This window comes from Curcuma longa, chromosome 4 (assembly GCF_044706935.1).
Source record: "Curcuma longa cultivar G26 ecotype Majalengka, Jawa Barat chromosome 4, ITB_CL_G26_1.1, whole genome shotgun sequence".
NCBI classification, from domain to species: domain Eukaryota; kingdom Viridiplantae; phylum Streptophyta; class Magnoliopsida; order Zingiberales; family Zingiberaceae; genus Curcuma; species Curcuma longa.
The window spans coordinates 19,557,169-19,615,358 of record NC_133864.1 but is presented as its reverse complement, the minus strand read 5'-3'; the positions used below and the strand labels follow the sequence as shown (position 1 = coordinate 19,615,358).

General features: G+C 35.8%; 2 protein-coding genes and 2 pseudogenes across 3 annotated transcripts; 2 read left to right on the top strand and 2 right to left on the bottom strand.

The window, feature by feature from the left end:
- Window positions 1-6,314: 6,314 nt before the first annotated feature.
- LOC141826295 (zinc finger BED domain-containing protein RICESLEEPER 2-like) lies at window positions 6,315-7,667 on the bottom strand (annotated as a pseudogene).
- Window positions 7,668-12,989: 5,322 nt separating this feature from the next.
- On the top strand, window positions 12,990-15,643 carry LOC141827539 (uncharacterized protein At4g28440-like). 2 transcript variants are annotated; one of them, XM_074714809.1, is made up of 3 exons: window positions 12,990-13,100; window positions 13,331-13,556; window positions 15,225-15,643. In XM_074714809.1, exons 2-3 carry the CDS (start codon window positions 13,334-13,336, stop codon window positions 15,413-15,415), a joined length of 414 nt encoding a protein of 137 aa, XP_074570910.1. In that variant the 5' UTR covers window positions 12,990-13,100; window positions 13,331-13,333; the 3' UTR covers window positions 15,416-15,643. The 2 variants fall into 2 exon arrangements, with proteins under 2 accessions (XP_074570910.1, XP_074570911.1); XM_074714810.1 differs by lacking the exon at window positions 12,990-13,100 and adding an exon at window positions 13,127-13,146.
- A 4,700-nt stretch (window positions 15,644-20,343) lies between these two features.
- Window positions 20,344-53,971, bottom strand: LOC141827463 (histone acetyltransferase GCN5). The gene is made up of 13 exons (XM_074714714.1): window positions 53,325-53,971; window positions 48,813-48,877; window positions 48,609-48,689; window positions 46,964-47,035; window positions 39,962-40,130; window positions 39,514-39,557; window positions 39,169-39,268; window positions 25,949-26,017; window positions 24,141-24,195; window positions 23,741-23,844; window positions 22,109-22,202; window positions 20,649-20,790; window positions 20,344-20,554 (listed from the first exon to the last, which is right to left on the bottom strand). Exons 1-13 carry the CDS (start codon window positions 53,892-53,894, stop codon window positions 20,488-20,490), a joined length of 1,632 nt encoding a protein of 543 aa, XP_074570815.1. The 5' UTR covers window positions 53,895-53,971; the 3' UTR covers window positions 20,344-20,487.
- Window positions 43,163-46,276, top strand: LOC141825981 (uncharacterized; annotated as a pseudogene).
- Window positions 53,972-58,190: the final 4,219 nt, after the last annotated feature.

Sequence of the window (58,190 nt, the reverse complement as noted above, 5' to 3'; positions counted from 1 at the left end):
TTCACTTCCTCCCCTGATGATGATGGTGATGTAGGGATGTAGTTCTAGTAGACTTGTGATGCGTGTTCTGCAAGTATACAGAATGTCGCCAAGTAATAAAAGATATCGAATCCACAGGGACCGTGGAATTAATTACTAACCTAGCACAAGAAGAGTGGAGAGTTCATTGGAATTGGTTTGGTGTAGGGGAGAAGGATTGTTTTAGAGTTCCTAACCTTAATTCGAAGAAAGAGTTCGACTGTGACAATGGGTGAAACGACTCTAGGACTTCGGATTCCTCGGGATATTGATTGATTTACCTGAGTCCTCTATCATTCTTCAATCATTACACAATTGTAGGGATTCTAACCAAATTATCCAATTAAACCTTTCGTCAGGCTTCCTCGGAATAAATCAATGGTGTTCTAATGTTATTTAGGTTGGTTCGAGATGATTCTAGATAGCCTGGTTCAAGGCTTTCCTGTGTCATCGCAGGCGCCCCAGAATACTACTAGATTCCTACCCCTTGTCACAGGGTATCGCTTTGAGACCTCTCCCCAACACTAAACAACCGTTAGTTATCCCTCATAAACATTATCCATAGCTTGAACAATCTCTCAGAAAGTCCGGTTAAGGCTTTCCTCCTGTCACGAGGTGCCCCGGGTGTACGATCCTAAGAATTCCTCAAATTCTGAATAATCTCTACCCTCATGGATTCATACTATTCACAAGCATATCATTAAATAAGCATAAAGTATAAATCCACAAAGTAATTGTACAATAATATCATAGAACATGGTAGATTAACAAATCTCAAGTTTACAATCATCCAATAACCCCGATTCTTCCTAATCCTAGAATCTGGAGGACTACTCCATATCAGGGAGATTACAACTCAAAGAAGAAGGTAAATAATGCATCCTAATACAAGAATCCTAGAGGAAAGCAAGCAAAAGGACTTATCAAGGGTCTCCTTCTTCTCCGGACTGCAGTCTCCTCGAAGGTGAGATATGGATGTGATGGAGTATCCGGACGGATGGATGGATCGTCGAATCTGGCTCTGGAATGAGGCGTCGGTGGCTCTAGCACGCTCCGGTGGATCTCCAAGATCTCCTCCAAAACTGCCCAGATTATCCCTGGTTTATAAGGCTCCTCCTCAATGGGTTTTTCACCTAGTAAACCCGGTTTTCTTCAATTGGACCCTGAACCAAAGTTGTATAGCATTGAATTATCTTCAATTTGGGTGGTGGACTGACCCATAACTCCATCTGAGCCAAAAGTTATGTTGGTTCAAAGTTTGGTCTGCAGTTTGGGCAGAGCACCCAGCGTGGCCCCGATCAAGAGGCACGGCCGTGCCTTTTAGCACGGCCTAGAGCAGTCATCGTTCTGTTCACCCTGAAGAAAAGTTGTAGATCTTGAAGTTAGCTCCATTTTAAGGTGTGGCACGACCCGTGGTTCAATCGGAGATGAAAGTTATGCCCATTTTACTTTAAGTCTACAGAACTGTCCAGATTGATAAGTAGACACGTCCGTGTACTTTCCGTCACACGGCCGTGCCTTGGAGGCACGGCCATGTGCAGCCGCTGCTCTGTTGCCAGGCACGCCCGTGCCTATGAGGCACGGTCTCAGAAGGTCGCGGCTCTGTTGGAAGGCACGCCCGTACTTGTGAGGCACGGTCTCACAATGTCGCGTCTCTGTTGAGAGGCACGGTCGTGCCTGTGAGGCACGGCCAAAGCTGATATTGCCATATTTGATGATTTGCTTAATATGCCTTGTATTTAGGGGGAGTTTCTTTATAACATGGTGGAATGAAATTATAATGAACATCTAGAAAATTTAGTGTTTCCACATGTTTCTTATTATATCTTATACATTTTAAGCTATGGAGATGATTTAAAATCTATAGGCTTATTCAATTTTGATACATTGACTCTAAAGTTTCATTTCTTGATACATAGTATCAAAGTAGTGTTTTAATAATGAAAATTATATGAAACTATTTTTCTCCAATTACTAATGGTTTGATTAATCATAGTGTCAAATTTCAGAATTTTTTGACTTAAACTGAATTAGTTATGCTTTTTCAAAGTTGGAACTGAAAAACAAGGTTATCAGGGAGCAGTCGACTGCGACAGACACCAGTCGACTGCTGTCCCTATTTTCAGAGTTGTGCCGAATCTTCAATGGATTTTGATTCTACTTTGCCACCTATTAGTCAATGTTTACTCTATTCCTTGATTCAAAGACATGCTAAAACTTATAACCTATATTGTTGGTGCTTGAACAAAGGAGAAGTAAGGGTTAAGGGGGAGAAAGTAACAATGTTTGTCATGATAAATGCTCCTTCTTGAAACTTTGTTTACTTATTCATATTTTCTCTGTTAATTGATACTGCTTTTTGCTGTATGTCAAAAAGGGGGAGAATGAAATGGTAAAGTTAGGCTTTTATGATTATTCATGGTTATTTATTCATGCTTAGCTTTTATGATGTTCATTAATGCACATTAACTCTGATTAGAGCATTATTACTGAAGTTATTTATTGAGATATTATACATGCTGTATTAAAGACCTAACTTAAACGATTTTTGCCAAACATCAAAAAGGGGGAGATTGTTGGTGCAATTTTGCCCCAAGTGATTTAGATTTTAATGTTTGGCTAAATCAGTTTAAGTTAGGCAATGTTTGTGATCTGACATGTGTGACTTGAGTTCACAGGAAAGTCCAGGTTGGAAGACTTGGCAAATGGTGAAGTCCCGGAGGCGCGGCCTCTTGGCAAAGGTGAAGTCCCGGAGGCGGTGAAGTCCCGGAGGCGAGGCCTCTTGGCAAAGGATGAAGTCCCGGAGGCGAGGCCTCTTGGCAAGGGAAGACTTAGCACGACGAAGCCGAGGGAAACGTCTCAAGCTAGTGCAAGGAAGTGCACGAGGCTTGTGGAAGGCGTTTGAAGACTTGCGTCAAGGCTAAGGGGTGAAGAATAAGCTGAAAGGGAAGTTTTCAGCTTGAGCAGTCGACTGGCCCTGCCAGCAGTCGACTGGTGATTGATCAGAAGCACACACAAGCGAACTCAGAAGCATTAGTCGACTGGCACTGTAGCTTCAGTCGACTGGGGCCAAACAGAAAGTTCAGTCGAGTGAAGCAGTCGACTGGTATCAGTCGACTGACGTTGAGCAGTCGACTGATAGACTACCGTTGGGTGACAACTGGCCAATTAAATGCGAATTAAAGAGCCGTTTGAAGCCCATCAGTCGACTGGCCTTAGGAGCAGTCGACTGATGTACGAAATTTTATAAAAAGAGCGGTCAACGTCGAAGACATTAACACTTGCTTCTTTCATCTTTCTGATTGCTCTCTGATATTGTAAAACTCTCCATCTTCCTCCTCAAAACCTCACTACATATCTTGTACGAGGAAGAGAGCTTTTTGTAAAGGTTTCTCCGCCTTCGAAGCTTGCTTTGAGAAGGAGGTTTCTTCATAGTGGAATCGTCGGCTGTGTGTGTGGATCCTTGGATTAGTCACCTCGTTGAGGTGGATACCAAGTAAATCGAACGGGTTAGCGATTGAATTTTTTCTTTCTTGTTTTATTTTGCTTCCGCTAACATTTTCGCAGGCAAGATCGAAAAATCGCTATTCACCCCCCTCTAGCGAACGCACCGATCCCAACAAATGATAAGTCCCTAAGTATCAGGCAAATAAATATCAAAACATTCAAGTTCTTAAATAGAAAAAAATAGACTAAATTATTGGACTGACTCATATGGGGAGTTAAACGTTTAATTTATCACAAAATAGACTAAGTATAAAATTTGACTTGGTTAAACATATTACCATGTTTGAATGATATAGATACAATGCTTAGAAAACATGATAATTATTTTTAAAGTATAATTTATAGAGAAAATTTTTGATAAATATAATTTTCTAAAATATTTTTAAGGAAAAATGGTGAAAAATATTTTCAAAGTATAATTTATCTAGCAAAGATAAGAATATTTGATAGTTTGAAAAAAAAAGTGATAATGTTTCAAAAATATTTCAAGGCTTATGTTAGGCATTAAACTAATAAGCATAGTAAGTATTTTGTAAAACAATGAATTTTAAATCACATACTGTCATGTCTCGAGAGATGGCTGTCCGAAAAATTCAGGCAACATCTTCCTTGTAATAATTCAACTTTCCCTGATACATTTTAACATAAAAGCCCACAAGGCCAATGTAAGATACCAGAAACTTTGCTAGTGGGGGAGAATAGAACGAAACCAATCTGGGTCAAATCAGAGGTCGTTTGGTTAATGAACTGAACGATTCAATTTGAACTAAATTGAACTAACTTGATTTGGTTTAGGATGGAAGAGGTTTAGACAAAATAAAAGGGATGAAAAGATTTGTCTTACGAAGATGAATCAAACAAAACTGGTTTGGGTCAAATCGGAGGTCGTTTGGTTAGTGAACTAAGCGAACTAAGATTGAACCTGGTTCACTACAATAACCGATTCAATGGTTACAGTAAATCCCAGGTTTTAAGATGATTTAGCCCAAACCCTAACCTGGTTTGAAAGTTACTGTGCACTCCTCATTAAAATTTAATCTTCGTGATTTTCGCCGCCTACCCCGCGTGACCCATGATCGGGTTTTTTTTGAAGCCACGGAGACATCGTCGCACGCTGCATCTAGCACTGAAAAACTCAGGATTCTCAACCTTTAAAGGCCGAGCATCATCAGGGGAAACCCTAGATGAGAATCTGCTCCCTGTCGCGCCACGCCGTGTGTTTTCCCCGCTCGCGATCGCTCTGCCGCTGCACCCTTCCTGTGCCGGAGAAGAAGAAATCATCCGCTGCCGCTGCCTTCTTCCGCATCTCCTCTTCTTCCTGTTCACTGCCGCTCGACGTCGCTGACTCCTCTATTTCCATCCGTCACTCCACCACATGCCGCACGCCCGCGACCGCCCTTTGCCCGATCGCCGTCCGTCGTCCGCCGCGTGGAGAAGACGCCTGCTATCGTTAACCCCGCGATCACCCTCTGCTCAGTGCCTGCCACACTACCACCGTCATCCTCTGCCGACGGATAAGCCGGTAGCAGGTGTCTTCTCCTTTTCCAAGGAGCTGTGAATCCGCTGTAGCTGCAGGATATACGTCTCCTTTTCTAAGGAGCGGTGAATCCGCTGTAGACTATTCAAACACCTTTGGTCACTTCGACTTATACCCAATCATCCCGGGGCCACACCTCCTTGAAGATGTTTGCTTAAGATGTCAAAGTATAAGCCTCCATGGTCAAGGTGACTTGAATACCACAAGTCAAAAGAAACTCATACTTAAGCTGCACTAAGATCTTTATTGACATATGTATAGAACCATATGAAGTCTCACGGCAGGTCACTTCAATGAACTAGTTACCTTTAACTAGCATCCACGTTCAACATCCAATGTCTCCGGCTAGTGAGAACAACTGCTTGATAAACCAAGGAGTTCAAAACCTGCTAGTCTCAACAGAATCGATGATGTTCGTGCTCATCAATTTCTCGACTAGAAATAATTTTAATAATTCATAATTGCGCATGTAGAGATGCTCACTAGTTGTGATTTAATTATAAATTCTCTCATGTTATAAATCATATTGTGAACATTTAGTAAATGAGTTTAAGATCCAATCAAACACATAGAAAATATACACTTAAATAGTAAATTATTATTTATCCAATAAATAGTATAATCGTACGACGATTACCTTAGGCCACTTCTCAAATCTAACACATATAACCTCGAGCTAATCAGGATCTATATTGATCAAGTTCTAATCATACCACGTGATGCCCATATTCTTCTCCATGTCAAGAGCGTTGCTCACAATTGACCCATGGTGGGGCGGGCCAACCCATCAAAAACCCAACATCTGGTAGGGCGGGGCGAGCCGACCCACCATCTCGACGGATTGCAAAATCTTCAACAAAATCCAATTCAAAACGGATTGTGGGTTAAGCGGGCCAGCCCTTAGGCTAAAAAATAAAACAAATAAAAAAACTTATTTACTTAGAATCCCAATTTTTTACAATTTAATTTTGTGACTTACAGTTGTAGAGTTGTAAAGTTCACAAGTTCATGTACATGAAGGAGAATACAAATATATATAACAAAGACTTCACAAAGACTCCAAGACTTCACCAAGACTCATATTTAACCAACAGTGCACATTTAATCAAAATGAATGTCCTGAAACTTCACCACGACTGCACCATAAAGAGGGTCTATTTAATCAGATTCCACACCACACACATCACATATCATTTACATAACCAAATAGTTCAATAAAGTCTATGAAACTAAATAAATAATACAATATTTTTTAAATTTCATCAATCATGACATCATTCATATCAAATTCTTCTAATTCTCCTCCATCTCCTTTCTCTTCATTAATATCCTCTTCTAGAGTATTTGATCCCTACTTGGACAATGCTGTTTTGATACTTGCATTGTCTTCATTACCTTTATCTACATATAAAATACGTAAAGATAAAGATAGTTAAAAATAAAATCATAATAAACTAATATATTAACTAAGTCAAGAACATAACTAATGTAAACAAAATTACCAATAGTATAACCATGTAGCCAATTACGAGTGTAAATAAGAGCTTGCACTTTTTCATGAAGGGTGCAACTTCTATACTTGGTAAGCACACGAGCACCAATGCAAAAAGTTGATTCTGATGCAACAATAATTATAGGAATAGCTAAAACATCACAGGTCATTAGTGCAAGGGTTGGGTACCGATGCTTTTAATTCTTTCAATGCTCTAAAACATCCAAATCTTGATAATATGCAAATTCAAATTTTGGCTCCTCTAAATAGACTTCCAATTGAGATTTTCTAGCACTTGTAATTGTTTGGCTCTCATATGCCACCATTTCCTATATTAATTGGAATAGTAATAACAAGAAAATATAAACCAATTAGAGAATACAAGAGAAAAAAATATTAAAGTACTTATATCAAAGATTCTTTTGTTCTTTCCTTTAATTCCTCCACTTTGCGGATGTGTATGTGTTGTAGAAGAAGAATGTGGTTGTGAAGAACTTGTCTTGTTAGTATTAGAATACACAAAAATCTTATACAATTTTATTTTCACAAGTTCTATCTTCTTTTGGCATTTAAGAAAATCACTTTCAACCTTTGGATAAAAAAACTCCAACATCGAAGCTTTATTTGTGGGTTAAGAATGCAAGCACTATACTATATTGAATCCAATACTTATCAAACTTCTCCATCATTCTTTTACACATAACTTATCACTTCGTCTTCATTCGATAAGTTTTCCCTTAACAGAACTTCAATCTTCCAAACTTGCATAAAATACAAATTTGATATAGGATAAGAAGAACCAGAGATCAAATTAGTAGTGTCATAAAAATGACTCAAGGAACTCACAAATTTTCTCTCCTTTTTTTTCACTCTTCACTTGAAGGACAATATTTATAATTCTTGTTATTGAATTGAAGAGAAGCAAAAGCTTGTATATATTTGATGACACTATCCAACATTAAATATATTGAGTTCCCTACGAGTAGACACATCCAATCGTAAACTAATTAGTATCAATGCTACTGCTTGTACACATTGTCAAAACTTCTTCATCCTAATCTCTGAATCTATAACATACTTGACCGACTCTCTAATTTTATTCAAAGCTATAGTAGCAACTTTCAAACCTTCTTGGACAATGAGATATATGAGTAGAACAATGAATATGAAAAAACTCACCATCACACAATAAGCTATCATGCAAAGAGAGTTGCTCTTTTAAATGAACTTGCATGTTATCATTACTAGATACATTATCCAATGTCAAAGAGAAAATTTTTTCTCAATCCCCCATTCCTTCAAAAATTCAAACAATTTTATAGCTAATTCAACTCTTAAGTGTGGAGGAGGCATATGAGAAAAATTAAGTATTTTACTATTCAATTTCCAGTCATTATCAACAAAATGGGTAGTCAATTTCCAGTCATTATCAACAAAATGGGTAGTCAAGCAAATGTAACCCTCACTAGTGCACGCCGTCCACAAATTTAAAGTTTAACAAACACTATTCTATATAGTAGTCAAAACATACTTGAGTTTCTCTTTCTCCCTCAAGTAGATTTGGTTAATATAAAAAATAAGAGTACTTCTATAAATACAAACAATATCAGGATTTATGTACTTCATCCAAGCTTTAATAACTTCATACTCAACAAATAAAAATGATAAATCATATCTTATGATTGCACAAGCCAATAATTCACGTGAAATTTTTTTTGTCTATTTTCATAGATCTCATCTTCCTATTTTGATAAAAAATCATTTGTCCTACATCATGGAACTTTAATTTGTCATAAATTTTAAGATGACGCCACAACATAGAAGTTCCATAATATTTACCTCCACATTTATACTAATTTTTGCACCTATTACATTCAGCTTGATGTATACTATCAATCCTTATGATTTTCTTAAAATGTACCCCAATATCAAAAATTTCTTTAGACTTTTTAGGTGACTCCATATCCTGCATAGCACTTTCTACTTCATCAGCATCTAAACTAATAGTTTACTTTTGAGAAGTAGAACCCATTTTAAAATCAATCTGTAATAAAAAAGAAAATATAAAATTAATCAAACACAAAAATATCAATAATGGAACAACAAAAACTTAGTTTTTGTGTTACCTGTTGGGATCGTCCCGGTGCAATACGTGTGTTCTCACGTTTTGAAAACGTACGCAGCGGAAATAAATAAATAATTAACAGCTAATTATTATCAACACACGCACGCATAAATAGGAATTAACAAAGTACAATGCATGGCAGAAAATTAAAATTTTTATAGAATAATAAATTATTCTAAGCGTACCTTTCCGATGATGTTTGAGCAGGATTGGTATCAATCGAGCGGTCCTTGTCGAAGTCCTGCCTTTATTGGTGATCCACGCCAAGCTCCCGTCTGGACGGCTTTAGAAGCCATGAGTCACGTCATCATCTTCGGTACTAGCCGATGATCAATGACGATCGAATCAAGAGAAGCCTTATTCCGGGAATCGCGCGACAACGTTTGTCACGATCGTTCTGAAATTTTCTAACTATCATCGAAAATCGTATTCTCAATGTAGTTTTTGGTGGTCGACCTTTGATCGCCGATAATGGACAAATAGTCATCGATGAAAGTTTCACTGATCAACAGAACCATTCACAAGAGCTCCGATGGTTGAAAACAAACTTTGATCGAAATCGTATTCGCGATTAGGAGAATAAGAGGAAGTACTTGTGCTCACCCAATTGGCTTCTTCGGGCATAGAAGACCAAATCTTCTTCTCCTTCCCTTCGTAGTCGAAAACAGAGAACCCAAACATGGATTCGGTTTCTTCTCATAAAGAAGATTAGGTTTTTTCTCCTTCCTCTCCGGCGGACGCATGAGAAGCGGCAACATAACAGAGGGAGAGAAGAGGGAAGGTTGTGGCGAACAGAAGGAGAGCCGACTGTGCACCATGGTTCCCACGAGCAGAGCAAAGGGAAGAAGTAGAGAAGAGGTGCTACTGGAAAGAAAAAAACGGCCAGCCTTCTCTGTTTCTCACGCTCATGGACAGGGAACACAACAGGTTCGTTAAGCTTTGGTGGCGGCGATGACATCTCCTCCGGCGGACGACGTGCGCTCTTCTCTTCCACGCGGCCGATTGAAGCAGAGACACCGGCTGGAGTGCTGTCCTCAGGCGAAGAAGGAGCAGCGGACGGGTGAAGCTCGATCACTGTCAGATGGGAAAGCTTGATCGGCGCTGCGCACTTGGAGAAGAGCATCAATAGAGAAATCGTGATCGCTATTCTATCGCACCTCTCCCTTAGCCGGCAAAGCAGTCGGCAAGTCCGGTGGCATGACACGGGGAAGACTTGCGGCGCCGTGCTCCCCGGGAAGAAGAAGATTGCCGGTGGACTCGGGAAGAAGGAGGCCCGGTGGAGAAAACACGTTTAGGGCAACTAGCGCCGTCGCCGTGCTCAAGCTCGCGAGGAGGATGAACAGGAACTTTTCGCGATTCTTCACCACTTGAGAAGCTATAGTAGTCCCACTTTTAAACCAGGATTATGTTAGGGTTTGGGTGAACCAATTAAGGAATTAAATCAAACCAAAACCACTGAAAATCCTAAAACTGCAGCGAACCAGGTTCACTTTTGGTTCGCTTGGTTCATTAACCAAATGACCTCCGATTTGATCCAAATCAATTTTGTTCAATTCATCTTCACAAGACGAAGCTTTTCATCTCTTCCGATTTACCAAAATCTCTTCCATCATGAACCAAATCAAGTTGGTTCAATTTGGTTCAAAACTTAATCATTTGGTTCACTAACAAAATGACTTCTGATTTGAACGAAATCAATTTTATTTATTTCGTCTTCGTAAGACAAATTCCATCATATTGTCCTTTGTTTGGTCCAACTAGACTTTATTTCTCTCATTCTGAGAATCCAATTCTCAAACTTGTTTTAAGTCTTTCGACGAACTTGTAGTGTGTGTGACTCAATAGGTTCCCGTTATGTTGGTCGTCCGTAATTAACCATTAATTACGAAACGATCATGAGTGACACCTAGTAGTACATCATGATCCCAATTGAACAGAAAATCAACGATTGATTCCAGAACATCTTCTAAACTCTTCAGCAGCTCCAATTAAACGTGTCTCGTTCCTTTCACCGTCTTATACCCGCTTGGTTCAGGACATGGTCTATGTGTCGATCCCCACTAGGCTGACTACGTCACACCTAGCCCAAGCTGCTTTTTTATCCTGTGGATTCAAATTACTTGTATATGTGTCCAAGAGTACCGTGCTCTTGACATGTAATGCTTTGACAAAAAACTTTTAGTAACAATCCTGACAAGCGGCGGCAAGGTATATGTTTCTTTTCCAAGGAGCGGTGAATCCTCTGTGGGCTATTCAAACACCTTCGGACACTTTAACTTATACCCAATCATCTCGGATCCATACCTCCTCGGAGATGCTTGCTTAAGATGTCAAAGTATAAGCCTCCATGACCAAGATGACTTGAATACCGCAAGTCAAAAGGAACTCGCACTTAAGCTACACTGAGATCTTCATTGACATATGTATAGAACCATATGAAGTCTCACGGCAGGTCACTCCAATGAACTGGTTACCGTTGACCAACATCCACGTTTAACTCTCAATATCCAATGTCTCCAGCAGTGAGATCGGTTGCTTGGTTAACTAAGGAGTCTAAACATGCTAGTCTTAACATAATCGATGACGTCCGTGCTCATCAATTCCTCGACAAGGGATAATTTCAATACATTCATAATTGCACATGTAGAGATGCTCACGAGTTGTGATCCTATCACAAATTCTCTCATGCTATGAATCGTGTTGCGGGCATTCAGTATTTGAGTCTAAGATTCAATCAAACACATATGGAATGTGCACTCAAATAATGAATTATTATTTATCCAATAAATAATATAACCGTAAGGCGATTGCCTTAGGACACCCCTCATTACCCCTTTGGATCTCAAAAAAAATTTAAAATTTGGCTCTTCTAAAACTATGTCTTCTTAAAGATGTGTTGAACACCAAAAGAGAGAACTAGATAATGAAATATTATTGCAGAATAAATGTTAAAACATTATATATTTTCAAATTGAGGGCATAGTAAATTTTAATTGATATTTAAAAATAAATAATATAATTTGCATAGTTTATACGAATATAAATTTCTATAAAAAAAATTCAAACTTCACAATTCACACAATTACACTTAAAATACCAACAATTTCAAGGATCAAATTAATTGGTCAAACGCTACAAGCAAATAAATTTTGCTCGTCATTGAGGAAAAGATTGATGCTAATTGCAGGGATTCTAAGCTTGATAATCAAGCAAACAGTGAAACAGAAGGAAACTAAGATTTATATGTACATGGGGAGAGAAAGCAACTTAATAAGAACGGTAGTTTGTGTCTTGCCATGTTCGACACACATATCGTGCAGGATGCGGGCAGAAGACAAGGGTAAAAGGTCATGCGAACCACAAACGTAGAAAAAAGAAAGAAAATAGAATGAAACTAGTCAAGGAAGTACAAAATCTCACCTCAAACAGGAGATCAAGAGCTAGCGGACTGATGGGATTCGTTCTTGGAGATTAAGGGATTGCTAGAGTGGAAAGAATGAGATTCATGCTTGGAGATCAGAGACAAGGGTTGCCGTTCTTTCAATTTTTGTGATTCACATGGAGGCGCGAAGGGCACAGAGGCAAGCGACGACGAGCAAGGCGGATGGGAGGGAACGACCGAATGGGATAGGGATGCAATTACGTGAACAGAGAGTAAAGGTTTCCCTTACAGTTATCTCAGCCATTGGATCTAGATTTTTCACTTATGTTTATCTCAGCCGTTGGATCTAGGTTTAGGGGTTCACTTATAAACTGTAGCCTGTAAGTTATAATTTATTAGTTATTTTAAATTTTTTATTAATTTTTTTCTAAGCTCGCAGACCAACTCGAGCTCGCTATGAATTGACACATCTGAATCCATACCCTGCTTGAGTTGATCCGTTTATGCTGCAAAAGGTTGGAATCCGCCAACCTAGCGGCCCCACACGATCGGCCCCCCGACCATCTGTGGAGAGGTAAATCACGGTGAATGCGGGACTGACCAGGGCATGGTGGTCGAGGGATTTGGAAACATGGCACAGATTGATGTTATCGCAAATGCAACCATGAGCCCTCGAACCGCCCACCTCATGCTGCAAGCACCCATGCCCTGACCAGCTGACCCCGCCCGTGGGGCTTGAGTTAATCCATTTAGATTCGTCAGATGATGGATTAATAAATTTTTAATACAATTCATTTAAATTATTTAGTAAAATGAGTTAATCTGATAAATTTAATCTAAATCGATTATATATATATATATGTTAGTCATGCTGAGTCCCATGGTTGATTCCGCCTGAGTAAATTGACGGTTCCGATGCAATTTTACAGTCACCGTCGCTCAGATCAGAACAAAAAGTCGCTAATTTGCAACCCTTCGCGAATCCTAATTTTCCAATTCTCTCCGTAGTTCGTGATTTTTATTTCCCTCCTCCGGCTTGGTAATCTTTCTCTTTTACTGCACTGGTTTTGTGTATAGGCATCGAAGTATATGATTTTTTTCTAGATCTGTAACTATCTATCATCGAATTGATTCGGAAAAAAATTGTTTTGTTTTAATGTTTATTCGCCAATCGTGCTTATATGTAGTTGAGTAGGGCTTCTTACTTATAGTGTGTAAAATTACGGATCCGATCGAGTAATGTTTTTTTTTTTCTCTTCAAATTATCAGGAAATGGCTGAGATGAAGACTGTTATGAGGAAACCGGAGTTCATTAAGGTTAATCAACTCAGGCCGGGTACAAGTGGCCATACGCTCGTAGTGAAGGTGGTAGACGCAAAGACGGTTCTGGCGAAGGGGCGCCCTAATGCTCCTCAGGTTCGTCAAATGCGTTTAGCAGAATGTTTGGTAGGAGATGAAACTGGAATGATCATTTTCACAGCCAGAAATGAGCAAGGTTGGCCTTTTTGCTTCCTTTCTATTTTCCCCCTTCTCTTACATCAAATTTGCATGCTTTCTAGCTTTACGTAGAGGGTATGATATTAGGCTAGCCAAATAAAGCATAACAATGCATAATCTTGTTACTGCAACGACTATTGAACTCTATATGTAAGTGAGTTCTGCACGAGATTGAAATTAGGTCTTTGGTCTATGTTGATTGAATTTATAAAACACAAATTGTTTTAGTATAAATGCCTTTTTCAAGATTGTAAACAAGTTCTATTTCATTTAAATCGCTGACCAACTTATTTATGTTTATTTGTAAGTTTGTATATGCTCAATTAAGGTTAATTGTTTACCAAACTTACTAAATATTAGATAGATCAAAACATGCAATAATATAATATCTTTATGTATATGTATATGTATACTTTTATGTGCATGGTGTAAACAAACTAAAAACAAGATTATCAACAAGCTTGTTCATGATTGCGCATAGGTTTATTCAAGAACTTTAACAAGTCTAGGTCGTTCATTATCTAGCTTTGTTCATTTAATTAGCCTAAATTAAGTGTTTAAGACATTTTGATCATACTTGGTAAATATATACCATATTTACTGAGCCAGGGTTGTCTTGTTCCCATTTGGATTAGTTCATTTACAATAATACTATCAGGAACTCTTGGGATTTGTTGTTAGCCAATCAACTTTAATTTGGTATAAAAGCAAGAGGTTAGGGGGTTCAAATCCTACTTGTGTTTTTTAAAAAATAATAATCAATTAATGTGTTGGGAGGTCAGGGTCAGTCAAGGCAAGTATCCAGACACACATGAAGAAGGATTAATATTAGAAATATATAAATTTACCTCATTCCTAATAGCTTAAGTTTTGGGATAAGTGGTTAGCCAATCAAGCTTACCATGTAATATATCATGCTTCGAATGTCACTTGTTATGAAAAAACATCTAATCAATTCATGGGTTGAGAGATTGGGATAATCAAGTCAAGTACCCACTGATATGTGAAGGGAGAATGTATATAAACATATTTTTCTTGAGTTTGAATTCTGCTTGTTAAAGAAAAGTATCTAATCAATTCATGTGGTGTTTCTAAGCCAATCAAGTCAAGTACCCCACCATAAATTGGTTTCTTTTCTAACAGCGTAAGCTTTTAGGATATGTGGCTGGCTAATCAATTTTATATGCAAATATATATAAGAATAGCTGTCCAGCTCTTCATTCCCCTTTGGTTCCTAATAACTAGGATATTTTTTCCCTAAGTGCTAATAACTATTTCAGTGACCTGTTTTCCAGTAAAAATTTTACTGTCATCCTGCATGATTAATTTGTGGGTTGAAGCTAATTTCGAATGGTGTGGTCATTCCGGCAGTGAAATTGCTCAGATGAATTTATAGGTGTGAGAATTTTCCTCTGCTAATGTGGGTGCATGATTTCAATGCCTTAGTAACATGCATCTGTCTTTTTGAGCATATGCACATGATTCTGTATCCATCGCCATTGTCTCTGATACTATTTTAGTTTGCAAATTGAAATAAGTACAACATGGTTACTCTCATCTGTTATGGGGAAACTAAATATTGCCAAGCTTGTATGGAATCATCAACTCTCCTTGTGTTAGCATTTGCTGTTATTTGTCACTAATGTATGAAATTTTATGGACCCAGTTGATTTGATGAAGAAAGATGCTACTGTAATACTTAGGAATGCAAAGGTTGACATGTTTAAAGGATCAATGAGGCTAGCTGTGGACAAGTGGGGCCGGACTGAAGTCACAGGTCCAGCTGATTTCACAGTGAAAGAGGACAACAATCTTTCGTTGATCGAGTATGAGCTGGTCACTGTTGTGGAAGAGTGACTTAGAAAATGGTCATTCAATTGGTTCCTGAATTTTTTTTCCCATAACTATATGACAAATTTTCTATCTTATCTATCTGTTGTAAGTAGTTTCCCAACTGGAGTGAAGATTGTCCCAAGGAAAATCATGGAGGTGCCAGGATGATTATATTTGGACAAAATGTTGATGACAATAATTTATCATTAGCATGTGTTGAATTTTAATTCTGAGAGTAAAACTTGTTTTTGCTATAACACTATTTGATCATGATTCTAGTTTTCCTGTTTATGTTAAATTGCATGCACCCGTCTCTAGTACTTGAGTCGTGAACTTTATACAGTCTTGTGTATACAAGCCGTCTAACTAGTTCTCTTGTAGTCATTGAAGAATTATGTCCTGACTAGGATGTTGTTCTACTGTTGTTTTTGCATTCAAGCTAAAGTAAACTGGGACATTTAGGTTTTAGGGAAGAAGTCCAAAGAAGAAAAGATAACCCTTTTTTTACAGAGCAGACTATAAGGGGCATACGAGAAGAGGAACCTTGGCGCAACGGTAAAGTTGCTGCCATGTGACCTAGAGGTCACGGGTTCAAATTCTGGAAACAGCCTCTTGTCAAAGGCAAGGTAAGGCTGCGTACAATGGATCCTTTCCCCGGACCCCGCATGGCGGGAGCTTCGTGCACCGGGCTGCCCCTCACTATAAGGGGCATACGGATAAGAAAAGAAAGATCAACACAGCTTGGAGTGCCGAGACAAAGGGTACAAGAACACAGTTTGGAGTGAGACAAAATGTTGAGTGGGGGTGTGTAGTCATAGTCATACTATATTTAAATATGATATTTTCATGCAATGTCAATTCCCTTCTAACTCCGCTGGAAACTCTAAGCTCAATTGAGTAATGCTTCAAATGGGGAAGTGACATGGAGGGATGCTTGAGAATTTGAAACTCCAGGGGCAAAAGTTGAGTTCAACGACCAGAGATCAATTATCTTACTCCTTTTGCTGATCGCAACTTCTGTACATGAGAATTTGATGGTGTCAAACTGTATATCCTTTCGTCCCAAGTAGGACACTGTCATAAGGTGCATGCAGATCCTGTTCTCGAAGGACTTAAGTAGTTCTTCAACTACTACCAAGGACTTCTGATGCTATTCAAGATTATTTTTTAAGCAGTTGATCTCACTTCTTGATTGGTTAATCTTATTCTCTGGACATCTTGGCTTGCCAAACACTCAGTGTTTGTCCAACAATATTCGAATCAAACTCGGGATGGCCGAAAAGACCCATTTAGTCTTGGCCAATACAATACTCAGTCTCAATGTTTAACAATCCAACGTCCTAGCGAAATGACTAGTGTATGTGGCAGACACGAGTCATTCCACATGGAAATTTTTCAAGGCACGTTTCAATAGTTGTCGTCCCTTGGTATCCTAACCATCCATCAAATGGACAGTTGGCAGACATGTAGAGATTCTCTCAATGGTTGTAACCCTTTGGTGTCCTAACCGTCCCTCAAATGGACCACTAGCTAGCGCATATTTTCTACATGAAGATTTTTTCAATGGTTTTCGCCCCTTGATACCCTAACCACCCCTCAGACAAAAGGTTGACGAGTACGTGGCACTTTACATGGAGTTTCCGTATCAATGATTGTCATCTGATTGGTACCCTAACTACCTCTCAAAGAATAGTTGGTGGATACATGACATTCAACGTAAAAAAAATTTTCTGTCGATAATAGAACGGTCTCTAAAAATAAATTAAGATATAATTTTTTTCTCGCATGCGAAGATAATTCTTTTCCACTAAACATTCATTCTCTCTCTTGCATCTCTACAAAACTCTTTTCTTAATTATAGCTGATTTAATGGTCCGAAGAGCCAAGCCTGTAACATCGATCCAGCTGACATGCTTTGCTCCTTGGGCACTTGCCAGTTGCCACCCAGCTTCTTTATTTTTGTGACTGGAATCAGCAGAGGGCTTGACAAATTAAGATAGTGCGACGGTAATAACACTCATTTTCCTTGTTCTCCTTCTGTCTTCCACCTTCATATGCAGCTTCTATTTCACTCGCACGCGTCCTACTGTGCCATTGTAGTCTGAATCAACAAGAATACATATAGTTCAATTGGCTATTGCGCCCAAGTGTCCAGTGTGATTACTTACATTTTTCAATGTACACTATGAGCACGTCCTGTGTGTCAGAATGCAACACTATAAAAGTCACTAGGAAAAGAAAAAGATTAGGTCAGGGTTGAACTGTTAAAGCTACATCAAACCATAAACAAAGTAGGGGAAATGATACTTAGCATGAAAAATCTCAATATGAATGGAGCATGACACTCACATTGACAGTGGGTCCCACTGGTATGCAGTGGGATCCACTGCATGTAGTTGTGAGTGTCATGCTCCATTCATGTTGGATTTTTCATGCTAAGTATCATTTCCCTTAAATTTAACACAGAGCCACACGGTGCAGTGCTTGTTCTCTCAATCAGGTCTACACTATGAGCTTTTAGCACGGACAAGAATTAGAAGCATTCCTGACAATAGAAGAGTTTAAAGCCTCAGTTTGTAGACACAACAGTAAGCTCAGTTCCTAATGCGGTAACAATTTAGTGTTTTGTCTTCTTAAAATGGTGAGCATCTCACTTTTTCATTTCTGTTTTCCTCTCTCTTTTGGTCTGAGAAATCACCTTGTGCTTTGGACCACAATACTGATGGTTTAATATATTAAGTGCATCTGTTTGTGGTTCTAATTATACTTGATGGCTTGATGAATGTGGACTGATCATTACACTAATTTATATCTATTATATATATAGATCTCAGCAAGCCCATCATTTTAGAGATATTTTTACTAGTGATGTGAAGTTTAGATCAGTCCATAGATTAGTTTAAGGATGTTTGTTAGTTTCCAATTGCACCAAATTTAATTAGACTAATATATAGATCAAACTGAAATCACAGTTTGATTATCAATTTGACAGAACAATAACTATTTGATCATGCTCGAGGAGATACATTTCTATCTGTTTTTCCTCTTTTGTTTTCTTTCAGTTTAAATTAATAGAGAATTAAGCATCTAATTTTTATACTTAATTTCTTTCAGTGTTTGCAGAAATATCAACAGTGTTTCTAAATCCAATTTTGTTGGGTGTGCTTCCATGAAAAAGTGAAATTTTTATATTGAATATTCATATTAGTTGAAATATAATTTGTATTTTCTTATTATCTTTGTTATAGAAATAGTATATTTTAATTTTAATTTTTTTTGTCATACATTTTTAAGTAAAAAAAACATGTAATGAACACACAGATCAAGAGAAATATATGTCTATACAAAATCATCTGATTATGTTCACTTTTGCTCCAAATGAAAATTATTTCATATTCAAAATTGTGTGGCGACGTCGAGAGAAATATTGTATAATCTGGAATGACATGACATGGCATCCTAAAATTAAAGTACTTCCTTAACTGTCTATGCATAAAATGTCCAAAATTATTAGATTAATCGATCATAACACTATTCTAGTAATATTCGTAAATATGATTTTTCAATAAAGGGGAATCTATGTGTGTAAATCTTGTCTAATAAAATACATTTTGTAAGAAATTTATAAAGAATGGTCTATGGATATGGATATGTGTTTCCTTGATTTTATATATATATAAAATTTAGATGTCCATATAAAAAAAAGATAGATAATCTTTTTTTAAATTCATCTATCGAATAAATTTTAAATATAATTTATTAATTTTTAAAATATTCATCTTTATTGAAACTTAAATTTTATATTTCCTTAATATTTATGTTATAGAACATGGAAGTATTTAAAAAACATTATAAAATTAGATTTCTTTCATAAGTCTAAATTATTTTTATTGACGTAATTATTTTTCCTTTGCAAAATTTAAATTTTGATAAAAACAAAAAAATATTCCTAATTTCCAAAACTATTTTTTTTATTAAAATGACACCCTAAATTTATTTTTTTCCTAAAAACTTTAACTTTAAAATAAAAATAATAATTTTCACAACTTAAAAACTGCCAATTAAGACCATATCAGATAACTCGGACTCTGTGAGCATATATCCAATCTTATTTTATAATTTAAAACATTTTAAAACTATTAAATCATTTTAATCAAAATTACTTAATCGGTTGAAATATTTCAAAATTAAAAACTGAGGTTGAATTTGAATTTCTTATACTGTCAGGAATATATATCTAGCTTTTTTTTTTTTTTTAACCGCACAAGAGTGCCAACACCAACTTTATCCAAAAAAAATAATAATAAATCCAATCAGTTCATGAACTCAATCCTAAGTGTGGCCAGCCCGGTCCCACAGAAACACCATCGTTATCCAAGGTTCATATAAATGTGAATTTGGCTAGATCATGGAGCGATCTGATAAACATATTATCTTGTGTTGCATTCCTTTGTCAAAGTATCTCATGCCTTGTCCCTAGAAGTGATAATATTGATTGGTTCAAATAGAACACTTCATTCATTCAACATAACACTATATAACAAGTACAATATTCATTACAAATTTTAGAAATAATGTGTGATAAAGTGAATTAAACTATCGAAAAATATGTAACATAAGAAGTTATTAGGATTTACGTAAACTTGATAACTGGAGCAATTCAAGTCATTTATATATTTAAATCATGTCACATTACTTACGAATAGTCTCTTTAATCATATTTTATGTCGAATAGGATCACAACATTTTATTTGATATGATCATCTTCAACATTGTCGGCTCAACTTGTTTGAACCAATAATGAGTATTATTTCCTTGTTTACAAGAAGCACTTACATACGAGAAATGTACAATTCTACTTGAGGTTTGCAATTGAACATCCTTGACCACTTTTTAGTGCCCGTAAGATAACAAGTTTCTTATATAATTGACCACAAAACTGGCACAATAAAAAAACGAAAACCCATAATTTTTAATAGTTCAGCAAATCTACCACTGACATAAATGAACTCGGCAAATAGTTGAAGTAATAAGCGATCTCTGTGACCCAGAAGGCACATCAGCAATGGGGCAAGCCACAATTACATGCCTAATTCCTATGAACTCTTGCTTGAAATTTGAAGAATGTAAGCTTGGGCCTTGCTTGTGAAAAAGTTTTCCAGCCTAAAATCAAAAATTAAAAAAGATGATGCTATGAAAATTCAGAAACAGGTAAACTAGTGTGAACTACGAGAGAACACTGCTCCTGCGAACCCACCTATTTGCACACTTGTAATATATTGTTTCTGGGGAGTTGTAGGTGCGTGCGTTTAAACACATTCTCTTCACATCAGCCACAAACATCTCGAAGGTCACGTAGTACTGTCCTGACTCTAGCCTCTTAGACATGGTCCTTAGATCTGCACAGCAGAAACTCGTACCATTAATCCAGGTTTTTAGGTTCAATTGACTTTCATACAAGAGAAATTTGAAGCAGAAAAAAAAATCAAGTAAACAGCAAGAAAAGAAAATAGTTAATCTGGCAACGTAGCAGCAGTAAGCTTATTTCATGAGCCAATACAATTAACACTGCCTGAAGATTGTCACAAGATCCATTATATTTATTTAAAAACAAGGTCAAATTCTCAGTAACTCAAAATATTTGCTGTCCAAGAGTATACACAAATCAGTTAAATTAGAAATTGATGATGATAACGGTATGTAATGCAAGAATTAAAGAATTGGGCTTTAAAAGTTTTTCCATCGAAAGATAAATATAAAAGTATAGCATAAAGCATACAGAATGGAAACTAGTACGAAAGCAATTAAATCATGCAGGAAATACAATCTATAATAGTGCGATTGGTTTACAGAATGGAATACACAATAAATAAATAGTTAATCTTAGAGTATTGAATCAATAAAGAACAGATGAGATGAAGAATACTTATTTTATATAGTTCAGTTCATGGAGTAGAATAAACATAGAATGCTTATTCTTATGTTTGATTGGTGGAAATATTATAAGAAATAATAAAAGCAATAGTTTTCACTTTCAACAATGAAATATAATTTCCTATAAAAATAATATGTCCAACTCATCTTGCACAAGTTGCTGACCTAATTGAACCTCCTGACCCATACACCTGATCAGCTCCTCAGGCCAACTGATCGTCCCAACCAACCAGTCTAATCAGACTTCCTAGCCTGTCCACTTGACTACCTTGCTAAGTGCAACCAGTCTTCCCCAACCAACTGGCAAGCTTGTCCAACTTGACCAGACAGATCAAACTGGCATCACTGGCAGACCTGACTGCATGGATCAGCCTACCCAGACCAACCAGTCATCCAGACCACCTAACCCATCTAGATAGCCCGACCTGCCTAGCCCATCCACACGGATCTAGCTGCGCAACTCAGAGATTGATTGACCTCACCAGTCTGTCCGAACTGATCGGACTGACCAACCTGCACAATTATTTGAAGCTTGAATAGAAAGGAATAGTATTCCTGATATATAACAAGGAATAACTAACCTTTGGAATATCTATTTCATGGGAACAAGTATTCCAAAGTCATATTTGCTACTAAATATAGGAATACATATTCTATGAGAATTCTTCGGGAATAGAATGGAAATTCCCGTGAATCAAACACACCATGCTAAACAAAAATAGGGTTTGATAAAAAAAGAACTCACAAGAACGCACTAGAAAGAAAATTCTTTATTGCACTTACCCATAGGATCTTTTATAATATCATAATAATCAGGCACTTCACGAGCATCTACTGGTTCCTTGAATGGCCAAGCATCAGGATGTTCAAACATGAGCTGTTGGAAGTTAATCATGGAATTAAAAATATACAATATGAAATAGAATAAAATAATTGGGATGCTTAATTTCCATAACTTATTTCCATCGACAGAAAAGAGGTAGAGGCACAAAAATTTAGCTAGTACAGTCCAATGTAATTAATAATTCTTTTGAACATGGTTTAAAATCTTGAACAGTATCGGAGTTTCGATTTGATCGGAAAAATACAATTTCGATACTATATCATATCATGCTAATATAATTTCGATATTTTTTAAATATGTAATATATTAATTAAAAATAAAAAATTTAATCTAAATATTAAAAATATAATAAAAATATAAAAATATAATAATTTTTTTAAAAAAAAGAAAAAAATGGGATGGCAACACCTCCCTATGAGAAATAAATAAATAAATTTTTATTATATATTTTCAAAATTAAAATACATAATATATATATATTATATTAATGGGATAGTTTTATTAGGATTTGATTAAGTCTATTTAGATTATCCTATTATAAGTAGGAGTTGATTGAAATTATTAACCTAAGTATCTTAAATTTAATTATTAATTTCTTCTACATCCCACCCATGCATCCCCGTCATGACTAGGGCTGGGTCGGTACGGTATACCGAATTTTGCATACGATACCGTATACCATACCGAAAATTTCGGCATAAAAAAATCTATACCGTTACCATACCGAAAATTCGGTATACCGGAATTTCGGTATACCGAAAATTCGGTATATCGAATATACCGAATTTTCGATATATTACACCGAAAATACTGAAAATTTTGGTATACTGATAATTTCGGTACGGTATTATACCGAAAATGTTGGTATACCGAAATATCGAAAAATAATAATTTCATACCGATACCGATACCGAAAAATTCAGTACGGTATTATACCGTATCGAAATTTTCGGTATACCGAAATTTTCGATATGGACGGTAAATATCGGTATGATATCTGTGGTATACCGAAAATTCGGTATTTTTTCCCACCCCTAGTCATGACCTGTGGAGGTCACCATGGGCCTCCTCCACGATGGCCTACGGTGTTGGTGCCAGGCGGGTGCAGTCGCTGAGCGACGGATGGAATGACCAATTTCACCTATTTCGTCTGGCATTGAATGAAATTTTAAACCATGGTTTTGATAGACCAATACAACAACACAAATTCCAACAATAATGTTTTGCATCAATTCAAAAAATAAGAAATCTCATCCGGTATAGGTGAAGGATTTTCTTTTTAAGGGATAATGTCATTCGTACATGTAGTGCAACCTTCTTGATATTTATGCTATAAACCATGGCTGCATTGATAGTGTCAACTGTAAATATACCAGATCCTAAAAGGAGAATGGGCGCATCCAGCATGTGCTACAACGTAAAAGACCCGTTATCCTTGCTGATCTCCCAACATGGTCAATGAATTTAGATTCACTCTAGATATATAGCATAATGTTTTAAATTTTTCTGATTTACAGGCAGGTAAAAATCCAAAAAAACAAAAATCTATTAAAACCCCAAACTAAACTTGCCTTTAGAAGATTTCGCATGAAATTATTAAGCTGTTGGCGCTCTGAAGCATTTGTTGTCCTAAATTTTGAGTGGCCCCATTGGTCTGGAGTCCAACCAGCATCCTCTAAACAATACCAAAAGGTGTAAAGTCACTAATCCAATGCATGTTGGTAAGATCAGTACATTTATACAAGGTTCTTGAAGAATTCGATAGCAATAAGCGAACAAGAAAGGTATATGTCAAAACTAAAAGGATGAACAGAATAAGTTAGGCTAGTGATACTCATAATATCCAAACTAGAAATACAAGACTTCTTTTTGGCATTCACAAGATCCTCTTTATATAAAGGAACAGAACAACTCTTTTTCTTACTTCAAAATTAAATGAATTCAAAAATGGTATTTATAAGAAACACTTACTGAGACCAGGAATGTCCTCAACTTTAATTGGATTTTTAGGAATACCTGCTTCTTTCTGGACAGGACAAAAGATGCTGGTCAGTCATTGATGATGAACTAAGGAAACAAGTTGTTGACAGCATGGAAAACATACATAGTCCAACAGAAGAAAAATCCTAAGTATGCTTCTAGGGAAACATACATAGGATTCATATGGTGCATTGCATGTAAATAATTCTTGCAACTTTAAGAGCATAATTATATCCTTAATTTGAGAAACATGCTAACTCCCTACATGGCTATTGTAAACTTGTTCTAGTTAAATCATATAGTTATTAGATGATCAGTCATACAAAAAAAAGGGTTCCGATGCAAACAAATGAAACTAGACAGCTTGAAAATGCTAGCTTCCCCACAACTCCAAGTCCTGCTAAGTAGGAAGTAACTTCAGGATTTGGAGAGAAGAAATATTGTATTCAAATAATGGATTAAACGTGCCTAACATTCATGATAAAATCCTCAAACCTAAAATAGTAAGTGTGACCATGGGAGATAATATCGGCCAAATAATTTGAAAAACCTGATGTTGCAAATTGAAAATTGTATTAACTCAAAACCTTATCCAATACATTGGATGCTAACCCCCTTTTATAGATTGATCAAAATAAAAGACTTTTGTCAATAAAAATTTATGCTATTATATTTATAATTTATAGAATATTTTTAGGGATATGCATGATTACAAAATCTCCCACACTCCCACTCCAGCTGGTGAATAGATATTTATCATTTTCATCATGGATACGATACTTTAAAATCCTAAACTACTTAAACCTTAAGTAAATATATCTACAAATTGTCCTTGGTACAAATCCTGAATACATAAGGGCTACAAATTTGCTCTCTACTTTCTCATTGATAAAGTGTTTGTCAATATTAATGTGTTTCATTTGATCATATTGTACCAGATTGTGAATTAAGGTGGAATTCTTCCCTAAAGATAAGATGTGGCGTAAGGTCTATTCATTGAAAGTAATATCTGTTGACAAATAAAACTGCTTTGATGGAGGATGATAACACTTGTACCCTTTTTGAGTTACGGAATAACCGATGTTTCAAGATAGTAGAGTTCATCCCGTTCTTTAGCATGTGCAATCATTTTCTTCGAATCCTTGTCCACATACACCGATGAACAAGTACCTAAAAGCTTGTTTAGGTCACCAATAAGAGATTTGAGCCCCTCAACCTCTTCTGACTGTGCTATAGTTGACATTTTGTAAATCCAACCATGTGTTAACTAAATCCGCTACATTGAGAACCCTACCACCTAATACTTTTAACACTCATTCAAATGACCACTAATAAAACATAAACATTATATTTGCATGCAGATAAAACAGAAACCACAAAAGGCCCAACGGGTAACACTCTGATATTATGCATAATTATAGGGAAAAGAAAATAGCATATTCCACATTAAAAGATAATTACATTTACAAATAGAACTCATCAAAAAAAATCCTAAAACTTAAACTAAAATGGGACTGCCCACTACACCACCAACCCTATTACCCAATACTTGTAAACCCAAAGGGTAACCATATACTAAGAATATAAACCTAATTTTTCAAACATTAACAATGACTATATTGAACTTCAAATGAAGCATAGCTCTCACAATGAACAACTATTCTAATACAATAAAAATGATCATAGAAACCTTTGTGAAAAGTGAATGCCATGAGAAGATAGATGAATGCCTAAAGTAACATGAGCGTGCAGCTTTGTATACTACAGGATCAAAAAGACATGTACAGAATGCATCATACCTTCTGAAAATCAATTCCTTGATAAACAATGTGACAATTTGAAAGCTCCCGAATCTTCTCATCTATTGCCTGCAAATTCAAATCAGTGATCCAATAATAAGCTATTCTATCATATATAATTGGCAATTAGGGAAATGCTCAAACAACAGATCATGCCATCAATCTTTTACATGTAGGTCAATAGAGCAACCTCCCTATCGTATCGAGGTCCCTTTTAAATTTCTGCATGCACATATATATGTTTGGGGAAACCCAATGAAATCAGATTTTGTATAATAACAAATCAGGATTCTACTAAAACAAGTTGAATGGCTAAATTATGCAATATGTATTACCATTTTCTATCAGCATATATGCTAAAAATGTAAGCCTCTCTTTGAACCCTTGTAGCACATCGCATCATGAGTCACTTCACCAAACAGTACATATCTAATGGATTCAAAACATAGGATTCAAAATGTAGGCTTCTAGTTGAACCTGTGCCTTCCCCACCGCAGGTCAACTAATGGATTGTGGTGACACCCATGATCTTAGTATAAAGAAACATTAACTCCTAATGTCATAGGAAAACATATCTAAACATCAAGAAAACATAGCATAGAATACCAAGTAAACACAACAATACACAACTATCTAGTTAAGACAACTAGACAAATAATACCAGAAACAAGAGACATGGGAGGAGCAAGCACAAGACGAGAATAATATAAATATTAACAAATACAACCTAACAATAATGGTGTATCATCAATAAAGCATCATAATAATTAAGGATGAATACAATAATATATATCCAGCAATGCATCAAAAGCAAAATGTTCCAACATAACCACCAACACAATAAATGACAATATCAACCACAAGGCACAGCATACATTGATGCATATATTGCACCTCAACGGCAATGTAACCATCAACCAAGTGTATATTGAGTTAGACCAATAATGCAAGTGCTGATATCTGTGGCCTCAAAACATTCATAACCAGCAACAATACAATGATTGTCATACAACCCATCACATGGCCACCTATTTTATACCAAACAAGAGTGTAAACATGGAATTGTGGATTTACTCCTTCCACTCTTAAATCACTGCTCATAGTGGTACTTCATGTCTGCTCCAACCTAATAGCTTGCCCTCACCTATGTTGCCAATGTGTGCTTGAGGGTGACAGTCAACATAACAACTTGTGGTTCTAGGCTTTTAGGTCATCTAAGTAGCCACAAATATAGGTTCAACAACATAAGTCATAATAGGATCGAATGGCCCAGCTAGAGGAGAGAGAAAAAGATATAAAAAACATTAAATTCTCACAGATCAGAAGCTCAAACAATTTATTGTAGCAAGTGTGCATCTGTGTGTGTGTGTATATATATATATATATATATATATAATATAGTTCAAAAGACACAATTCACAACTTGATGCAGTACATCACCCCTCATATAATCGCTCCTTAACACGAGCAATTGAGTGAGCCTCTACAAACACTGATGAAGCCTCGATCCAACCAATGTATTTCTACAAGCTACAAAGCTTGACCCAACAATAGACTCTTCCCTGAGACCCCGTATTGAGAGGAGCTTCATGCACCGGACTGCCTTTTTTATAAAGCTTGACCCAACAAAGTGATTTTCATGAATTAGAAAGCTCAACCCAGCACTAGATACCGTTTAACAGATGGGATCTCCAATCTACTCTCTCTAAATGATACGATAAAGATATCCTATGGAGAAAAACCAACTTCTATCTGACCCTATAAAAAAATTTTAATTCTAGGAGAGAAGTTATCAAAGAGAACTCTTAATGCATGGATGAAAACTTACTAAACCTTAAAGCCCCTTGGTGATCCTTCGGCACTTGGGTGCAAGAATAAGATAATTAGAGATGTTTTCATAAGATAATTAGAGATTTAGCAAAACAAAAAATCACAAAACTTGGTTTTTAAAACAGACCTAATGGTCATTTATGATTGGTTTCAATCAACAACAACAACCAAGCTTTATCCCACTAAGTGAGATAGACTATATGGATCCTCTTATGTCATTAGGTTCTATCCCCTACTATATTATCATCTATATTTAAATATATTTTATCCTATTTTATCGTTGCTAACAAGGTCTTATTTAGTCTTCCTCATTTAATGTGCATATTTGACATAGTTTCACATTGCTAACTAAAGTATTTATTGGTCGTCTAAGTACATATTTGTATCATATTAAACGCATCTCCCAAAGTTGTTTCTCAATAGGTGCAATCTTAATTTTCTCTCTAATATTCTCATTTCTATCTTGCCTATCTTCATATGTCCGTACATCTAATTTAACATCTTCATCTCTGCGACTTTTATCTTATGCTCGGGTGCTCGAGTCATAGCTCAATATTTTAACTTCATATAATATAGCAAATTTAATCGTCATTTTATAAAACTTCACTTTAAATTTTAGAGGTACCTTACGATCACAAAAAATATCTGACACTCTCCTCCATTTCAATCATCCTACTTATTCTATGTAAGACAACTCTCAACTCTTCCATCCTTTTATAAACAAAAGCTCTCGGTTACAAATAACTTTCATCTCTTATCTTAATAATTGCCTCACTATCACTTGTAAAATACCGAAACATTAAGAAATTTATTTAGGAGGTTAAGTAGAAATTAACCCTAAAATTTATTTTAGCTAGTCATTTAGCCATTAAACCAACTAAATTAAAAGCCCAAACTTGCATCAGCCCAAAAGTTCAATAGGATTATTGGTTAGTGGATCCTAAACCAAACCCGGCCCGATCCGTTAAGAAACCTACAGTACCTGCGATTCTTCACCCGAAGCTCCATCGATCCTTCGTCTTTTATTCTTGCCGAAGCCGACTTCCTTCCCGATCGCAAGCGCTGCTTCATCTCTTCGCCGCCGACACCAAGTGTGGAGTTGGCCAGCGTTGATGCCGGAGTTAAGGAAGCGTCAGTGACTAGAGATTTGATCGGTTGGTGTTTGGATCCTCGTTGGAAGGAAGCGCGGATCGGGCGTGGTGGCAGCCGCAATCGGCGCGAACCAAAGGAGAAGATAATCGATAAGAAGCTGAGCTTTACTTCGGTTTGTGCTTGGTTGAGCTTAGATCCATGGTTTCTTAGGTTTTCCGAGTTCAGATCTGGCGTTGGGAGCGATCCTTGGGTTTCGGCTGTTGAAGAAAAAGGATCGATAAGTTCCGATTGAGTAGGTTTTGGGTTTTGCGTGGTTTAGGAGCTAAATCTCTTCGGATTGCTTCGATTTTGCTTTGAATCTTGATTGTTGTTTGCTTCCACAGCTACTTGAAGTAAGCTGAGCTGTTGGGTGGAGGTTCGGCTGCAAGAGGAAGAACCGAAGCTTGATTAGGGCTCTAGGGTTCCATCCGAGGTGAGCTTCTTGGATGGATTTTAATCTAGATTTTGTTGCTTCCCACAGCTAGCTAGTTGGAGATCTAGGGAAATTGATCCATCCGAAGGTGAGTTTCTAGTGGATTTGTAATCTGATTTTATTGATTAGCTATAGACTGTGATTAGTGTGGATTGGTGTATTTCGATTGTTGAATGTGGATGGATGATACTCTGTTCATGGGATTTAGCATGATACTGTTGATCAGTTTTGGATTTAGGTTGGTAATATATAGATTTAGTTGGATTAGGTTTGTTGGGTGGTTGGTAATGACCTAACAAGGGGTTGAGGTTAATACAACTAATTAATTAATTAATTAATTAAGTTGTGTTAACAAGATCCAATTGGTTAGATTAACCAAACTTTGGTTTAGGTTTAATTGAATGAGTGGGATTAAATTGTAGAATTTAATTACTATAATTTAATATAGTATTGTTGTAATAAATGTTGTTTTTGTCGTTTATTGCAGGACCTTGATTTTATTGGTCCTATTATATACGAGGTTCGTATTTCTGGGGGGTTCTAGTTGTGACGATCATCTGATCAGGTGGGTACCCTGTACTTGGTCAATACAGGTTTTCTATTCCAGTGCATGCGTTGTTTTTATCTTGTTATCCTGTTGATACCCATGCTGTTTGAGATAGTATCTAGTTGATACTTTGATAATCATTGCTTGATACCTGCTGTTGACCTTATGATGATCTACTGTTGCCATGTTGATACCCTTGTTATCTGTATCATTTATCATGTTGATTCCTGTATGACTCGTTGCTTGATACATGTTGTATGATCTTATTTGATCTATCCATGGTTAGATTAGTCTTCACTATGTTATCATGGACATATATTGACCTTTGTTGATTCTGTTGATCATGCTAATTAACTTTAGCTATTACATGTTGGGATGATCATCATACATCCATGATAGTTGTAGGTGGTGTTGTTGTTGGATCTTACCTGCACCGTGTTGTGGTGCCACATAGGTAAGAGGTTGCACTACAGTTGGGTGCGACCAGGACTGGCTACATTGCCCTCCTGCCACACTGCCCCTCCCCACTTATCTTTAGTGGTCAGTTGTCGGAGCTGGCAGTATGTCCTGTTTGGCCCCTCAGTTCACTGCTCTATGGGGGTGACTGGGGAGTGTAGAGTGCGGACAGTGACGGATATTTTGATTGCGTTGATTGATGCATATTACATGCATTGTTGGTAGGACTATTACATAGTTTACTTTATTCATATGATTGTGACTGTTGCACTTGGTTGCTATGATTGTTGCACTGCGTGCCATTACATACATGCTTACATGTTATGATTATGATACCTATTGCACTGCATGATTCTTCCTTAGTAGAATCAGTTATTACACCATGTTCTATACCTGGATACATGATACCTTGTTGATACTTGATACCATGTACATGTTATTCATTTCTTCTGTACATGTTACTTTGGCTCATACTCTATTATTATTCCTGTTGTTTACCTTTACATGCACTTCATTCATGTACCCACTGAGTATCTAATGCTCACTACCCAGACCTTGAGGTTATTTTATTTTCTCCCCAGGTATCAGATAGGTTATCTGGAGCTTGGTGATTCGGTTGACTGCTGTTATCTCACATCAGAAGTTTATTGTTTAGTGGTATAGTTATAGTTGTATTTCCATTTGAGACTTGTAATGTGGACATGGACTGTATTGTGTTGGAGTTGTATTCGTGATATTCGTAGTTCGGATTTATAATGTTTTTCCGTTTCGTCGATTTTGCTTATCGTGGTGTAAAATATTATGGAATATCTTAGGATATTACAAGACATAAGTCCCTATTTATATATGAATATAGGGACCTATTCTAGGAAAAATTATTCTATAAAGAAAAATTACGAATTAAAAGAATATTTATCCCTAAATATTCTAACACTCCCCCTCAAGCTGGAGAATATAAATCATATGTTCCCAGCTTGTTACATATGTAGTCAATTCGAGGACCTCTCAGTGACTTGGTGAATATATCTGCTAGTTGGTCTTGTGAGTTAACAAAACTTGTAGATATTTCACCAGATATGACTTTTTCTCTGACAAAGTGACAGTCGACTTCAATATGTTTTGTCCTCTCATGAAAAACTGGATTCGAGGCGATATGCATAGCGGCTTGATTGTCACATATAAGTGACATTTGTGTAACCTCTCCAAATCTTAGCTCTTGAAGCAACTGTTTGAGCCATATAAGCTCCTGACTGGCTATGGCCATAGCTCGATATTCTGCCTCCGCACTGGATCTTGCCACAACATTTTGCTTTTTGCTTTTCCAAGAAATAAGGTTATCTCCGACAAATATACAAAAACCAGAAGTAGATTTCCTATCAATGGGAGATCCTGCCCAATCTGCATCAGAATACCCTACGACTCGAGTATGTCCTTTGTCTTCATACAAAAGACCCTTTCCTGGAGCACCTTTGATATATCGAATAATGCGAGTCACAGCATCCCAATGTTCCTTGCATGGAGAGTTGAGAAACTGACTTACTACACTTACTGCAAATGAGATATCCGGACGAGTAACAGTAAGATAGCTTAGTCTCCCTACTAATCGCCTGTATCGTTCAGGATCTGGAAGAGGCTCCCCCTGATTTGGCATAAGCTTGATATTAGGATCCATGGGGGTGTCAACTGTCTTTGAGTTTAACATGCATGTTTCTTCTAGAATATCCATTGCATACTTCCTTTGGGATATGATAATCCCATTTTTGGACTGTGCTACTTCTATCCCTAAAAAATATTTGAGTTTGCCGAGATCTTTTGTCTGGAAGTGTTTAAAAAGATGTTGTTTCACCTGTGAAATCCCGAGATGATCACTACCTGTGATAACAATATCATCGACATAAACTACTAAGTAGATGCAACCAGTAGATGAGTGTCGATAAAAAACAGAATGGTCAGCCTCACTCCGAGTCATGCCAAATTGTTGAATTACAGTACTAAATCTACCAAACCATGCTCTGGGAGACTGTTTGAGGCCATATAAAGATTTTCGCAGTCGACATACAAGACCAGAAGACTCCCCCTGAGCAACAAAACACGGAGGTTGCTCCATATAGACTTCTTCGAGCAGGTCACCATGTAAGAAAGCATTTTTGATGTCCAACTGATAAAGAGGCCAATGTCGAATCGCAGCAATGGACAGGAATAGGCGCACAGAAGACATCTTGGCAACAGGAGAAAAAGTGTCCCCATAATCCAATCCGAAGATCTGAGTATAACCTTTAGCAACGAGGCGAGCCTTAAGCCGGTCAACCTTTCCGTCTGGACCAACTTTCACCGTATACACCCATCGACAACCGACAACTGACTTCCCTGATGGTAGAGGAACGAGATCCCAAGTCCCACTGCTCTGCAAGGCACACATTTCATCGAGCATAGCCTGTTTCCATCCTGGATGGGCAAAGGCATCACCTGCAGTCTTCGGAAGAGAAACAGACGACAAGGAGGAAAGACAAGCAAAATAGGAAGGAGAAACACGATGATAACTCAAAGAAACATAATGAGGAGAAGGATTACGAGTGGAACGCATACCTTTCCGAAGTGCAATGGGAATATCAGTCTCAGGAGATGAGACCGGAGGACGAGGTGAAAGACTTGGCTCCAAAGATGTGTCCATGGCAGTATCAGTGGTGGTCGGCGGCAAAGCAGGACGAGGACGACGCTGATAAACCTGCAATGGAGGAGATGTCCTCGGAGGCGACAGAGACTCCTCCGGAGGATAAAAGATAGCCATTGGTGCAGACGTAGAAGGAGAAAACTCAGACGGAGATCCGTTAGGCCCAAAAAATGGAACCGAATCAAAGAATGTGACATCAGCAGAGATGAAGTACCGACGGAGAGTAGGAGAATAACACTTGTACCCTTTCTGAGACCGTGGGTACCCAAGAAAGACACACTTATGAGACCGGGGAGAGAGTTTGTCAATGCCAGGATCGAGAGCATGAGTAAAGCATATAGAACCAAAGACCTTAGGTGGTAAAGGGTGAAGAGACTGATGAGGATAAAGAATATGATGAGGTATTTGACCTTGTAGAGTGGAGGAAGGCATGCGATTGATGAGATAACACGCAGTAAGTACAGCGTCACCCCAAAACTGAAGAGGAACATGAGAATGGAGAAGAAGAGTCCGGGTGGTCTCAAGAAGATGGCGATTCTTGCGTTCAGCAACTCCATTTTGTTGAGGGGTATGAGGACAAGATGTCCGATGCAATACACCATGAGATGCCAAGAAGGTCTGAAATGAAGTAGATAGATACTCACGTGCATTATCACTCTGTAAGGTTCGAAGAGAAATACCAAATTGAGTTTTGATTTCATAGAAGAAAGATTGAAAAATAGAAAACAACTCCGAACGATCCTTCATCAGATATAACCAAGTACAACGAGAAAAATCATCTATAAAGGTAACAAAGTATCGTGACCCCAATGTAGAAGAAACACGACTCGGACCCCAAACATCGGAATGAACCAAAGAAAAAGGTGACGTAGCCCGACTCACAGTGCGAGGAGAAAAAGAACTACGAATATGCTTTCCTAATTGACATGATTCACAAGATAAAGAATCTAAGTGAGAAAGACCAGGATGTAATTGTTTCAACTTATCAAGACCTGGATGTCCCAACTGAGCATGAATAAGAAGGGGAGATGCTGCCGCCGAACCAACAAGAGAGGATTGTTGAAGTCGATATAGGCCATGAGACTCATATCCGAAGCCAATCATCTTCCCCGTACTCCGGTCCTGCAAGGAAACAGAAGATTTTGTAAACGAGATGACACAATCAAGAGACTGAGTAAGCTGACTAATTGATAATAAATTAAAGGGAGCACCGGGAACATAAAGAACATTATGAATAGAAAGAGATGGAGAAGGATGAACAGTACCGACACCCTGAGACTGAATTTGAGAACCATTTGCCATGGTGACAAAGGGTAAATAACCAGAAGTAGAGAGAGAAGAAAAAAGTAATCTATTACCAGTGATATGATCGGTGGCCCCGGAATCAAGAACCCAAGAACTCGAAGAGCGAGATATGCCAGCAAAGGAATTACCAGTGAGTGCAACGGCAACAGGGGAATCAGAAGTTTTTCGATCCTCATACCATTTCAGAAAGTCGTCATAGGAAGGCGGTGGGGTCAGATCTGGTGGTTCTTTGCCACCCTTACGAGAGATATCCGACTTTGAATTGCTGGAGGTAGCCATAAAGAGCATACGCAGTCGAGCAGCACGACGCCGCCCGTGGTGGACGAGGCAGCGGAGTTAAAAGAGAGCGTGGGGGGCACTCGGACGGCCTTCTTTTTGAGGCTTTTATTGTGCGGAGCAGGGAGCGGAGCTGATTAGGCAGCTGCGTGATGGAGACATGCGCAACGGGCGACGAGGGCGAGGCCGACGACGCATATGAGGGCGTAGAGGAAGAGACGCGCGCGTGGGTTGAGACGCAGGAGGCGGCGACGAAGAGAGAGAGGAGAAAGAATTAGGGTTAGGCGGATAAACCTAAATCCTCTGGCTCTGATACCATGTAAAATATTATGGAATCTCTTAAGATATTACAAGACATAAGTCCCTATTTATATATGAATATAGGGACCTATTCTAGGAAAAATTATTCTATAAAGAAAAGACGAATTAAAAGAATATTTATCCCTAAATATTCTAACAATCACTAACTTAAATTCTATATATTCTATCTTTACTTTATTAAGCCTAAAATCTTTCATTTTTGTATATTTCGTCAAAATTCGAGTATAGAATTTACTCCTTCACATGTATCATCTACCAAAATAATTTCATCTACAAACAACATAAACTATGGTAATATGTTTGAATGTGTTTAGTGAATTCATCCATGATTAATGTAAAAAGATAGACTTGGAATTGATTTTGTAAAATCGTAGAGTACGCTAAAGGGCGTGTGAATAACGCTCATTTCTCATTTTGTGTCATTCTTATATATCAGATTAGTACACAACGGAATAATAAAATAAATAAAAACAAAGATAAGAACACACACCGAGTTTACTTGGTTCACACCTCCGGGTTGCTACGTCCAAAGTTGTATCTCAACGGAGTCCACTATCACTTTCTCTTTTCCGGACACCTCCCGGCGAAGAAACCTCTTACAATTTTGATCAAACACAATAAAAATAAATAATTTTAAAAAAAACACATAATAAAAGAATACAAACAAAAGTGTCAATCCGGTCTGTAAGCCTATGTTGCGACGCTCCTAGCGCTTCCCCAATCACACGAACAGAATATTTGAGCACTAAACACGAGGGAATTGGATTGCTTTGAGTGTGAATGAGTGTTTAAACCTCGAGCCTCTTCCTCCCTTTTATAGAGCCTGATATGCACTTTTTCAATCAACTGGCAGCCTTTTCGATCAACCAAAACTTAGTCAAACTTCATCCGTAGACCAATTCGCACGAACTCAAAACTATCTAGAGTTTTCTGATAGGTCCAATCTCCAGAGAAGCTCCAGTCATCTCCGAATCCTTGGGTCTTCGTCCATCTATAGCTTCATGCAAAACAACACATGCAAATAACATGTAGAACGTAATATTAAGTCTACCTAACCTACTAGGTTTACTTGCTTGGAATTTACTCCTCCAAGACTTCTTCTTTGCTTGGAATTCACTCCTCTAAAACTTCTTGCTATCGATTAGTATTAGAGCCAAAAGCTCTTCTTGGATTACCAGCCAAAGGAGTAAGGCTAGAGGTGTGAATTCTATTTTTCGTCATTTTAGTTTTTATTTTTCCATTTTTTGTTGTTATAAGAAAATAGAAAAGTGGAGTTCAAAGAGAAGCTAGGCCGATGCATCTACGAACCACCACCATAGAGTGGAGGGATTTAAGCTTTGGAAGCCGATAATGGACAATGCATACTGATGGGTGATTTCGATAGTTAGGTGGCATTGAAGAAACCATCAGCTCAATTAGAGGCAAACACTAAGGTAATAAATTTACTAATTGATGTTTTACCTAACAAAATCCTATGCAGATTAGAAGAATACAAAATTGCTCATGATCTCTGGACGCAACTGATCGAGCTCCACAAGGATTCCTCAAGGTTAGAAGACAGGCTTAGGGAGGATCAACTTAAAGATCAAGCTGAATGGGAGTCTATTTTGCCAAAGATCGAGGGGGAAATCTATGGAGAATCCTACCAAGAACACAAAAGGTAACAATTTAAATTTAAATTTTATATAATTTATTTTAAATGCAAAGAAAGAGAGCACTACAAAAATAAGTTTCATACTTTATAGGGTCGATCTGCACAACCGGTGACAAAGAAGGCCCTAAGGATCTAGAAAGGAAAGGAGCACATCGTATGTTTCAAATACAAGCGGATGAGCCACTACAAAAGTCAATGCCTGCAGAGGAAGTCCATGTATCCAAGGGGAGCGTTTAAGATACGTAACTTTAAGGTTTACAATAACTCTATCTTTGAAATACATGCTAGTACTAGATATAATTATTTTTCTCCTAATTTAAATTATTTTAATAAATTAAATAATCATGATAATGCCATTTTAATTGGTAATTTTAATTTAACTAATTCAAATAATTCGAATTTAATTAATAACTTGAATTTAAATAATCAAAAATAAATTAATTCGAATTTAATTAAGATTAATCAGAATAATTCAGATAATCAATTTTATCGAATTAACAATCTGTTTAATCAAGAAAGCAATAATCTGCTTAATCAAAACTTTAGTCAGATTAATCAAGATTTTGATCGGGTAAGTCAAGACTTTGATCGGGTTAATCAAAACTTTGATATATTCAATCAAAACCTTTATCGGATCAATCAAAATGATAATTTGCTTAATCTAGACTTAGATCAGATCGATCAAAACCTTGTTTTGTTCAATCAAAATATTAATAAGAAGAATAATTCAATTAATTCGATTTTAATTAATAATTTAATTAATCAAGATAATTTAGAATCAATTAAATCAAATCTGATTAATAATAATTCAAATTTAACTAGTAGTAATTTGAATTTAATTAAGAATAAACAGATTAATCATAATTTTTCAAAATCAGAAAAATAGTTTTCAAAATTCAGAAAAAGAAAAAAACAGTTTTAAATCCAGAGAAATAGAAAAACAGTTTTAAAATTTAAAAATCAGAAAAACAGTTTTTAAAATCTAAAAACTTGAAAAATCAAATTTTCAAAAATTCAAAAAATAAGTTTTCCATACACTATTCAAAAATCTAAAAAATTCAGGTTGAATAACTTCATACACTATTCAACATCTTACTTCCCTAAGCACTTCCATACCTCTATCGGAATATCTTCTTGTCCAACCACTTTTTCATGTTGCATTCCATGTATAGCATGTTCTACTTTTGTAGTTTGAATTCTACAATAATAATTTAAATTTCTATACTCCACCAACTTAAATTACCTAAGTTGATCATCTAATCTTCAAAATATCTTTTCCATCACTTTTTTATTTTTTCATCATTCACTAGTACCTTATTGTATTCGATTTTAATATATCTTATTTAGGTAAGATCTTTCGTTTTCCTCTCTCTCGCTTTAGTTAGTCTATAAATGTCTCTTTCCCCTTTTTTATATCCAATTGTAGATATAATGATTCGAAAGTTTCATTCTTGGCTTCACTCACCCCTTCTTAGCTAATCTATAGATATCTCTTTCCCCTTCTTTTATATCCAATTGTAGATATAAACGTTCAAAAATTTCATTCTTCACTTTACTCACCGCCTTCTTGGCCTATTTTTTTATTACCATATATATTTTTTTAAATTTTCTGTGTTCTTACAAATGTATAATAACTTATAGACTATTTGTTTTTACTTCACTTTCTCTTGTATTTTCTCATTCCACCTTCAAAACTCGGTGATGCACATCCTTTTGACTCACCGAGTACGTTCTTGGCCACCATTTTCAAAGTTAATGTCATCTTACCTCATGTATTCATATCGCCATGTCTTTCTCTTAATACTTATGCTCGTACCCTCTCCTTAAATATATTTTACTTCTCGTCCTTTAATTTTTACCACTTAAGTTAGGTAGTTTTGTGATGATCTTGTAATCATTACAAATCTTTCTATCCATACTATACAAAAGTCAATTTTCCTTCACTTCTTCCTTTTCCCTTCTTAGATAAAAAAATAAATATAATATAATTTCTAACTTTATTAAGTATATTATTACTAATAAACTAAACTATTTTTTATATAAATTGGATTTAATTTTAAATTAATCAAAATATATCTAAATTATAACTTAAACCTTTTTAATAGACTTCAATTAACCTAAATCGACTTTTACTCGATAAGAATCAAACATCTCACGAATAATATCAAAGCTTAAGCTAACATTCAACATCTCAAATATTAATAATAAGCATCTATAATGTTCAAATATTAATAAAAATATTTTTAATTAATATATTTTATATTTTAAAAAATATCAAAATCATATCGACATGACATGATATGGTACTGAAATCGTATCGTTCCGATCAATATCGAAACTTCGACATGGGTTGAAATTTTAAACCTTGCACAAGGCAACTTATACCAATCAAGAAAGCATTCAAGGGTAAGTAAACAAATTAAATAGACATCAAAATCACAGAACATATACCATATTGATCTAAATTTCTTATAAGACACTTTCAACCAAACAAAAATAGAGAGCTTATTCTGAGCCCCTTAATAGATTAAGAACAACATCTTCTATTAGCCTTGCACAAAAAGCAACAAAATCAAAGAAATATAGTCCAACTAACCTGTCTTTGTCGCCTAATCATGGTGGCTAGATCAGTGTATGGAAGCTTCAGATCAATTTTGCATTCCATCAAAATGCCTCCATCATAATCCTTTATGTACCTTAACAAAGAAAGTAAGTAGATAATGTGACAAATACAAATGGCATTTACAAGTTCATAGCAATGTCTCAAAAAATGTTCAACAAGCCAAAAAAGTGAAATGGGAGAACAATTTCAAGGACAATGTGTATAAGAAGACAAACTAAAGCAGAGATAATGCAGACATTTGGTGCAGAGCAAGTTCAAGATATCTAAAAATTTGGTGAAAGTAAAATTTATGAAATAATAATGACAAAAAATCCATACCCGTGCCATCTTTCTTTCTCCAAGGTAATCTCCTTTGTAAACCCCTAAAAAAAATCACAATTATCAACAGTCAAATTATTTTGATGTTGAATAGTGATTTTTCTAGGAGTAGATATGAACGCTCAAATACAACCAGTAATAAATGAAGACCTAATAGTCACATTAATTAGTGTAAGTGTCACTGTCAACCAAAAAAGTCAAAAAAATATCAGAGGAGAAGGCATAGCAAACAAAAGGACAAATGAATTTGCAATATACTGGAAACATAACTTTTCAAAGCTGGCCAAATTCAGTTAGGATAAGCAATTAAAATGTCTATGAAAAAGTAAAATTATACAAACAGAGAACTTTTTTCAGACAGTCATAGGAAATAACTATTTGAGAGTAAACCATATATGTGATCAAAATGGCTCAATGCATGAAATGTAGAAGACTTGATGGATGCCACCTGCTTGACAAAATAGCCAACTGCATTATTATCAGCATATGTTAGAAAATGAGTTAGCCCGTCAACATCCCGAGCATGCTGTTTTAAGTGGTTCATGAGTCTTGTGCCATATCCTTTAACTTGCTCATCTGATGTGATTGCACAAAAAGCAATCTCCCCAAATCTCTGGCTGTAAGGCATAAATATTTAGAATATTAAAAACTGTGGAAATTAAATCAAAATTAAGGTAAATTTTGCAGAATAGAAAGGCTCCACAATAATGAGTTCTATACTGAAGGTTAATAAAATTTTAAATGATGCAGAACAAATTCAGCATAGGGGAACATCTGTTCAATCACAGTAGGAGTTTAGGCAAGATCAATTTTGACCAAGTCGAAATAAATCGCAGTAGATGGCACACAAAAATACTCTATCCCCGGCTCAATATCTCAATTGGCTTCATCATTACTAAAGAAGCAACGAAACCACTCATTATCCCATCATCCCAAATCATCAGCAAACATTTACACTCCATCTTTGTAGACCCAACCCCACATTGCCTCATAATCTCATTATCAAGCCATGTTAGTCATAAGACTTGTGACTATTTAAGATTAGCCACATTGGGTTGTATCCCTTCATTGAGTTTCATGCAGACTATTCATTACTAATATAAATTTTTTAAACCACTTTGAGTTGTACTAATAAGAATTTTCCTTGTTCTACCTCTATGACTCCACCGCTCACTCCTTCAACCACAATTCATTCAAATTGTGTAACTATAAAATTTATTAAATTTATTGGTTTCAATCTTTAAACATGGGCACACTAACTTAATATAATGTGTCTCATTTTATCATTTCTTAGAGCTACATCTAATTGCTCCTCAACAGTAGTATTTTTAATTATCTTCTCAAGTAACCACACGCATCCATCTTTTTCCTTCTCGTCTCTATTGTGTTACTTTTGTGTGTTTTCTCAACAACTTAATGGTATGATCAATAATTTAGGGTGAATGATACCACAATTTTATAAATTTTTATGCAAAACAATGCCAGAAAACTATGGATTTTTCTCCATCAAAATTTTTCTAGAAATACATAGATCTCCTTGTGGAATTAGAAATCCAAAATTCTTAACTCTTATAGATAGTTTGTGCTCATTCATCCTAACTATTCTCTAATTGATTTACTTATCATGTATTCTATTATGTTATAAGGGACTTAAAACAGTTAGCTTCTAAATTTTCTCCCCGATACATTCAATTTGTCTTCCCTTTGATGGAAGTAATTGATAATGGAACTTAACCTATGGAAAGAGCTCCCCACTGTCTTTCCCTACTTCCGTTTCCACCAAGGACATGGCCAAGGAACACTTCCCCCAATTTTGACCACTCTAAATCAAATGGAAAGTTCAAATTTCTTTCCAGTGTCATCAACATCAACCGAATAAAATAAAATCTATTTTTTATTTAACCTTTTTTTTTATTTTTCTCTATTTTATGTTTTTAGTTTTCACAAAATCAATTTGCCATATTTAAATTTCCCTCCCTCTTACTTTCCTCACACTAAATAGTGAAAAAGATCCCTCTCTATTTACAGTTTAATATTTTTACACTTTTCTCAACAATATCATCTATATATGTTACAACAGATACCGACTGAGTGTGAATGTAAATTTATACTAATGTAAAATGATGGGAATTTACAGTTGACTCATGATGTAAAATGCAAACCTAAGTTACAAGAAAATCAACACTCATTTATCAAGATATCTTTATAAAACATCTTTCTTTTGAATAGAAAATCCTATAGGAATTTTTTGCCTATGCCTCTTAATTAGTCTTCGCCTCTTATCTTATTATTAAAATAGCATTTCATAATTCAAATCTTACTTTCATCCAAGGTTCAAAATCTCCAACCATACCGAAGTTTTGATCTTTAACTGAAACGATCTACGATCTATTTCAATCGTACCGATGTTTTGATGTATGGTGTCAGCAATGGATTGAAGTTGAAGAAGAAAGAAGATAAAGCATAAAAAGAGGCATTGTTTGTATTGAGCATGATTTTAAATCTTGTAAAAAAATTCAAATATATATATGAAGATATTTATTTTATTTATCTTTATATATGCTAATTACTTATTTATGTATCATTATATTTATTTTATTTATTTTATTTTATTTATATACCAAAGTTTTGATCTTTAACTGAAACAATCTATTATTTGTTTCAATATAGTACTGATATTTTGATGTATGGTGTCAGCAATGGATTGAAGTTGAAGAAGGAAGAAGATGAAGCATAAAAAGGAAGCATTGTTTGTATTGAACATGGTTTTAAATCGTGTAAAAAAATGTAAATATAGATGAAGATATTTATTTTATTATCTTTATATATGCTAATTACTTAATTATGTATCTTTATAAAAGTATGTGAATTTTTCAAAGTTGAACTATTATGATTAGGATATCGTCTATTGACATATGATTTAATCAATTGGAATGGTTAATTCAATTAATTAGAATAACAATAAATATTTAGAATTTTATGTCATTTCGACTAACTATCATCATGTCATGGCATTCTAAAATTATTTATAATATATTGAAGCATCTAGAATTAAGTTTATCAAATATTGAGGGTTGCATTAATTACAAATTATTTATTTGCTAGCATTTAGAGATAAAATCTATTTATAGGATGCTTATCATGCATGATTACTTGAACTCTCACACTTTGATTGCATCTTTTTATGATTTCCTTTCTTCATTATAGAAATGTGAATCTATCTTATACTCGTTTACAAGTCTATGCTTAATTGATACATGCTGGATCACTATATTACATTCTTATCTTAATAGTAAATCGCATATATATAGAATTTAAGTTAGGTCTGTTTATGTTAATAACATGTGTATTCATTAAGTGTGTAAGAACAACTTAGAATAACGCAAATTGAAGATATTTATTTTATTTATTTATTATTTTTATTAAAATTAAATATTATTTTTATAATTTTTTATCAGATAATTTTTTTATATTAATGTTATTAATGCTATAATTATGAATATTTATTCTGAATTATTTGATCATTTTACTGCTCTTAATTTTTTATAACGCATAGGTAATGACACCAAAATAACAATCTTATGATCCAATTTAAAGACATGCATGTCGATTAAAAAATCGATATCATTGGCAATCTTTGCATTGTGATATGATTGGACGTGGCGATGGGATCACACGTTTAAATCAACATCTTGTTGGTGGATATCTAGATATTTCTAAATGCCCAAAAATTTCTCAAGAAATTCGTAATACAATGAAAGAGGAACTTGATAGCAAAAAAGAATTAAAGTATAAACAACAACAACGTAAAATGCTTAATAGGCAAAGTTCTAGAGAACCAGCCTATGATAAATTTGAAGGTCGTGGTGAAAATCCAAATAATGAAAAAAAAATTAGCAGTTCTTAGTGCCTCTCGAATTTAATATGAATGAGTGGTGTATGCAATATAGTGGTATTATAGTTGGTGCTAGTGGAAGTGGTTCAACTACTGCAATAATATTGGAGAGGAGTAAAAGTATTCGTGTAACTTCAACACAAGATGGTATTGGTCGTTTCTTTCCTTTTATGGGACGAAGGCGTGTGTAGTTGATATTGTTGATATTGATCAACTAGCATTTCCTGACCAAACTAACAAACAGACTAGGATTGATGATGCTTATACAAGGGAGAAGAAAAATCCAATAAGTTAAAGTATTGCTAAATTTTTTCATTTCGATCAAATATCTCTCAATGCAGCAAACATATACTACCGCAAGATGGTGTCCAACATTCAAAAATCTCGACTTAGTATTCAACCTCTGACTACATATGAAATTGTTGGACCGTATTCAGATGAACAAGCGGAGGATATCAAGATTTGGATCCTATCATGCAAGAAACAATGGAGCTTATATCGGGTTACATTAATGTATGATAGCTGGGCAGAGCCTACACAGATGAGGATTATCAACTTCCAACTATACTGCAATAGAAAGGTGATATTTCATAAATCTGTTGATACAACTACATCTTATATATATCATTTGATGGATAACATAGTTCAAGAGATAAGTGTATAACATATCGTGCAAGTAATTACAGATAATGATGTCAAATTCAAGAGGGTTGGAGAGTTACTAGAGCAAAAGTATCAAACATTATTTTGAACATCATATGCAGCACACTGTATTGATTGATGATGGTAGATATTGATAAACTCGATATAGTAAAGAAGATAATGAAAAAAGATCAATCATTAACAAAATTCTCTTATAGTCATTATGGGGTTCACGAATTAATGAAAAAATTTATTATTGAGGAGATTCTGCGATAAGAAGCAATTAAGTTTGCAACTTACTTTCTCCTATTAAAATCATTATTTCATAAAAAAATCGGATTGAAGTCTATGTTCACTTCTGAAGATTGAGAAACCTCTCGATATTGTAGTACTACTACAGGTAGTGAGGTACAAAAAAATATTATTTCTACTAGATTTTCAGACTATTGTAGATATTCTTATAGCAGTAAAACTCTTGCACATCGTTCTATGTAAAGTTAATATGGACAAGAAGCCACAAATGGACAACGTTTACCGTCTAATTAAGCAAAAGAAAAAAATTAAAAGACATCTATAATCACTGAGCAAGTATCAACATTATATTAATATAATTACTATAAGATGGGACAACCAAATGGGAAAACATATTCATTTGACAGGTGTGTATTCTTTAATGATAAAGAATTTTTAATAATATTATTAATAATTATATATGTTTAATTATTTTAGATTATTATCTTAATCCAGAATATCTATACTATTATAATCTTGCCACAAATAAAGATTTATTAGTAGCCCTTAGAAATGTAATATCAAGACTACAAAAAAATAAAGAATTAGCTGCTGAGGCTATTAATAAAAGTCAATTATTTCAAGAGGCAAATGGTTCTTTTACAGTGTCAATGGATACAGGTACATATAGAAAAAATTCTTATTGTCAACAAATATAAATATTATTTTTATTTTATTTTATTTATCTTATAGTTGGGTGATGGTTACAATATGGAGCATTAATCCCAAATTTGAAAAACATTGCAATATAAATTCTCTCACAGACAACATCTTCAAATGTAAGAAATCGTCTTTCTTATCGTCACTTAAAAAAGATGGTCTATGTTCATTATAATATGCGTCTTCAACTAAAAGGGATAATAAAAGAACAAGAATAGGAAAAACAATAATCTAGTGATGTAGACCCATTAGATATTAGATTTATCCAAACTGAGGATGATCCAATGATGGATTGGTAGAGTTTCATTGAGGCTGAAAATCCCTTAATGAAACTGGAGATCCACCACAACCATCTCAATTTTTTACTCAAGAGATTGAAAAAATACAAGCTAGAGGAGATGTCGGTGGAACATAATGATGAAGTTTTTGACCAAGAATTTCGATTTTCTACATCTCGACCGAGATGTTCTCAAACATCTCAAACCCAAACTCAACCAAAGTCCGTAGATAAATGCAAAGATAAAGCTCTTACAATTTTTACTAAAGAGAAAAGAAAAGTGAAACTCTCATTTTTAAGGAAATGGGTCAATTGAGAATTAGTAAAAATCCATTTGATGCAATTGATAAGCAAGAACATGATAATAGTGGTGAAATATCATCATCTTCTGACACTGTAGTCCGACGAGAAGTTCAAAATGATGATAGTAATGTCGATAGTAGTGAAAGTGCTCATGGAAGTAATGACAGTGGTGAAGCATCTGGTAGTTGTAGAACTTATGTTCCCCCTAGTTTAGCACCAGAGCCTTAGACATGTGAAAAAGATTACACACATGCAACCTAAGGTGATGATCATAGAGCTAGAATTATTAAGACTCAGTATCAACGTCGATCTAAGAGTAACAAACAAAAGGAAACTCATAATTATCAAAATATGTGGGAGAATTTATCTGAGATTGATTCTGATCGAAGTTCATCATACTCTCAACCTTCTAATTATAGTTTTGATGTATCATATGGTGATCTATCATATTAGAGCTCGAGGACATATGTTTATCCTTATCTTGTGTCTGTACCCGTTCCGATTCCAATGGTATAGTTCAAATCCAACTTCTACTAGTTAATCAAGATAGGTTGATGAACATGCGGAGAAATCAATTTCAATATTGCATATCATGGGATGATTATTTAATATGGGTATTGGAAAACTATGGAGTTGATCTGTTCAAAATGTTGCAAGAACCAATACTTACATCTGATTCACGTCACTCCTTTTGATATTAGTAAAGTAACATTTTATGATGTATCAATTTTAATTCAAGTTATTAATATATCTTCTTTAAAGAAAAATATATTTATATGTTTTTGCCTAACATTTATATTTAAAAATTAAAAAAATACAGAAACTGTATCGGCACAGCACAATACCGAAGCTGCATCATTCTGGTCTAAGACCGAAACTTCGACATGGCTCAAAATTTTAAACCATGGTCTTAGGTGAAGCTCAAGGCTTCAAGGACAAGTCTGGTACTGCAGCAAGTATTTACCTAACCTATTAATGTTGCCAACTATTGAATGAAGAGTTTGATGTGAGTTGAAGGCAAGCCCAAGTGGAGAATAAAGACACAAAAAAATAATCACCCAAGACTAGTCACAGGTTGACAGACATCTGCTATGTTTGGAATTATCAAAAGAGGAAACAATATCAAGTATAGTTGATAATAAGACAGAAAGCATAGTTTTAAACAAATTGTCCAAAAGAAAGGTAATCAAACGTAATTGTGGAGAAGGTGTTGTGATAACAACAATACAAGTTTTAATTATGTTATGAATTGACTAAAAATGGCTTTTTTATCAGAGTAGAATATACTTGTGTCCCAAGCGAAAACAAAATTCATATAGTCCAATTCAACTTTATTTTGAAATTGCAATTATCGAAGTACATAAAAAAAAATGCTGGTTTACCTGGCATATGGGCGATAAGTAATTCCACCAACTACTTGATTATGTCGGATAACCATCATTGATTTGTGGCTTCTGCAACAGATCAAAATAAGATATACAAAGATGAGGAAAAAAACATATGCCACACAAAATTTGCAGTCCAGAGAAGCATGACAAATAGGTTAGAGCTGACATAGAACAATTATAACCATCTATATAGAACTTTGACATAATATCCAAGAGTTAATAGCCATGGGAGTAAAACCATAGTCACATAACTAATTATACTAATTTTTAATAAAGACTTCCTAAGCTGAAGCATAGATATTTAATCTATAACTAGCATGTTGTTTGAGATAAAGATCTCACAAAAATACAACTTGGGTCCATTTGTTTCGCAGAAAATATTATTTTGAAAAAAAAATGATTTCCAGATTTTCCAACATTTGGCTGCACGAAAAATCATGGTCAATGCAATAGTTTCCAATCAACATAAAATGAATGAATTTTATAAGGAAACTGACTTTTGATTGAAATGAGGGGAAATCATTTTCTCGCACCATTGGCATGAGTAGTAGTCACCTCAACTCATCACCTAATTTGTTCCTCTCCTGTGTGAACAACAACCCTTCATTGTCTGTCATCACTTGTCAACACCAACAACCATCAACGCCTATCAGAATCATCACCCACCAAGATTGTTGCTCTTTACCCATTGTCCCTCATTGCCCATCACCAAACAAAATAAGTTGTTGGTTACATACGATTTGTCTTCACATTCTATCACTCATGGCACCCTCAATCTCACATCACCCCTCATCATCCTTGTAATCCTTACCCTTCACTCATTGCTTATCCTTCTGTCACCGAATAAAGAGTTTGCACCATATCTACTATGTCGCCCTTAGTCTTGCCATCACCCATCGAGATTTAGCTATTGTCATTGTCATCATTGGCCGACATCATTGTTGTCCACTGAGATCATCACATGTCACCTACCTTCACTTGTTGCCTAGTGAAAGGAGTTGTGGGTTGCACCCAACTCTAAGTCACACAAGAAAAAAAAGAAAAAAATGGGAAACATTTTCCTCGTATCATGTCAAACCAATGACTAAAAATAGCTCCCCCCCCCCCCCCCCCCCCACTCCCCCCCCCCCACCACCAGATAAAGATGCAAACTATTGTAGCGGTTTAGAAACATGATAGGGAAACATTTCTTAACTAATTAAGTTTTGAAAGGATAGACATCTGAATTTGATGATGATTCAAGTCCATTGGATCTTCAAACAAGTAAAGTTCTCCTGAATATAATGTTCTTCATTAACCCCCTCTTGACCTCCATCAAACGTTGGGATCCCCACAAACACGATATGATCTTATACCAAATTGAGAGGGATAAAATTGTATTGTTTTACACAAAAGAGAGAGAGAGAGAGAGAGAGAGAGAGAGAGAGAGCAATTAAATACATATTTCAGACTTTAACACAACACTCAATGATTAAATGTCCCATGTAAGTCAAAATCCATAACATAACTATGTGCTTTAATAATTCTTAACTGAAAACCATGAACCTTAAATAAAAAAATGTGAGATGGAATCTATAATCGAACAGGAAAGATTGATCGGTGTTGAATTGAAATTGTCTTCAAAATTGAATTCAGTTACCTATCCATAACAAGACGAACAATGTACTCCTTAGGCATATTAGGAAGTTGTCTTGCAAAGATATTCTTCAATCCTATCAACCTATACATAACAAAAAAAAAACTTACAGCTATAAAATTGAATTATGTTTTCCATTCCACGTTAAAAATTAAAAGAATTAAAATGAATATTTAATGTTGTTTCTATAATTTAGCACAAAATTACCAAATCATATGTTCATCAACACCATCATTCGCATAGCACAAAAATTTGAGCCTTGCAGCATCTTCCTGCAAAGTACCTTAATTGTCAATTCATTCTAATTTCAAATAACTAGTGAAACTAACAGATATTAATCCATGACCAAAATAAGAATTTGAAGGTCAATCAAATCCATTGAAAGTTACAAGTCAAAAATGGTCCCAGAAATATGAACAAATGGATGCAAACATGATATTACTGAGGCTATTATTTTATGTTTTAAAATGAACACAAATACAAATGCTAAACCTCAAGACCAAAGATTTCAGCTTTTATGGTTTTTTGTCATCTTTTACATCAAGTATACATGTGGGAAAACTATTTGCATTTGACTGTTAGATCCTAGCAATATTTTTCTAGATAGAACAAGAAATTTCCTGATAATTGGTAAGCAAACCAAATGCACTTAATGAAGAAATAAAGAGTTTTAACTATAACTTAAAGTTCAAAAATAATGCCTACTACTTTAGATAATCCAGTATACAGGCATGTATATGTGACAAATAGACATCTCAACTGTATAGCATGTAAGAACATATTTAATTTTGCTACTGATAATGAAGAAAATGCACTTTTAATTTTCTTTTCCTAGTAGAAGTTTGGACAAGTGCTTACTAAAATGGAGAAATAAAGAGTCTTAATTATAACTTAAAGTTCAAAAATAATGCCTACTACTTTAGATAATCCAGCATACAGGCATATATATGTGACAAATAGACATTTCAACTGTAAAGCATGTAAGAACATATTTAATTTTGCTACTGATAATGAAGAAAATGCACTTCTAATTTTCTTTTCCTAGTCCATCTTTTCTCATGCTATAAGGCACCACCTTCAATTAGTTCAAAGTAAAGGATAGTTTTCCTTTAGCTCCATCAAAAACGTACAGAGCTTCTCCCTTATAATTAAAGATTGTCGTGCATAATTTACTCAATGTAATATGTAAAAGAAAAAAAATCAACGTGCAGTACCTCTTGATTTACTTGTAATCAAAGAAACATTGTCACAGATCTCATATATCAGCAAACAACTAGGAGAAAATTTTCAATCCAGATGAATTATAATTGAGTTGTACTTACAAAAGATTCAGAGAAGAATTGAAAGACCAAGAACATTATATTTTGAATTGTTTATATGCAAATAAAAGGTTTCTATAGGTTCCACAGTTCAGTTTATAACAAAGCCATGTTGCAATTTCAACCAAGTAAAGGCACATTGCTTCCTTATTTTAACCTCTAATGAGCTAAGAGAGAGAGAGAGAGAAAAATGAGAAAAAAACAAAAAAGAAAAAGAAAATACACATTAGATTTCAGTAATCACAGTCAGTGAATTAGATTGAAAATCAATAGGTTATTATCCATTTAAAAAAGAGATTATATCATTATACTTAATGTGGAACATGGTCCCAATATGTCCCCCTTATGTACAAAAGTTGGTTAATTTGAAAAAAAAAAATGCACCATAAAATTAGGCAGATTAGCATAAAGCAATCAGACCTCAGTTCCATGCTAAGACTCTTCCTATGCTCTCTCCACATACATGTCAAACACTGACACTTTGAGTCAACACCTGAGGCCTATGTCATACACTTAGAACCACATCCATGTCGGATAATTTACATGAATACAAGTAATGTAGGAGAATTCGTTGGATCTTTTTTATTATTTTTAATAAATTATTATTTTTAATAAATTTTGAATTTTTGATAATTAGGGTATTTTTGGTAATTTTTATCTTTTGTATTTTAGGATTTTGAGTCCGTTTAAGAATTTTATGATTTTAAGCCTATTAAAAAAAATTTCTTTTTGTTAGGATTTTTTCTTGCTATTAAAAAAATTTTTCCTTTCTTTGCGTCGTAGGATTTTAAGTCTATTTAAATAATTGTTTAGTTGATGTTTAGGATTATGTTTTTGGATTAATAATATTTTTTGGCATTACCATTTATTTTTCTATGTCATGGTAAATCAATAGATTTTAAAAGATTGATTTCCGACGTTCACAGTCAATCAATCGAATCAATACAGCCCGCAGGATAATCACTATCCATCCGGCGTCAGTTGGATCTCATGGAGGATCGTCGTGGTCGTAATTGTTGATATAGCAGAAGTTTTTCATGGATCGTTAGAGGGGAGGAGTGAAGATCGATCTGCAAAAAAAATTATCTCTTTCTCTTGCTAACGTTTTAGCAAGGACACACTAATTTAAATATAACATGAAATATGAAATAAAGTACAAGGCAAAGGATTTACTTGGTTACAACCCTCGAGTTGTTAGTCCAAGACTATGAAAGTGCTTATCAAAAATCTCCTCGTCGGAAACACTCCGGAGGTGGAGAAACCTCATATAACAATTGAACGTAACTAATAATAAACTAAAAGAAACAGATAATTCAAGTGTGCATTTTCTACACCGAGCTTCAGTCTATTTATAGCCTTCACCTCGATCTAACTGTTGTGCTGACGTGGCACTTCCGAGTGCTTGGAAATCTTCCAAGTGCCTGGATTCGTCAATCCCAGTCAAATCTGTTAACGGTCCGCTAACGGGCCTGGATGTTCGGTGTTGTCTGCAAAAGCTTGCAGCTAAGTACAAGGTAGTTCTTGGCATCTGGCAAAAGTATAAAAGGTACAAACCATTCACGTCTGAGGTGAAGGGCTATGCCTGCCACCGAGCAGGGGAACCATCATCAATGACTGCCTCAGCTAAAAAAGCTAGGGTTTTGAATAGGGAACCATACCAGTCAAAGCGATGTGGTTGTGCATTCCGGATAAGGGCTATTGTTTCAATCATAAACTATAATGATAAAGACAAAACTTTTGTGCACCAGGAGGAAGTCACTGCTATATTCAAGTTATATGCAATTCATACCGCACATGAATCTAGTCCACTTGGTGAAAATGCTCAGATCATCCATTGAGTAGTTAGGAACAAGGATTCTTATGAATTTGATCTTAGATATTTATGGTATTAGGGAGGACACAGACCCCTACTAGTTAACTAGCATCATAAGCAAGGATGATAGAGGGGATCCTTATCATGCAGTTATGCAGCAGGTTCAGGATGACAAGGTCGAAGTTGGTTTGCTCAAAGAACAAATTGCTTCAATAAGTTTAGATTCGTTGGGCTCATCGGAACAAGAACTATCTGATATCATGCATAGGTTGAAGACGTTGGGTGGAGGGATGCACCACTCTAAGGGATCATTAGTGGTAGACGGTGATGAAGTTGCAGAGTGGAGAAAGAAGAGCAACCACCATCATAACAGGCATGATGACATATTTAGCAAGGAAGCCAAGATGATTGAAGTTGATATCACTAGCATGCATGTGAATCAGAAATGAAGAAGGCTCTTGAATTAACAGACCATCAATATACTAATCAATTCCCTTATGAAGCTTGCCTTGTTATGAAACACCATTTGGCAGAGTCAATTTTAAAGGCATAGGGCAAGCCTGAATGGCTTCAACCTACTTATAATTTAGAAACACATTTGTCCCAGCTCAATGGGGACTATGTCATTCGGAAACAAGAGGGACTTAACAGTTTATGGATTTTGAAGCCATGGGATATGGCACAGATAATTGACGCTACTGAACTCGAGGATGAGTTCTTTTCAACCTAAGGCGATTGATGCAGGAGGATTCATTGGATCTTTTTTATTATTTTTAGTAATTTTGGGTTTTTGATAGTTAGGGTATTTTTAATAATTTTTATCTTTTGTATTTTAGGATTTTGAGTCCATTTAGGGATTTTAAGATTTTGAATCTGTTAAGAATTTTTCTTTTTGTTAGGATTTTTAAGAAATTTTTTCTTTTCTTTGCATATCTCCTAGTAAATCAATATATTTTAGAAGATTGATTTCCAACATTCACAGTCGATTAACGAAATTAATACAGTTCGCAGGATAATCGCTATCTTGTCCGACATCAACAAATAACAAATTTAGGATGAGTGATCATTCAAAGAACAAATGACTTAAATAATATAGTCAATTGAGAACGTACCTCAGTTCAAGATTGATATTGGACTATTCAAATACCCTTTTCTGTAGTGCTGAACATCGACACTTTGAATCAACACCCATGTGTCAGACACTTAAGACCATAACTGATTCACATAATCATACAAGGAACAAGGAACTAAATGTTAGTGAATCAATGTTAACTAGTGTTCTGTCATATTGGTGGTTTTTAACCACTAAATGCTAAACAAGATGGAGTCCTAAACGGTTCATTCACTCTCATTTCATGTGCCACACTCTCTGATCGCTCACAAGAATTGTCACTCAATATATATTACTAAGTATATGCTTAATCATCTAAGTGAATTGCCAAAATGAACTGACTTCGCACAATTGCGCTTGACGTGAATCAAGTGATGCCAAAATAAATTAATTGAAACCGTAGGAAGGAACAATTGTTCAATCTCATCAGATAAATAACACAAAAGTTTACTAAAGCAGAAGATAAACAGACAAACCTCCCTCTTCAGTCCTTCCTCTCTGGCAATATAAGCCCCGCTGGTCTGTATATTCTCAGTAAATATACTCTTCACCTCCTCCTTAACAATGATACCAGGGATCGAATTCACTGTTGAGATGTTTTGCTGGGCCAATTGGCCGACCGTCCCACGGTCATCTTTACTGCCCAAAGACGGCATCCCAGCACCTGCAGATTCCATCTTGACTGTCGGGTTCTCGGTTTTCGGGGGCTTGGTGCTTCTAATACTTCCGAGTCCGGAAGGGGCCGCAGAATTCTCGAGGCGGGAGGCTGTGAAGACACGCATCGAGTCATTGTCTTCTTCCTCCTCCTCTTCCTCCTCGTCAGCCTCCTCCTCGGAGTCGTCTTCCTCCTCCCTCGCGCTGACACTATCAAGGTCATCGTTGGAGGTGAGGGCACCGGTGTCGGATAGGGAAAAGGGGGCCGGAGGCGGAGCTGCGGCGGAAGCGCCACCGGCAAACTTGCGCTTGTGATGGACGGAACTGGAGGCGGAGGCAGAGTGCGACGGTGACGCGGACTGGGAGCGGACGGGGGCGGAGTGGCCGTCCATCTGCTCTAGGGTTTCGGTGACGACGACGAGCCGAGGAGGGCAGGCCGAAGAGGAGGGTAAATAGGGAAGTCAGTTGATTGGACCAGCTCTGGGATTTACTACGTATTATTCAAACATATCGTTGAACACAAAAAAGAAAAACAAAAATCAGCATGAAAACTTAACCACTGTCCGCCGAAGCTCCTCTCGAAAGCTTATAGCGTAATCTAACAAGTAAAGAATTTGCTCCTAATGGCCAATCATGGGTCACAAGCGACGAACGTGCTTGCCGCTGAAGCATACATACGCAGCTACCACCTTTTTCTTCTTTCAATCGTGCCACTGCCATAGGCAGAGTACAAGAAGTGTATCAGCTTGATCCAAAATAAAAATACCCGCACCAGTGTTTATGGGACTGTAAGTGTTAAAACACATGTCCCATGATATAACTGAGTTGGTATCTAGATGATAAACTTATATTAAAGTGTTAAAACACAACGGAAGAAGACCGCCGGTAGGACATATTAGTTGGCACGATAAAGGGGCATTGTTTGCATAGGAGGTAAAAAAAAAAAGTCTATTTTTATTTAGATAATTATCCTACTTCTTAAACAAGATCCTATCCTCGTTTTACTTCTCATGGCATGAGCTCCAATTTCACATATACTTTGTTTTATAGTCTATTACATAGTTTGTAAGATCACGATCCTATGCAGGATTGATTTGAATTAGATTCAAATTGGTCGGAATCAGATTATATAATCGTACATCCTATTAAAAAATTTTAAAATTTAATTTAGTATTTGATAGGATTATCAAATTGATCAATGAAGATTAAATCAATTTAATATTTGATTAAAATTATCTTTAAAATAAATTAAATTAAATTAATAATTTTAATTTTAATTTTAATGGTAATAATAAGTTGAAAATATATATAATAAATAAATATAATTTATATATAATTTTTAAAATTTAAAATATATATATATTAATAAGATAATTCAATTAAAATTTGAGAAAGTCTATTTAAATTATCTTATTTAAGTTAGTAGTTGATTAAATTAATTAATTAAAATTTTAATTAAAACTTAAAATTTATTCATTTGTGTTGTCCTCTCTTCTCCCTTCGCTCTTCGCCCGTTGCACTCCTCACGACCTCACCCACATTCCTCACGACCTCACCCACATGAGACGTTCGTCGCTTGTCACTGTTGCTCTCCTCTTCGTCATTACAAGCAGTAGGAGAACAATCGTCGACAGCACCTCCTCATGTGCAATGGCAGAGCCAGCCCGAGTGATTTACCCGGGCTGATTCGAATTCTTGGACTATGCAGACGGTATACCCTGGGCTAACTCTTAAATTTTTTTTTCTCTCCTCCCTAAATTCAAGTTTTTTTTCTTTTCGTCGCCGTCGGACCCCCGGGCTACAACCCGGGTGATGAGAAGGGTGGCTCCGCCCTTGCTCGTGCGTCCCCCTCCACAAGCCACGAGAAATTAGAGACATCATTCACCCATCCTCCTCCGCAAGCCACCGACAGCACCTCTCAGTTACGCCTGCACATCTCCTCTACTGTCGCTACCCGTCGAGATGCTGACAAGGACGTTTAGTTCCAGTGTTGCATCCAGATTGTTTATGATGTAAGATCGATCAATTCCACCAATATTGTACAATTCGACTTTGTTCCGGTTCTACTATAAAATCTTATCCAACCTCATTCAGCCATCGCCCTCCGTAAGCCACTGACACTGCCTCCCGCGTATGCTTGCGCATGCCCATCGAGACGTTGATGAGGACACTTGGTTCCGATGTTGCATCCGGATCCTTTATAACGTAAGATTAATTAATTCCATCGATACTGTATAATTTCAGTGACTGTTCCAATTCTACTATAAAATCCTATCACAATTGATCCCGGATCAATTTAGTACTTCCCAATCGTACAATCGATCTGGATCATGATTTTGCAAACCATGATCTCCAATTGAAGCTCATCGATGTTGTGCGTTGCCTTGAAACCCTAGGTCAAATTCTATGAGATATCTTTGTTCTTGCTCCTCATTCACTCTCACCCTGCTAAAAGGTAATCCTTTACATTCTCTAATTTCTTATGCTTTAGTACACTACAAAAATAAAAGGGATTAGCGATGGACCATTATCGTCGTTATTCGGTCGCTACTCGAGATTAACGACTGATTAACAACGAAAATCATCCGTCGCGTAAAATTCGATTGCTGACATCATTTTAGCGACAAAAATTTTTTTCCATCACTAAAAATAGCGACGGTTAAATATTTTCATCGCTAATTGTTAGCGTTAATTAGCGACGGACTTTTTCACTCTGTCGCAAATAATAACGACGGAATTATAAAAACCCGTCGCTAACATTTAAAAAAAAATTAAAAAAATAAACGTTTATTAGCGACGAAATTATAAATTTCGTCGCTAAATTTAAAAATAAAAAAAATCATTTATTAGCGACGGAATGATAAATTCCGTCACTAATAATTTGTTTTTCTATATATTTTATTTTATTTTTCTGAATTTCCTGTTTATATATCAATCAAACCAATATAATAGTAATACACTGATAACCCAACAATAGTAAAACAGAACACTAATACAACATCTGAATACACCACATGTCAAAATATCTGAATACAATACTAATACAATCTGAATACAATAATATCTGAATACAACACAAATCTATAGATACACTGATACTGTATCTAATGTCAAAATACTATAATATATCAAAAACTTATCTAAACGAGCCCAGCCAAAAGAGAATATCCTACAAAAAGACAATAAAAATAGGTTAGTAATAATTTAATTATAACAACCTATTTGAAAAATGCATGCTTACAAGTAATAACTTTAAAAAAATTAAAAGTAATAGAAATACTAACATACCTTGCAGACAGCTACTGATCAGGAACATTAGGGTCCTGAGTCTCTGTATCAGGGTCCGCACCTCGCATCGCAGCTCGCATCGCATCATAAATAGACATGGATGGCGTCTGGCCGAAGGCCTCCATGAAGGTCGCCATCTGCCACCCAAGCTGAGCTTGACTTTCTTGTTGCGCTTCTAATGTGGAGAGTCGATCCTTTAATTCTTAATTTTCTTTTTGTAGGGCTTTTATCGTAGAAGATGATCCGCTGGAACGACCCCTAGCTCTAGGGGTCATCACACGATCATATACGACTCTCGCCTGGGACCCTAGACCGTAGAGGGTGGAGCTCTTCTTCCTCTCACCGACCACATCATAGTAGATCTCATTCAACTGGTCGGTTGAGAGTTCCTGCCTCTCTCCTCCCTCAACTGCAGGCGCAGACGCCTGTGCAACTCTAGCTGAATATTCAGTCTGTTTAAAATTAAATTATTATAAAATTTAAGATTAAAAAAAATAATTACATGGCGGTAATGTGAAATGCATTTAAAAAATATTTTCTTACGTCTAATGCCTGCGAGCGAGGATCAATAAAAGTGTCATCCTTGGATTTGTGTGTCTTCGTAAAAATCTCCCAACAAGTAGAAGGACGATGTAACTCGTGCTCCTAAAAAATCAAAAATATAATTAAATAAAAATCATGACATTACTAATTAATTAAAAATTTATTAATTGTAAACTTACTAAGTCCAAGGTATGCTCCACAATGGATCGAGATCCAGCTATATGTTTTGTGGATCTGGTGCTAGGGCCAGCTAGCTCGGTGTTTCTGTTGGACCGAAACACCGAGCTATCGCTGCATTTGTCTGCCATCTTTCTGCTTGTCATATGGCTTGCCATGCAGTCTAGACGTTGTCTGGGATCCAAGATGGTCTGGTGTCCTTTCTTCTGCATGTATATAGCATATCTTTATATAATTTGCCAGCAGCAGCATTCCAAGTGTCTTGAAACTCTCACTCATGCCCTGGCTCAAAAGTATACTTTTTCTGCAAGAAAAAAAAATAATTAGTAGAAACAAAAATAATTTCATTATAAGATTAATACTATGACTTACCACAAACTCCTCGTAGTAGAAGGTTCGCATGTCCTCGTCGACATGCCTCCAAGTATGCCCTGAACGACATACTCGCTCGCGGAACTTACTAGAAATATAGACTGCAACTTTATGACCTTCTGGCGTAAAACTACATTATAAAACATATAATTGTTAGACATATGTTATAAAATAAATTATGAATTAAAAAGTACTAATAACACCAATACTTATCACTCGCCAATAACTCTCAAAATAGTCCGGCCAGCTGGTGCTGCTACCTGATCAGACATATGTGTATCTGCAAATAATATTATAACACAAAGAAT

Bases quoted from the DNA above. Each gene is read 5' to 3' on its own strand.
- LOC141827539 (XM_074714809.1), top strand. From the start codon at position 13,334: ATGGCTGAGATGAAGACTGTTATGAGGAAACCGGAGTTCATTAAGGTT. The intron at 13,557-15,224 runs GTTGGCCTTTTT...TTATGGACCCAG, and splicing joins CACAGCCAGAAATGAGCAAG to TTGATTTGATGAAGAAAGAT.
- LOC141827463 (XM_074714714.1), bottom strand. From the start codon at position 53,894: ATGGACGGCCACTCCGCCCCCGTCCGCTCCCAGTCCGCGTCACCGTCG. The intron at 48,690-48,812 runs GTAATTTTGTGC...TGTTATGTATAG, and splicing joins GTTGATGAACATATGATTTG to GTTGATAGGATTGAAGAATA. The intron at 23,845-24,140 runs GTAAGTGTTTCT...GGTATTGTTTAG, and splicing joins TGAGGACATTCCTGGTCTCA to AGGATGCTGGTTGGACTCCA.